Source organism: Cyprinodon tularosa, unplaced genomic scaffold (assembly GCF_016077235.1).
Source record: "Cyprinodon tularosa strain WSP-4 unplaced genomic scaffold, ASM1607723v1 ctg66, whole genome shotgun sequence".
NCBI classification, from domain to species: Eukaryota; Metazoa; Chordata; class Actinopteri; order Cyprinodontiformes; family Cyprinodontidae; genus Cyprinodon; species Cyprinodon tularosa.
The window spans coordinates 4,105,704-4,174,798 of NW_024039407.1; the positions used below are offsets into that span (position 1 = coordinate 4,105,704).

The 69,095-nt window shown below is 38.7% G+C and overlaps 2 protein-coding genes and 1 non-coding gene across 4 annotated transcripts in view; 2 read left to right on the plus strand and 1 right to left on the minus strand.

The window, feature by feature from the left end:
• si:ch211-197l9.2 (protein SOGA1) overlaps positions 1 to 5,130 on the plus strand; it is an 18,070-nt gene extending 12,940 nt beyond the window's left edge. The window contains exons 7-9 of the mRNA XM_038309395.1: positions 1,137 to 1,186; positions 1,267 to 2,440; positions 4,712 to 5,130. Coding sequence (XP_038165323.1) covers positions 1,137 to 1,186; positions 1,267 to 2,440; positions 4,712 to 4,867 — 1,380 coding nt within the window. The 3' untranslated portion in view covers positions 4,868 to 5,130. The remainder of the gene's footprint in view (positions 1 to 1,136; positions 1,187 to 1,266; positions 2,441 to 4,711) is intronic.
• A 10,683-nt stretch (positions 5,131 to 15,813) lies between these two features.
• dnmt3ba (DNA (cytosine-5-)-methyltransferase 3 beta, duplicate a) lies at positions 15,814 to 53,944 on the minus strand. 2 transcript variants are annotated; one of them, XM_038309366.1, is made up of 26 exons: positions 53,785 to 53,944; positions 49,460 to 49,594; positions 47,028 to 47,173; positions 42,307 to 42,472; positions 40,490 to 42,195; positions 40,297 to 40,384; positions 40,135 to 40,188; positions 39,966 to 40,000; positions 38,783 to 38,932; positions 35,219 to 35,275; positions 34,985 to 35,134; positions 34,776 to 34,883; positions 31,708 to 31,837; positions 31,078 to 31,188; positions 30,902 to 30,946; positions 30,740 to 30,819; positions 30,463 to 30,575; positions 24,349 to 24,532; positions 22,236 to 22,320; positions 21,664 to 21,809; positions 21,468 to 21,558; positions 19,622 to 19,770; positions 19,452 to 19,537; positions 19,309 to 19,378; positions 17,941 to 18,059; positions 15,814 to 16,068 (listed from the first exon to the last, which is right to left on the minus strand). In XM_038309366.1, exons 2-26 carry the CDS (start codon positions 49,581 to 49,583, stop codon positions 15,927 to 15,929), a joined length of 4,335 nt encoding a protein of 1,444 aa, XP_038165294.1. In that variant the 5' UTR covers positions 49,584 to 49,594; positions 53,785 to 53,944; the 3' UTR covers positions 15,814 to 15,926. The 2 variants fall into 2 exon arrangements, with proteins under 2 accessions (XP_038165294.1, XP_038165295.1); XM_038309367.1 differs by having other exon boundaries at positions 53,693 to 53,789.
• Positions 32,943 to 33,016, plus strand: trnat-cgu. Its single transcript has one exon. It is a non-coding gene; the product is annotated as a tRNA-Thr (tRNA).
• Positions 53,945 to 69,095: the final 15,151 nt, after the last annotated feature.

The following is a 69,095-nucleotide window of genomic DNA, read 5'->3' on the forward strand; positions in this document are numbered from 1 at the left end:
GGAGTGTATTAATGCATGCCGGGCCAGAAAGCAGAAAAAAACTGAGAGAGAGAATGTGATGTAAGAGCAGCAGATCTTAGGAGAAGAAGGAGGAGAAAGAGAAGAGGAGTAATTAGTTTTAAAAGCTCTTGTAAAACTGAGTGGAAAAGTGAAGAGGTGCAGGCGCATTGCTACATCTGACCATTAGTAGCAAAAGAAAGCCACATGAGACAGACCCTCTTCTACATGCTTTTTTGTTTTTGTTTTTGATTAGCACCGTACTGGAGCCATCCGCTTCTGAAAAAATCCGATGCAACTGCAAAATTGAAAAAAAAAATCTCATTGTACAGCAAACCAGGCCAACTGAAGGGTCCCTGGACAGACCCCTGGACCGACCGATCCTTAGACTGATCCGTGGACTGACCCTTGGTCTGAACCCTGGACGGACCCCTGGACCGATCCCTAGACTGATCCCTAGACTGATCCATGGACCGATCCCTGTACAGATCACTGGATCGGTCACAGGACCGATGCCTAGACTGATCCGTGGACTGACCCTTGGTCTGAACCCTGGACAGACCCCTGGACCGATCCATGTACCGATCACCGGATCGGTCACTGGACCGATACCTACACTGACCCCTGGACCGATCCCTAGACCGATTCCCGGACCGATCCCTAGACCAATCCCTACACTGATCCCTGAACCGATCCCTTGACTGAACCAGCATTTTGAATACATCCCAAGTTAGTTACGTGGTTTCCAGAGTTTGGAGGACGCCTTCCTCTTATTCAGTGGCGGCCTAGAGCTTGGAATCCTGAGGTTCTGAGTTTGAGCCCCAGTCCCACAGACTGCCACTCTGGGTCTCTGAGCAAGACCCTTAACCCCATGCTGCTCCTCAGAAGCCCCACGATGGCAGCCCACTGCTCCTTAATGGGATGGGTTAAATGCAGAGATAAATTTCTCCAATGTGAGATCTATAAAGTTCAATTAAAAAATATATAAAAAAAAAAACTTTAATACCTAAAGTGAGACACAACCGGGCTTTCTGATGTGAGCCAATGATCTCCACTAAGGTGAAATTAAACTAAGGATTAAGATCTGTACTAAGTTTAAGCAAATTAATTCAATATTTGATTCCTCTTTCTTTGTTCAGCTTTCTGCCAGTGCTGTTTTCCACAATGGGCAGGCAGCTGAAGCTAACAGGTCAGTGTTTTCCTTTTGTTTTTATAATATTCAGAAACCTTTTAGAGTTGGAGCTCATTCTCATCCTGATTATTCAACAGAATCTGTGACCCCAAAGAACAAAGACTTAGACGGCTGCTCCCACCTCACGGCTGTCAAAGGAAGAACTGGTGTTACCTGAACCAAGAGGCCGCCCAATTGGACCAAGAGGATCCGGTTAAAACCTGGGACCATTTAATCATGCCCCTTAGCTTCCCTGGTCTTGATTTTGAGCAGATGTCGATAGAGAGAAGCCACACCGCCCCAGAAAAGACCAGTTTCCGCATCTACTACAGCCCCCCTTCGGCCCGCAGAGTCTACCTGGCTCAGCTAAAGCAAAGCCCTACTGCTGAAAGGAGGTCCGTGGACACCTCCTCCCCCTGGTGCACACCTCCCACCTCCTTCTCTCAGCTCTGTCTGGGCTCCTCTGCTAACTTGAGTGATGACATGAAGGAGATGACAGCCAGTTGGAGGCAAACAGTTCACAGCATTCCCTCGGAGAAGAAAGGGAGATTAGCAAACCGCTGGGTGGATGTAGCCTGCTCAGGTACTCAGACCCACACAAGGCCACAGATGGTGAGTGTTGGACAGCAGACAGATGAAACTCAGGGGTTGATCCCGGTGAGAAACAGCCCATCCAGAATCCTGAGCCCTTCCCTTGTCTCTGCTCGCTCCCAGCACATCTCCACCTCACTAGATGGGTTAGCAGGTCGAGTCGAGAGGCCCCGGACCTCCACCTCCTCCCCCAAACTGTACCGCAGAAACTCCTCCTCTCTCTCTTCATCCCCCAGTTTGAGCCCCTCTTCATCGTCTTCCAGCTCCAGGGATCGGGGGCTGTGGAACCTGTCCCAGCAGAGCTCAAACTCACCCACATGGACTCGACAAACTAGTCCCAGATCAGGAGCAGCCCAGAACCTGAACTCCGTCACCAAGCCCCCTAATAGATCCAGTGCCAACCGGTGCGGTTTGGTGACCGAGTTCCTGCGCAGGGTGAGCGGCCGAGTGGACAAAGCCGCTCCAGTGTCAGGCCAGAAGACAAAGGGCAGCCTGAAGAACATGGAGCGAGCTCCAACCAGACCTCAGGGCGTGCCGCTGCACAGGAACGACAGCGTGACCAGGATCGTCAACCAGAGGTTCATAAAGCAGAGAGAGGAGGCGACTCGCACCCAGAGGGAGGAGAAGGGGATCAACCTGAGCCAGAGAGTCAGAAACAGCCAGAGTACAGCCACAACAGAGGTAAGAAAAATAAGAGAAAAAATTTGATATAACATCTGAACATATCAGAAGGTTTGCTGGTAGAAAGTGTTCCTTCTCTCTCTGTTGGGATTGAGTATCAGACCTAATAGAAAGGATATGGCCTCTGTCAGCCTCTGGAATTATTAATCCTAATCCATAAAGAATGGATCTAGCTGCCTTTCATTCTAGGAAGTTTCATCAAGCCATCTTTCAGCAATATGGAATTTCATTTTCAGAAAGACTTTCCGTAAAAATTCAAAAAATATCCACTGGACTTGGTTTCCAAGATTTGAAGACGTTTCTCCACCTCTTCAGGAAGCTTTCTCAATTCAAATGTCTGGATCCGCAGTGAGTTTGAGTCTTATATAGACAAAGCCTTGTATCGCTTGGAAACATGCAAATGGTAACAGATGAGTGTGTCGTTTGGTTCCATCCTCAGCCTGTAATATCTGAAACCTGTCTATGATTCTGAGCGTTGGTCGTTAAAGGGGGGGGGATTGCCGTTAAGGGGGGGATTGTCTCCTGTAATACCTGAAACCTGTCTATGATTGTTAAGAGTCGGTCGTTAAGGAGGTTTTGTTCACGGGTAGGTCCCTCGTTCCTGGAGAGGTGGGGAAACGTCTTCAAATCTTGGAAATAGGGATGCACAATATTGGGATTTTGGCCGATATCAGATATGCCGATATTTTGAAACTCATGTAGCCGATAACCGATATCGATACCGATGTTTAAGCTGGACAAAAATAAGTGGTCATTGAAAATTGCAGTTTTGTTATCCATTCTGACACTTTGAAAAATAATATACTCAAATATATTTTCATATGCTGATATCAAATTGATTTTTAAAAACGCGGTATCGATCTATTTTACATTCAAAATCTCGTGAAATTTCATCGTTCTGTTACAAACTCTCGCGATATTTTGCAAATTCTTGTGAGATTTTGTTAGTAAAATAGATGGATACCGCGTCAATATATCAACATATAAAAATATGGCAAAATTTTGTGAATTTTCGGGGGATTTCGTAGCATAACGATGACATATAGCAATATTTCATTAGTAAAAGAGATTGATATGGTGTTTTTAAATGGCAATATATCAGCATATGAACATATTGTGATATTTTAATGTATCAATATTTTTTCCCTCGTCTTTAGAAGTTTTTAAGTCTGTAAAAAAGAAGTTTTTGAGTAAGAAGTAGAAGTAGTAATTTTTTTTTTTTTTTAGACTTTAGAAACTCAGAAGCTGATCAAATATCGGGTTAAATATCGGTGGGGTGGCCGATGTCCGATATTCAGTTTTAAGGCCGATACAGGCCGATACCGATAGGGGGCCGATTATATCGTGCATCCCTACCTGGAAACCAAGTCCAGTGGATATTTTTTGAATTTTTACGGAATGACTATGACCTGGATGACTGAGAACCTTCATCAACATTTTCAGAAAGAGTTTAGAAAGTGACTCCAGGAGTGGAAAAGCTATCAAATTCACCCTGAGGTTATAGCTTGCATTGTTCATAGAAAACACCCACAGATCCCTTTGATTGGACAGCCCTCAGTTGGCATGTTAAATGTCGAAATTCAAATCAGAAAAATAGATAATTCAAATGTTGAAGGAAATTTTCTCTTTTCTCTAAAAGAAAACCCATCAGTTAGTTTAGCAAAGTTAACTCTGAAACTTTTCTGGAACATTTCATCTGTACAGAACTCTAAAGGTTTCGCTCTGACACTGATCTTTATTCCCTTGGTTTTTTTGTTAATGTCTTTATTCGTGTGTTTTCTGGAACCGTCCTGTTTGGTTTCCTAAGGGTGCATCTATGTACTGCATACGTATTTTCTGCGTCATGTTTCTTGATGTTTCATTGCTAACACTAAAACCTTCTTCAATTCCTTTTTGGTGAGACCTGACACATCTTCAGGAAATGAGAGGAAGTCAAATTACCTTCTACTTACAAACCTGGAATGTGCTGTATTTTTTTCTGGCATTTGTTTCCTCCACAACAACAAGACACTATCAGCAGTGATTAGAGCTTTGAAAGAAAATCGATTCTCATATTGTTTATCTTTTCTGGGTACATAAAATCCTGAAATTGAAAGTAGTTGAACTTTATTTTGTTAACTTGATTAATTCAATTAACTTCATTTCAAAAAACGTTATTAATCCCATTGGGAAATTAAATAAGTTTAGATATATATATATATTTTTTAATGTATTTTGTTTCCAACTTCGTCTCCCTCCTTATAAATAAATCTCCTTTTGCTGTCTGTACAGGATGGAAACTATGACTGCAGCTCCAGCAGCACTCTGACCTTCTGCTTCGCTCGTCCATCTCGTCAAAGCCAGAGACGCACATCCGTCCCCACCAGACTCCAGCGACAACGATACTCAGCGCCGGTGAACGCCGCTGCAGACTCCAGCTGTGGCTAAGAAGGGAAAAAATTGTGCTTTTGCACTTAAAAAAGGCCATAGATAAGAACTGCGTAGGAGTATTTTTAAAATTGTTTTTTGTGGGGCTCTTTTTAAATGTAGAAGTTTTATGTTAAGTGTGTAGAAGAGCTCTGAGCAAAACCAATTCTGTTGATGCAATCTAAGTGCTCATCTCTTTCTAAAGATGATTGTATTTCCCTTGCTTTTTATTATGATTTGTATTATTCTCAATGATATTAAATAAACTTTTCTTCCACCTTTTAGCTTTAATGTTCATATCTGATTACCAGTGTTGTGGTCAAGACCACCTAACCCGAGACCGAGACAAGACCAAGACCAGAGTGTATCGAGACGAGACAAGACCAAGACTTTTACGGTCCGAGACCGAGTCAAGACCAAGACCAGCGCCAGTATGTGACAATAAAATGTGAAACATGATCAAAATCACAAAAATTGATCTAAAAGACCCACATTCACATAAAAACACCTAGATATTTAACACACAGAACTGGACTAAACATTAACATCTTTATTTTGTACTTCTGTGTAGTAATCACAGAATTTCAAACAATTAATCAAAGTCGATCAAAATTGTATTTTCTCTGCCTTTCATGAACAGTACATAAATTTATGTTGTTTCTAAATGTGCTATTTCAAAACAATGTGCAAAATTCTGTAAAATGTGTAAAACTGAAAAAAAGCCAATCATTTCTCTTGTTTCTCTCTTATATACAGATTAAAGCTAAATTATATAACTTTTCTTAAATAACTCTACACTCACCGGCCACTTTATTAGGTACACCTGTCCAACTGCTCGTCAACACTTAATTTCTAAGCAGCCAATCACATGGTGGCAACTCAGTGCATTTAGGCATGTAGACATGGTCAAGACAATCTCCTGCAGTTCAAACCGAGCATCAGTATGGGGAAGAAAGGGGATTTGAGTGACTTTGAACGTGGCATGATTGTTGGTACCAGAAGGGCTGGTCTGAGTATTTCAGAAACTGCTGATCTACTGGGATTTTCACGCACAACCATCTCTAGGGTTTACAGAGAATGGTCCGAAAAAGAAAAAACATCCAGTGAGCAGCAGTTCTGTGGGCGGAAATGCCTTGTTGATGCCAGAGGTCAGAGGAGAATGGCCAGACTGGTTCGAGCTGATAGAAGGGCAACAGTGACTCAAAAAACCACCCATTACAACCAAGGTGGGCAGAAGAGCATCTCTGAACGCACAGTACGTCGAACTTTGAGGCAGATGGGCTACAGCAGCAGAAGACCACACCGGGTGCCACTCCTTTCAGCTAAGAACAGGAAACTGAGGCTACAATTTGCACAAGCTCATCGTAATTGGACAATAGAAGATTGGAAAAACGTTGCCTGGTCTGATGAGTCTCGATTTCTGCTGCGACATTCGGATGGTAGGGTCAGAATTTGGCGTCTACAACATGAAAGCATGGATCCATCCTGCCTTGTATCAACGGTTCAGGCTGGTGGTGGTGGTGTCATGGTGTGGGGTATATTTTTTTGGCACTCTTTGGGCCCCTTGGTACCAATTGAGCATCGTTGCAACGTCACAGCCTACCTGAGTATTGTTGCTGACCATGTCCATCCCTTTATGACCACAATGTACCCAACTTCTGATGGCTACTTTCAGCAGGATAATGCGGCATGTCATAAAGCTGGAATCATCTCAGACTGGTTTCTTGAACATGACAATGAGTTCACTGTACTCAAATGGCCTCCACAGTCACCAGATCTCAATCCAATAGAGCATCTTTGGGATGTGGTGGAATGGGAGATTCGCATCATGGATGTGCAGCCGACAAATCTGCAGCAACTGTGTGATGCCATCATGTTAATATGGACCAAACTCCCTGAGGAATGCTTCCAGCACCTTGTTGAATCTATGCCACGAAGAATTGAGGCAGTTCTGAAGGCAAAAGGGGGTCCAACCCGTTACTAGCATGGGGTACCTAATAAAGTGGCCGGTGAGTGTATATCTGTCACCAAGTAGTGAAATATGTTATGAGACAGATAATTTGTTGAAAAAATAGATTGATCTCCTTCACTGCATTTACCAATGAGACAGGTTATTGCTTGGATTTGAATCCAAGCATCCAATAAAAAGAAGGATCTTAAAGAAACTGATTATATTCTGATGATTAGCGTTATTTCCACAGTTGTGGTCTTGACCGGTCTTGAAATAAAATGCCGAGTCCTCAGCGCCCGAGACCGAGACAAGACCGAGACCAAATGCGGTCAAGTCCGAGACGAGACCATCAAAAAATGGTCTCAAGACCAAGACCAATCTCGAGTACTACAACACTGCTGATTTGTTCTAGTCAGCATCTCCAGGATGTCAGCTGCCTGTTTACGACACACGCTCTAAAAAAGAAACTTCTAAGCAGTTAATAGGATGAGATTTCTTCACCTGCCCTGCTCCCTTCCTGCATCTTTATCTCTCTTGGCTTCCACAGATGAGAAAAACAACAAGCAGGTCCTATGTGCAGGTCCTATGACTGACTGTAGTCAGAGACCCATAGCAGATCTGCTGAAACACTTACCTCCTCACTCATTAGCTGGTCCGCTGCGGTCAACGATGGCGCCAGTAGTGAAGCACCCAATCACACGGAGGTCAGATTTCCATTCAGCCACATGTGTTTAAGCTCTACGATTTCAAACAAAACAGGCTGAAACATTAGCTTTACCTCACAGCTGAGACTATTAAGATAAGCATAACCTCAAAACAGAACAATGTGAGAAAAAAAGTAGAATACATTTATTTTTAAGATAAATAAAAGGACAAATACCTTTACATATTTTGAAAATTGTGTTCAATTAAGCTTGTCTTTTCAGAATGTGATGTAAAGGTGTTTTTCATTTGCTATTATCACCATGGCTTAATTAGAATGTTTTGAATGATAAATATGTAAAGTTTTGTTTTAAAAGTACAAACAGTTATATTCATATGTTTTTTATTTATTATTTTAGTTATATAGCTACTTTCTAATGCCTTTTAAAAATATATATATTTTCTTTGTGTTTAAACTTGTACAGCTAATAATTTTCTGTGACTGATTTCAAGCTCAGCCAATTTAGCTTGGCAGCCTCCCCCAGATTCAACAGATCTGCAGTGAAATGCTGATACTATGGTCTTAAAGAAATAGTACTCCCAAAACATGATTAGCCTTCATTTTCTACTCACCCCCATGCTGAACAACACTCTGGAGTACTTTTTTGATATCTCAAATGCATCTGGAGATCTGGGAGGCTTCTTGCTGTCTGCTGACATTCAAATAATGGAGGTCTATGGTGCCCGAGGCAGAAAGGTCCATAAAAGTCCACAAAAAACGTGTCAATATTCCTCCATACTGCTCGTCCAATGTATTCCAAGTGTCCTGAGTGGGTAGCGTCCAGAATTTACTCGAAACGAAGTCATTTAGAATGTTTTTAGAGCATAAACAGTAGTGTATAGGATTTCCTAAAAGCGCGTTCACGAGTCTACGGAAACCGCGGCAGACCAAACCAGATGAAAGTGCGCATTCAGCTCGGCTAAGAACTCATGCTCTTCCTCAACACTGAAGTCCTCAGACATTTTTCTTTCGTTGTTTCTTTCTTTGCACAGGTAAACAGCACATTTCTTCTTCTACGCTTGCATTATCGGCAGAGCAGACGCTGAATGCGCACTTTCATCTGGTTTGGTCTGCCGCGGTTTCCGTAGCGTCGTGAACGCGCAGGCGCGCGCTTTTAGGAAATCCTGAGTTGTCTATGCCATGCTACAATGTAGGATTCAGAAAAAGATGTCGAAATGTCTGAAAGGTCGGAAACAGGTGAAAGCGTATCTGGAGATGGGGACCAACAAGAGACCAACGTGGCCCTATCTCAAATAATTTTTCGAAATAGTCGAAAAATTGAGCTTTCAATTCTTATAGTGGCATCTGGCTGTTTTTTTATTTAAAGGTTACTTTATACTTTTATATTTTAAGTAGTTATTGGAGCACATACTTTTTCACTTTTACCTGAGTAAATGGGTCAAGTTGATAATTCAACTTTTACCGGAGTGTTTTTAAACTGCAGTATCCATACTTCTACTTAAGTAACTAAAGTGTGTACTTTTGAAACCACTGCATTTCCACTGCAAGTTCTGCATTTAGATGTAGTACCACAGTACACCTGCAGTGGCGCTGCAGCGGAAGCTGCACGGTTAAAATTAGCTGAAGACCTTCTTTGCTCCGCTTGTTTGTAGCAGACACTAGGAAGTGTTTCTGTTTGTGTTCAGCAGAGGGTTGGTTGAACATTTTATTGAAAATAAAGTAAACATGGATTCAGTATTTTCTCGCTTTGACTCCTATAACTTCGAGGCTGACGAGCGGTTTGTGGAAGGCCTGAAAACTTTAAACTGCAAAGACCAAACCGAGCTGCTAAAACTGAAGCTGTTCTTCTATAACAGGTTAACTCAAATATGCTTAATCAACATTTATATTCATTCCTGTACTTTATTGTCAGCAAATATATATACATACATACATACATCCATACATATATACATACATATATATATATATATATATATATATATATATATATATATATATATATATATATTTTTTTTTTTTTTTAAATGGCATTTTTGCTTTCTTAATTATGGTTAATTCTGTTTTATTTAATCAATTAGGAGTCACAATGTGAGCAATGTGACTAAATTGGCCTTTAAAGAAAAGTTGATCTGTATTTAAAGCAAAAAATAAATTAATAAAAAAATTTAGGAGGAACAAATCAAACAGATATGATGGAAAACTTTAGAAATTACTGGAGAAAATTAGGAGAAATAAATATTGTGGCACCGATACCGATACCAGTATCGGACGGCGCCCCGATCCAGCACTAAAATGGTGCGTCGGTATTGGCGAGTACCAACGAATACGGCACCGATATCATTATGAGAGCCAAAAGTTTATTAAATTGTTGTCATCCATTCCAGGTAGGCAATAAAACGTTCTACTGAATTCACTTCATATTAGACTATTTCCTGCTTCATAAAGGTAGGCAGCACTATTGGGTATCGGTGCCAAAAAATGGCATCGGCGCAACACTAGAAATAAATCAGTTATTGGATAATGATGGAACCTGATTGATGAAGAATAGTTTTTAAAATATTGAATTGCGTTCCTGGATTTATTATTACTGAATTCATCACTTTACTTGGATTTAGTTTTACATATGCAAAATAAAACTGTAACTGGAGCGTGTAACACAAGTAATTTCCCCCTGGGATTATTAAAGTATTTCTGATTCTGATATAATCCAAACAAAAATCAAGGAAAACAATCCCATCACAGTTTGGTCTGTTTTTTTTTTTTTTTTAATACTCAAAATAAATAAATATGACCTGAATTAGAAATACTTTAGCATCTTTTTAAAGCTAATTTTGTGAACTCTGAATGCGCTGCTACAAAATATTGTTGACCTTAGAAAGACTATGTTTTTCCTTTCCAGCGTTTTAATGTCATTACACTGTCAGAAGTACACAGCAACTAAATTAACTCTGTATTTAACCCATCCCCTGGGAGCAGTGGGCTGCCATTGTGCGACATTCTAAATACTTTGTCTCTATATTTGACACCCTGTGCAATAACTATATATATAAAAATAGAAATAGCCATCTATATAGATATATATACCCATGTTAATGCCCTGTGCAATAACCCTGTATAATGATACTACTGAGAAATAAAAGCTGTCATATGTGGACGCACTGGATATACTGTGTATAAACCAGTTCACCTTTTTCTTCCTTTGGCACATTCTTCTTCTTTGACTATTGACCTGATGTAACAATTCAATTTCTCTACTGTAAGATCAATAAAGTCAATATCAATCAATCAATACTGCTGAGATTGTTGGGCTATCTTAAGCTTCCTGTTTTATTTAAAAGAAAAACACAAACAAGGATAAAACATAAATTAGTCTTAACCCATTTTTGTTGTAAATTGTGTAATTTTGTTTTAACAACCAATATTAGCATTAGATTGAATAAATTTTCATTTAACGGTGGTTTCCTTTTCCCCTCCAGGTTTGTAGAACCAATAGACCAGCAGAGCTACAAACAGAGGATCTCGTCATCTTCTGATCAGCTACAGAACCCTCAGTCTGATCTGGATCCTAATGTTCATGAAAACCAAATTACAGAAATGTCTGCAGCCACTGAAACGCAGCAACTTTCCTTTGCGGAGGTGATGCAGCTCGTTCAGGAGGGCAAAGAAGTCCCTGGAGTGATGAAGGTGGACGTCCAACCAAGCAACCAGAGTCCCACTCCCTCTCAAATGCAAAGAGTGCAGAAACCCTGGGAAACGACATCCTCATGAGAAAAGCTTTACTTGCAGACCGCTGAAAGTGGAAATCCTGAAACTGATTAATTTATGGACATAATTAAAAAAAATTTTGACGTTTTTCCAACACCGCGCAGCCACAGTGGAACAGTGAAAGACTCAAGGTTATCAGCGTCTTTTTCTTGCATCTGCTGATTCATGTTTGCCGATTCATTGGTGCATTCAGCTGCTGTGCCTTCAGATCACATGAACGCATGCAATTCATTGTAAATGATTTCTTAATAAATATGTATATTTGTTTTTCATCATTGTGTCATTTTTATTTTATTTATTTTTCCAGCATTTTATTGTCATTACACTGTCAAAAGTACAGCTCAATAAAATTCACTCTGCATTTAACTGATCCCCTTGGGGAGCAGTGGGCTGCCATTTGTGGCGCCCGGGGAGCAGTGTGGGGTTAAGGGTTTTGCTGAGGAACCCAGAGCGGAGATTGTGGGGATCGAATCGGGTACTTGCAAACTTCTCAGAGCACTAACCACTAGGTAACACTTCTTCCCAATTTTGTAAAAATTAAGGAAAAAAATACCATATCAGGGATTAGTTAGACTGATTAATTTTGGCTTTTAAAAAAAACTGTATTGTTGATCTCTAGCATGGAAAAAGTGAAGTTAAATAACAAAACATCACCTTTTTATGATGAATCCCACACATTTATTGTTTAACATTAAAAATGAACTTGCTGGTTCCTACGTTACTTTAAAACACAGATGAACAGTCGACACGTAACTGAGAAAACCAGCTAACAGAGATGACGTTCACACTGAGGCTCCTAAGGGACACAACTAAAATAAAATTATACACAAGTTAGCACCATCAGTACAGCACCATCAAAGACAAAAAAGGTGTCATTTCAACATATCCCTTCCAGAACAATAACATGTTTGTTAAACACGTGAAACGACAGACTCATCCCTGATTATGCAGCATTACAGTAGATAACACGTTATATGTAGTGACCAAAAACGCACAAAGTAGAATTTCAGCTCACAGGTCTCAGTTTCAAACTATAAAATGTTTCAGAAATCCTTTATATCTGTAGAATTTAAAGTAAAACATGAATTCAATGACTGAAGAAGAAAACAGCCTGTAATGAACAAACCTCTACTGAGTTAGTTTTCCTTGGAGCATAAAGCAAAACACCACTCCTCAGTTGTTGTTGCTAGGGTTAGTCTGGAAATGTACGTAGTTTGATTTGATCATTTTCTGGTTTGAATCGATATGAAGAAAATATATCTGGAAAATATGTGTGGAAAAATTGAGAGTCTGGACTTAATTCCTTTTTTTGTTATTTAGAATAAAACAATTAATCTGGGTCTATAATTGGACCTTTGGTTCTATAACTGGGTCTGCTTTAGATTCCACTCCAAACATTAAATCTATTAATTTGGGGTGAATTTTAACAAACATAAAGAGATCATGGATGTAACTGGATAATAACTGAATGCAGTTTTGACACGTCTAAGTGTGGCAGTGATTAAACTGGAGCTGATGGAAGTTTTTCCAGATACCAAAACCCTTCAGCACACTGATAGATAAAAAACAACAACTTTACTTTAAGTTGTGAAATGCACAGAAAAAAAAGCACAGCTGGGTAAATATTTCCCACCGAAATCCCCAAATTTTAAAAAAGTAAAAAAATCTAGAAAACAGTCTAATAAGCTGGAATTAGGACATTAAAGGGACTGATTGAAATCCTTTCAAATGGCATAAATATCGAAATGTAGCACCGTTAAAAATAAAGCAGCAGCGACAACCACTGCCTGCCCCTCCATCTTCATACTTTTGGTATTTTAGCTTAAGGGGGATCAGTTATTTATCAGGGACAGTGTAATGCTGTGCCTTTACCTGAACTTTTAAAGTTTGTATTATTTAAATCTGCACTTCCTGTGCCAACAATTTTTTCCCAGTATACAGCAATCAAGGATTGGTTTAAGGCATTTCTACCAAAACACGCTTTCTATTGTTTTTTTCATTATTTCTCTGTGTACCGAACCAAGGAGAAACTGATTTTATGAGCCAAATCTCAACGAACATTGAAGCTTAAAAGAGCAGTCATGAAATGACTTGTTTTCCACGGTTTACGGGTAGTTTGAGTCATCTAATCAATAATACAGAGTTAATAAGACAGAATAAGATTTACTGATTCTAACTCAGCTAAAACATAAAAAATGCTGAAAGTTCACCGAGGACATGAAATCCTAATATGTAGTATCTGTTTAAGGAGCAGCATGATGGAAAATAGTTCAAAATCTTCCATCTTTCTGATGATCCATCTTAAAAAATGAAATGTAGCAATGTTTTCCCATATTCGGATTTTCCCATAATTTAACTGGATTTTTATCTAATTTCAGTTGTTTTCTATGTAAACCTAAGGAGTAAATTGGACTTTATAACTGCTTTAATGCACCAAAGCTAGGCCACTTTCATCAAATTCATATCCTCGTATCAAGTAAGAAAACAGTTACTCTAAGCTTCATTTCTTTGTTAGATAGTTATTACAGGCTCCATTTGAAATATTAACATCCAGTTAATTCTTCTGCAAAAAAAAAAAGATCCTTGAAAAAAAATGCTACAATGGAAGATTGTTTTAGAGGAAATCGTGGCTCAATAGTGACATTAAGGCGGTTTGCAAAACAACATATCAAAATGATTAAAAACTAGAAATTAGAAACAATCAATTTAAACATGTCTGACAACAGATCAGCATCAAGTTTCTGTTTAGAAGTAAAAAAAATGTTACCGTACATAAAGATTACAATGAAAAGACAGGAAAGCAACGTAATGCACTTTAAATATTATGAAACCTGAAACTGCAGATTTAAAGTCAGTTCTGAGGTAGAGAGTGAGGCCTGTGCCCCAAAGTGAGCTTAGTGGTTCTTCACACCAGATTAAGACCATGAGAGAAACTGGTCCTGATAAGGTAAGAAAACAGTGGAAAATCCGTCACACACACTGGTTCCCAAATCTAAAACGTCTCTGTTAAAATGGCAGGTTTTATGTTCCTGTAAGGTTCAACTAAAAAAACAATCTTATCTGAAGTGTCAAATAAAAAATGAGGCAAGAGCACCTTTAAGACTCTGCTGAAGCACCATGAAGATTTCTTTGGCCCTGGAGGGTTTTATTCACAGCTATAGGTAACTATAATGGGTGGATAGAGAAGGAGAGACATGAAACAAACAGGATGGCTGAGAGGATGATCACAGCATCTGTATATGATGCACCTTCCCGATTCAGCATCCAGTCCATCTTTCTGTCTCGTAACTTGGCAGTATTTTGCCTCTCTATACCTTGGAAAAGATTTCTGATACTTTCACCAGCATGTTAGACCCTCCCTGACACGGTTAACAGTGACCTTGTTTCTTTGTAACATCTTCTTCCTGACTAAATAATGTGTTGGATGAGATAATCTTTCTGTTTTATAACCACTTTGCAAACTGGTTTTAGAAAATGAAAGCATAAACTGCTGAACTGTACCTTATTTCCATTGCCTAAAGTGATGGAAAGTCTACTCAGGAAGACTAGTGAAACAGAATCAAATGATCAGTTTAACTAAGTTAATATTCATGGAATTTCAGACTATTTCAAAGGAAATTTTCAGACTATTTGTTATTACAACAAAAAAATCTGTTTGTTTTTTTTAAGCACTTGGGCATATGGTTAAAGCTTCACCTCAGGTTTTATACAAAGTGTTTGGGAAAGAGCAATACTGTGTCGTTGCCTTCAGAACTACAGTTCTTCCAAATTTGGGTGTTCTTCCCATTTTATCATAAATTAAAGAGTTTATTGTAGAGTTTATTGTAGAGTTTAGCGAAGTCTTAATTTGGAGTGAAGGGACCGCAGTTAGCCCACCACAAGCTCAGACACTGAGTTTAACAATGTTCTCCATGACGAATCAAAGACCTAAGCTGACAAACTTAGCTATAAACTGTCATTTAAAATGTAAAATGCATAAATAACATCAGTTTTTCCCCCCAAACACTGGCATAAAAAAGGACAATAGATAAAAAAGGCTGACATTTCCTGCAGCAGATCAGGTCAGTGAAGAAACCTGCTACATGTTCACACGTCCAGCAGGTACACATTATTAGGCAACAGTAGGAATTTAGAAATAGCTTTTTGGTTACATGATTCATCTAGGCTTTCCTGAAAATAACTTCAGGTTAAAAAGTATTTCATGTTGCTGTGTTAATTTCAGTTTCTTTAATTATAGACAAAAAAGTAAAAAGTTAAAAAGATGCGTTTTCGACGCAGTATAGCATTTAAAAATAACACAAAAAAAACATAAAAGCTTATAAAAGCATAAAATACTTATTTTGTGCTGTTGCTATGGAAACCCAAAGTTGTAAACATTTGAGTAATCGTAAAAGCCTGAGTTAAAACTGAAGATGTGGAGCTAAGCTGTCTGCTCACTTTGTGACACAGGCATGCGGTCAAAGTAACAACATCATCAGATCACAGCATCATAGCTTTTAAAAAAAAAGAAAACAAATAAGCAAATAAAAAAATTGTTCTGGCTGCTGGTGAGGTAACCGGAACGACAGGCAGTCAAAGGTTTTAAAAACAGCTAAGGGACAGAAGACCAAACTGGATCTTTAGGAGATAAAATATTAAAGCACCAAAAGGTAAGGTTTATCACTGCTGCTCTGAGGAGTAGGTTCGCCTCACTGTTCCTATTCACATTCAAAATAATCCTTCAGGGGGGCGAATAAGTGGCGGATCACAGGGACGCTCCAGGATCGACCCAGAACCTTCTGCCTTTGCATCCGGCCCATGTTGTTCACATCGGTGTAGTGTTTGGGAAAGCCAAAGATCCTGAAAGGAACACAAAATAAACATTCAATCTGCACTTAAAAGACAAATGGACCCGTTCAACTCTACACATAGAAGCTACACCCTAACATATGGACTGTGCAATTTAATCCATTCTTTTAAAAATCTTTTAGTGATAGTATCTAGGTGTTACTTTATTGTATGTCTTGGACCATGTGCATAAGTTGTGCTGTTCTTTTTACATCTCTTTGCAGGTTTTGAAGCAGACTGAAGATATTTTATCATTATCTCCCTTTTATCTCCTCTTTCTTTCATCTTTTCTCCATTTTTTTCTCTGTTTTTCCTTTCCTGATCTACTTACATTGCAGTGTCCATATAATCTGTAAAATCCCTGCATAATTATAATAAAGCTATTTGTATGCATAAATCATGCAAAACACCATGGCGATAGCCTTACTGCTCCACTTGTGAAGGTAAAATCTGTTGGGATCTTTTTGGCATCAAGACAATTATTCCTATTGCCACATCACCAGACAGGACACTGTAAAAAAAAAATCTTTCAACTTTTAGGCCTTTTACAAATCTCTACAATAACATAAAGATTAGAGATAAAACCATAAATCAGCCAGCTAATATTTAAGGCTGATATGTCATTTTGTGCAAACAGAGTGTATAGAAAAATGAAATTTCATTTTGTACAGCTTTCATGATATTTCCATTTCTTAAAGTGCAGCAATGATCAAATGTAAATATGGGAGGGCAAAAAAAAATGGTGCAAAAGAACGCATTGATATGGAAGCTCAGAGCATTAAAATATATATGGTGCAATTAGGCAGTGTTTTGGCTTGGTGTTGTCAGTGTGATGCAGAGTCTGTGACATGATTTAGAGTTTTTTAAACAGTTCATTTGTCTGATGGCGGTGGGGAAGAAGCTGTTTTAGAATCTGCTGGACCTGCATTGAATGCTGCGCAGCATCTTCTCAGAGGGCAGCAGGGAGAAGAGTCAATGGTGGGGATGTGAGGGGTCATTGCTCTTTTCTACTGTTCCCACAACTCTTCTCAGTCTGTGGCTCTGCAGCCTCCACACCACGCAGTGAGACAGCTGGTCAGAATGCTTTCTATGGTGCTACTGCTGAGTTTTTCTCCCTTGTAAGCGTGCATCCCTTCATTTGTGCATTCAGCAGCCATGCCTTGGGATGACAAGACCTACATGCATTGCTGTTCCCTCCATTTGTAATCCATCAGTGTTTTGTTTGATTTGTTAGTATTTCCCTTTTTTGGTGAGAAACTTGTGTAACATTTGGTTTCAATGCATCATGAAGGAAAATAAAGCAATATTAGTAAAAAAAAAATATGCCTCAAAAAGTGAATCAGTGGAACTGTTGTAAAAAAAAAATCTATATCAGCCGTTAAAAAAGGCCAGAACCAGTCATTTACTGAAAGTAGTAACGGTTACGTAAAACCGCAGCTATTTTAAGCTGTTTTGATGCTTACATGCTGAGTTGCTACTAATCTAAAGGGGGAATGATTTCACTTTTTAGCAACAAGTAGAAATGGAGCCTTAAAAACGTAGGACACACTGTATCAGATCTTAAGCAGGGTGGTAGTAGCTTAATGGTGTGAGAACACCCGGCTGTCCCTGGTAATGGTGTTTTGCAGGAGATGGATTGAAATTACTGCAGTTGTTTGGAACAGACACATTTTAAGAAAAGTTTGTTTCAACAAGTCAAGAATCAAACTTCGGTAATGTATGTAAAATTCTGAGCTGATAAGTTTGGCTTGATTAAAAAATCTATAAAACAGATATTAAATGAACATTAATTTATTTAATTTATAGAATCAAATAATGTTCCTACATATGAGACCTAATAAAACCCAATAATTAATCCTTAGACTCTGGTAAGTCAGCACTTACTGTTCCATTTCAGTGCACCACAGGTAGTCCTCCTTGCCATTCATGGAGACAGGCAGTGGTCCCATCTTCCCTTGCCTTATAGAGTTGGACTTTGTTGTGATTGTGCGGACCTTATCAAACTGCAGGACGAGAAGAAACATTCAAAATCCCACACTGCAACCTCATCTTTGTGATTGCAGTTCAGCCACACGTGTCCCTTTATGTTAAGCATCCCATTGGGAGCAGCTGGCTGCCACCTTACAGCGCCCTGGGAGCATTCTGGGGCCAAGGATCTAGCTCAGGGAGCCAGAGAGGCATTATGTAAATAACAAACTGGACTGGACTCATAACACCGACACCCTGTTCCTTTATATCTCTTCTTCTTTCTGTATGTCTGCTTCTGCCTCCTTGAGCCCTAGTCGGTTTCGCTGCTCACACTGAGCCTGGTTCTGCTTGAGGTTTCTTCCTGTTAAAATGGAGGTTTTCCTTTCCACTGTCGCTACAAGCATGATTGGTGTGAGGGATTGACTTTGAGTCAATGAGTCGCTGCAATCAACTGGTTTTCCTTAGATAGAAAACTTTGAATCAATTTGACTGGATGATCTGGTTGAATTGTATCTGTAAAGTGCCTTGAGATGACATGTGTTGTGAATTGGTGCTATATAAATAAACTGAATTGAACTGTATAAGAAGGGCCAGAACCACCTCCACAACCTTCGGAGTGAGTACGCCCCTGCTTAAAACCCTTTATGACTCTCTGTTGCCTGCTGGGCCCCTGGCAGCTCAGAGCGGGACAGAAAGAGACTAAACAAACTGTTGCTAAAGGCTGTTTCTGTCCTCGGCTGTGCTCTGGACTCATTGGAGAAGGTGGCTGAGAGGAGGATGCTGTCCAAGCTCACATCCATCATAGACAACACCTTCCACCCTCTGCATCAGTCTGTAGAGGAGCTGAGCAGCTCCTTTGGTGAAGACTTTTGTACCCTGTTTGTAAAAAGGAGAACTACCACAGGTAATTTTTTCCTACGGCAGCCAGACTCTACAATGCCACACTAAAATGTCCATAACTTTTGCAATGTATAATGTGCAATTACAATTTAATACCCTGTGCAATAACTTTATATATAAATATAAATATCCATCTATATATATACCCATGTAAAAACCCTGTGCAATAACCCAGTATAAAAAAAAGCTATCATATGTGGACGCACAGACTATACTGTATATATCCCATGCACCTTTTTTTTCCTTTGGCACCTTCTTCTTTTCATTTGACTATTTGTATAGTACAAAATGAATAAAGTCAATAAGGCCAGTCAATCAGTGTGGGACTGGACTGAGCCTCCACTCCACAAACGTATAAAAAAAAAAAAAAAAAAAAAAGAGTACCTTTGCCATCCGGCCAACCTCCAAACAATCCTGCAGAGTGACTTTATCATCGAGAGAGGTAGAGAGAGGTCTAACGGAAAGCAGACGGAAGGATTAACTGTTAAATTCATCTGCAGAGTAGATATACGTGCTGCAGGACTGACCTGCTCATGCCAGGTATGTTTCCCCAGAAGTAGCGCGCTCTGTGAGCGGGGCTGACCTTCACTGCATCGATAAGAACCGGATTGCACTAAAAACAAAGCAGAATGCTCAAGTTGAAGTTATAATGTATCACAACCATTATCGTTTCATCAGAGCATTTGAATACGATCACCTCAAGAAATCTGCATATGTCATTTTTGTCATGAGCACTCATGAAAACCACGTTCTCAAACAGCCAGAAGAATGGACGGTTGTCCTCCTCCTTTGGCCTCAGCAAGGTCAGAATGCGGTAGAACTCAAAGAAGAGTCTTCCAGTGCCCTCTGCAGGAAGAAAATAAGGGGTGATAAATAGATTTTCTATTTTGGCTCTTTGAAGCTATAAAATCTACAGGTGCTGGTCATAAAATTAGAATATCATGAAAAAGTAGATTGATTTCAGTAATTCCATTTAAAAAGTGAAACTTGTATATTATATTCATACATTACATACAAACTCATATATTTCAGATGTTTATTTTGTTTAATTTTGATGATTACAAATGACAACAAATGAAAATCTCAAATTCATCATATCAGAAAATTAGAATATTACCGAAGACCAATAAAAACAAAGGATTTATAGAAATGTTGGCCAACTGAAAAGTATGAACATGAAAAGTATGAGCATGTACAGCACTCAGTATTTAGTTGGGCCTCCTTTGGCCTGTATTACTGCAGCAATGCGGCGTGGCATGGAGTCGATCAGTCTGTGGCACTGCTCAGGTGTTATGATAGCCCAGGTTGCTCTAATAGTGGCTTTTAGCTCTTCTGAATTGTTGGGTCTGGTGTATTGCATCTTCTTCTTCACAATACCCCATAGATTTTCTATGGGGTTAAGGTCAGGAGAGTTTGCTGGCCAATTAAGAACAGGGATACCATGGTCCTTCAACCAGGTACTGGTAGCTTTGGCACTGTGTGCAGGTGCCAAGTCCTGTTGGAAAATGAAATCTGCATCTCCAAAAAGTTGGTCAGCTGCAGGAAGCATGAAGTGCTCTAAAACTTCCTGGTATGTGGCTGCGTTGACCCTGGACCTCAGAAAACACAATGGACCAACACCAGCAGATGACATGGCACCCCAAACCATCACTGACTGTGGAAACTTTACACTGGACTTCAAGCAACGTGGATGAAGTGCCTCTCTTCTTTTCCTCCAGACTCTGGGACCTTGATTTCCAAAGGAAATGCAAAATTTACTTTCATCAGAGAACATGACTTTGGACCACTCACCAGCAGTCCAGTCCTGTTTCTCTTTAGCCCAGGCAAGACGCTTCTGACGCTGTCTGTGGTTCAAGAGTGGCTTGACACAAGGAATGCGACAGCAGAAACCCATGTCTTTCATACGTCTGTGTGTGGTGGTTCTTGAAGCACTCACTCCAGCTGCAGTCCACTCTTTGTGAATCTCCCCCACATTTTTGAAGGGGTTTTGTTTCACAATCCTCTCCAGGGTGCGGTTATCTCTCTTGCTTGTACACTTTTTTCGACCACATCTTTTCCTTCCCTTCGCCTCTCTATTAATGTGCTTGGACACTGAGCTCTGTGAACAGCCAGCCTCTTTAGCGATGACCTTTTGTGTCTTGCCCTCCTTGTGCAAGGTGTCGATGGTCGTCTTTTGGACAACTGTCAAGTCAGCAGTCTTCCCCATGATTGTGTAGCCTATAGAACTAGACTGAAAGACCATTTAAAGGCTTTTGCAGGTGGTTTGAGTTAATTAGCTGATTAGAGTGTGGCACCAGGGGCCATCAATTTTGAACCTTTTCACAATATTCTAATTTTCTGATATGATGAATTTGAGATTTTCATTTGTTGTCATTTGTAATCATCAAAATTAAACAAAATAAACATCTGAAATATATGAGTTTGTATGTAATGTATGAATATAATATACAAGTTTCACTTTTTAAATGGAATTACTGAAATCAATCTACTTTTTCATGATATTCTAATTTTATGACCAGCACCTGTAATTTAAAGCTACATACCAAAGAGTCCTTTTCTCAGTGGGTTAACCATGGACAGGTCATTGCATGGACTGCCTCCAATCAGGAGATCAAAGGGACCCCATTCAGCCAGCTTAAACATGAATAATGTTCCAGTCTTATTCACAAAATAGCCCAGATTTAACTAAAAAAACATGAGAGTGATTTTTAGAGTGAGGTTTATGATGCTTGTTCTCACGTGTTTCCTTGTAATGGTTCGAACATCATTGACATATTCAATCTTCCCCTCGTGTTTGATCATTCCCACAGCAATCGAGTCGTCACAGATCTCAGACGCGATGTATCTTTCAATTTTGAAGCCCAAGTCTCTAAGCACCAGATACCCTGTTAAAATGTCGCAAAATAAAAAAATTACAGGTTATAGTAACACTGCTAATAGAATTAAAGCTCAATTATTGTCACATCTGGACAGAAGCGAGGACTGACTGCACTGGGGAAAATATCTAGAAATAAGTGCAAATTTCTTAAATTAAGTTTATTTACCGTTAATTTAAGTAGATATATGAGCTACTTTGCCAATGATATTAGTATTTTCACTCTTAAAATAAGATCATTAGATAATCTGCACTTGAAATAAGACGATGCAGTTGTTTTTTTCTTATTTTAAATGTAAATTGTTTCGTTCCATTGGCAAAATGTCTCACTTTCCTCCTCAATTCAAGAAAAAATGCTGTTATTTTAAGAAAAAATTACTGCTGATTTTTTTGCAGTGTATATTAATGAATGCAATAATAGAAACGTTTCACCTACCTGTTGCAATGCCATCAAAAAGTGAGAGCACCTTGAGTGGTTTGCGTTTATCAGCAGGAATAGAGGGGTACACTCTGTGAGGCTCCTGTAGGTGCAAAGAAAAAGTAGAAAATAAAAATTAAATTTTATCAGGATCAACTTGTTAACATATTAGTTCCACAGAACAGCTTATTGGTGGTAAAGCAACAGAAAAAAACAGGGTTTTACTCTTTCACTGTGAGATAAAAGAGGAATCAGGGCAACAAAATATGATAATATCAGATTAATTTAATTCCCCATCCTTAACTATGAGCTGCAGATGACATCATGGCGGTAATGTGGGGGGGGGGGGGGGGGGGGGGGGGGATATCTAATCAGGCTTCAGGAAGTGGTGGTCAGCAGATAGAAAGGCTCTCTGTCCGTCTCCAATGCAAAGAGAGTCGTTTTAACGGAAGTCTGTGACTCATGGCGTCTCAGGAAAGGTAAAAGCATCTCCAACTTATTCATGGCTTCACTCATTTGAATTGCTGCCTTCTGGGAGGAGGTACACAGCCCTCCAAACAACAAAGTTCATTCACCAACTCAGAAACGAACCAACCTGCTCCTGCTTGCACATGATGATGCCTACATTGGAAACATTTTCACACTGGAAAAAATCGAATTCTAGATAAGTAATTTTTTCTTAAAATAAGTGAATTTGTTCTTGAATTGTGGAGGTAAAAGAGACATTTTGCAAATGGAACAAGACAATTTACACTTATAATGAGAAAACACAATTGCATTGTCTTACTTCAAGTGCATTTTATCTAAATATCTAATTTTAAGAGTAAAAATACTCATTTTCCTACTCAAATTAAGGGTAAAAACACTTCATTTAAGAACTTTTTACTTATTTCTAGATCGTTTTTTCCAGTGCAATCTTTGTGATTTAATTTAATTTAAATTCAAATCAGTTAATTTATATAGCACCAATGCACAACACATGTCATCTCATGGCACTTTACAGAGACAATTCAACCAGATCATACAGTCAGATTGATTTAAAGTTTTCTAAGGAAAACCAGCTGATTGCATCGACTCATTGAGTCAAAAGCAATCCCTCACACCAAGCATGCATGTAGCGACAGTGGAGAGGAAAAACTCAATTTTAATAGGAAGAAACCTCCAGCAGAACATAGAAATTTCTGCATAGAAAAGGCCAAACTCACCACCGCTACTGTTGTTTTATGTTATAGTTAAAATTGTTGCTGTTAGGAAATAGTTATAGCTGCCTATTTATTTTGCTGCAGCTAAAACAGTTTTTTTTATAGTTTAACTGTGTTCAATTTGTTATAGTTATATCAACAAATTATTTTAAACACATGCACATGCTATGGTGATAAAGTAGTATAATCTATTCTTATTCTAATAACATTTTCTCATTAAGGTGGTAAGATTATCTATGGCAGGGGTCACTAATTGAATTAGAAGAGTCTGAATAAAGAAAATCAACAACCAGTAAAGATCCATAGACATTTTTAATTATAACTTCTTACTTTTTGTGTTTTTTTCACCTGCCTGCTGTGTCTAAAAGTAGCTAGCAGCAGCAGCCCTGACTGACACAGCTCATTGGCTAATTTGTAGCCTGGTCCCGGACGCTCTGGAGGACTTTACCATATTAACAGGAGAAGTTAGACACTGTCATCAGACAACATGGAGTAATTTCTAAATGTTTTGGTCAGGTTGGGTCCAGATTAGCCAGCAGGTGGGTCCAGATCCGGACCTCGGTTCACTAATCCGTGACCCCTGATCTATGGTGTCTCAGAGAAGTGATCTTGACTTAACCTTCACTTGTGGTTCTGAGCTTTCCAAGGGCTTAGCTACACGACGAACCTTCCTGCTGAATCTAAGCAGCGCTAACATCTCTACCATCATGCCGCCCCCAGATTTGACTACGATTTGTATATTCAAATACATGAGAAAAGTGTTTGAATATACGAAAATATACTTTTTCTCTATCTGAAGTGTCAGTATTTTGTCCACCACAAATCAAATTAACTAGGACTAATAGATAATACTTTGAAACCGGATTTAGTATCAAATGTTGAACAAAATGTAAGCAATGACATTAAACGTGTGTAAATGTGGTACTTACAAACTCTATAGCACTGTTATTGGCAAATAAATCCTGAACTCTGACACTCCAATCCGGTCTCAGTCTGAGGTGTCCATCACACTGAGACGGCTTGCACATGAAGCAGCTCCAGGGATCAACCTCCTTTAGCTTCTCAAAGGTTCCTTCGGCTACCAGGATCTCCAGGCAGTCCTTACAGAAACATCTGCATGAGGAAATATAAAGATGGAAGATTAAATGGTTTGTTAGATAAAAAGGTGAAGTTAGCTGATCTAGATAAAGCAATGGAGGATGAAGAGTAGGGCTGATCGATAAAATCCGTTAATTACATTTTCTGTTTTGGAAGATTGATTTTTTGGAACATCTGGACTTTTTCCACCAATGCATCTTATTTAAGGTGGTCTAGGTGAAACACTGATAAAAGTACTGTTGTAGTCAAGACCTTATTAAAAAAAGATTTACTTCAAAGGAAAATAAAAATTTTTCATTTGTTTCTTTTTATCAAGACGGATCTCTTGTAATTTAGATCTTAGATCTCGATGAAACGACCTGTATGATTAGGAGTTGCAAAAATTTTAAAGTGGGCTTTATAATACGTGCCAAAACTATTTTTGCTCTGTTTTTCTCAAAGCAACATACTTCAAATCATAGAAAACTTGTGTTACTTTGATAAAGTAAAAAGTCAGTACTAGCTAGTTTAAAAGATCCTTTGGAGTCTGGAATATTCCTCTGAGAAAAGCTCTTATAGGGGATTTAGATGAGAAAAGTTATTCATTAGTTATTAAAAATATCTGTTATTATTTATCATAATAAATTATGATTTTTATATATTAGTTATTAAAAATATGGTCTAAAGTAATACAACATTCGATAAAATTTAAGCCTAATGTGTTTTTGTAACATCTTAATAGGAAAACATCTGACCAAAAATGCTCCTGAAAGGAAGAAAACTTCCTCTTCTTTACATTTTTATAGGATGATGATGCTGAGTGAAATCAACAGCAAAAAAAACTGTACGAACAAACTGACAGAAAACAGAAAGTTTCGATTATTTGGGTCCTTTGACAGCCAATCAGCATAGCTTTCTTCTGCACGCCATGTATCCTAAAATGTTGACGTTTTGTGGGGCAAAGCATAAAAAAAGCCTTGTAACGATTAGTGTACTGTCATGACTGTTTTCCTAAATTTGCAGCTTTTTCTTTCAAATTCACAAACTTGAAGCCATGGGAGCCTAGTGTTTTATTCATAAGCAGCAGTCTCTCACTGTCTCTCTGTGACAAAGAACTGACAGGAGCAAAGCAACCTGAAACCATGTTTGTTGTGTCAACAGACTGTCCTGTCATAATTCAAAGCCTGTTTCTCATCAAACACTGATAGTGAACAACTTCTATGATGCAAATGAAGAAAAATCTTTGTGCCTTTTGGAAAACAATATGTAAATGTGTAAAAATAACTTTATTTCCTCCTGAAGTGTGTTAAATACTAAAGCTCAAAGACACATTTACATCTCTGAAGTACCTTTATCCCTTCATCCGGTTCATATTTTTTTCAAGTTACGTTAATTTTACTTTTTTATTTTATGTGATCGACCAACACAAAGTTGTACATATTAAAAAATGGAAGACAAACAATAAAAACATTTTTTGTTTCAGCCCCTCAAAAACTGCAGATGATCTAGTCAAAGTTTAGACTTAAAACTAAATTAATTTTTTTATGCAAGACTGAACGTTGGTGTTTACAAATGCTTTAAATTAATATTTTATAAAGAAGAATAGCTAAAAGCTTCAGATCTTGCTGTGCAAAGTGGGTAGAGACTCAAAACACTTGAAGCAGTAATTGGTAAACAACAACAGCTTGCACTGGAGGCTAAGTGAAAAACTACACCATTTTAAGTAGATGTTAGGTTTCTGTTTATGTTTTTCTTCTGCTCCTTGATTTCTAGTGTTTAGTTTTCTTTTCACCATGTTTCTTTATCCTAGTTATTTGATTATTATTTTGTTGTTGTTTTCTTATTAGTTCCTGTCTTCCAGGTTTTCCATTTGTTGTCCTCTGCTGCCCTCTTGTGTCCTCTTTCTCTTGCTCTGTTTTCTGTTCAGCTCTCACCTGTGTTCAATTCCCTCATCAGCCCTCTCCCTGTCTCTGTCCCCTTTAAAAGCCCTCCCTCTTTAGTTCCTGTTTGCTGGATCCTCTTCTTACATCTCGTCTAACGTCTGTCTGCCTTCCTCGTCTCTCCCTGGCACCTTGAGTTTTGGCTTACCCCTGATGTCCCCCTGGTTCTGGTTCGTTTGTTATTTTGTTGGACTTTTTGATTCCTGCCTCAGTTTCTGTGAACCTAATTAAACCCACTTAAATTCACCGCTGCCTAACACCGTTTTCTGACAGTAGAGATAGATACATCGACAGCTTAATTGTTTTAAGTTTTTGTTTTATTGTATCAGCACTGGCCGATTACTGTAAACATTAACCAATTCATTATTGCATTCAGCAACCATGACTTGAGATCCCATGAAGTGCATTCGTTCCCATTTTATTTTATTTTTTAGTTTTTTTTTGCATTACACTGTCAGAGCAACATAATTCACTCTCTGCATTTAACCCATCCCTTTGGAGAGCAGTGGGCTGCCATCGTGCGGCACCTGGGGAGCAGTGTGGGGTTAAGGGTCTTGCTCAGAGAGCCAGAGTGGCAGTATGCGGTAATGAGACTCAAACTCAGAACCTCCAGATTCCAAGCTCTATGCTCTAACCACTAGACCGCCACTCCCCATTTAATACCTATTGTTAATGGTTATTTAGCTATAGTTAATGTTAAAAAAAAAAAATCAAATTTAGACTTTTGTTACATTTATTATAATTTAGTCATTTTTAACTTGTAAATGGAGGATGAAAAAAACAACAAAAAATCAGCCATAAAAAATCATCCCTCATAAAATCAACATCAGGAATCTGTTAAACCGAATAATCATCGCTGTCTTCTGTTGCGTGTCTTTTGGATTTCCTTGCTGATTTGATAAAAGCCCAGTTTGAACAGAACAGAACAGAAACACATCAAAGATGCTCTCCGAAACTGTGGATATCCAAACTGGGCTTTTATCAAATCAGCAAGGAAATCCAAAAGACACGCAACAGAAGACAGCGATGGGAAAATTAAACGCAAAAACATCACAATCCCTTATGTTGCTGGAGTGTCTGAAAAGCTCAAGAGGATTTTCTCCAAACACAAGATCCCAGTACATTTCAAGCCAAACCAAACCCTTAAACAGAGGCTAGTGCATCCGAAAGATAAAACCCCCAGACCAAATATGAGCGGAGTGGTATATGCTGTTCAGTGCAGTGAGGAATGCTCTGATCTTTATATTGGAGAAACCAAACAACCTCTCCACAGACGCATGGCCCAACACAGAAGAGCGGCCACCTCTGGACAAGACTCCGCAGTACACCTACACCTTGTGGACAAAGGACATTCTTTTGAGGACCAGAATGTCCATATTCTGGATAAAGAAAATAGGTGGTTTGAGAGGGGCGTGAAGAAAGCCATCTATGTTAAGAGAGAAAAACCAACTTTAAACAGAGGTGGTGGACTCAGATTCTAACTTCCAAAAACATACAATTCAATCATAGACATGATCCCTTCCAGATATCACCAAACCCCCCACCCCATCACAGAGGAACGAGGGACTTACCCGCTCCAGCCGGTGAACAATACCTCCTTAACGACCAACCCTTAACAATCATAGACAGGTTTCAGGTATTACAGGAGACAATCCCCCCCTTAATGACAACCCCCCCTTTAACGACCGACCCCTAGAATCATAGACAGGTTCAGATATTACAGGCTAACGATGGAACTAACGACCCATTCATCGGTTTCCATTGCATGTTTCCAAGCGATACAAGGCGTTGTCTATATAAGACTCAAACTCACTGCGGATCCAGACATTTGAATTGAGAAAGCTTCCTGGAGAGGTGGCGAAACGTCTTCAAATCTTGAAAACCAAGTCCAGTGGATATTTTTTGAATTTTACGGAAAAGTATGTAGACAGGAAAGTGGGTTAAAAGAGAGGGGAGAGCCGTTTGGCAAAGGTCAGTAGGTCTGTGACTCAAACTGGAGACAGCCGGTGTTTGTACCAGATCTGCTCTGGCGGTCAGATCTGCTCGGGGTCCTGCCTATTGCACCCGTTTCCTAAAGATCAAATCTCTTTTGGATTTTCAACATATCATTACCTATATTTACTTTTATTTTACATTTCATTGGCGATCTAAAGTAGCCGAAAATAGAAAGCAATCATTGTCCGTCTTGAAGGAAAGCCTTCTAAGAAAGCTGAGCTCTGCCATTTAACAAGGTGACAAAGTGTCAGCTTATTTTTATTCTTTTTATTAAGATCTGAGGGCAGGGAATGACAAATGGGAAATCCTAAAAAATGACTTTCGTAGAGCTGTTAGACGAAGAAAACGACAGTTATTCTACTTGTAGAAAACAAACGGTTGTTGTTGATACAAATTCAAAAGTAGTGTAGCTTAATATGGCTAACTGACCGAGCTAATAGAGGCTAACCTGTTAGCTACTGAACACAGCTAGCCACAGCGCTACCCAGCTCTCCCCCTTTATATCATGGTCTAACAGTTACTTTGTTCAGATAAAAATATTTTTTTCAGTTTTGTTATCAATCAGGTAAAACTTCATCTGTCATTAAACAAACTGATGCTACACAAGCTCCCGACTTGGCACACCGACGCTGCGTGATGTTATCATCGTTGTCTGGGCAACCACTATGTTTTACGTCAATTGTGGCAACGTTCAGCCAATCATGTAGCGTAACGTAACTGGCATGCGCAGGACCCGAGCAGATCTGATCACCCGAGCAGATCTGGTACCTACACCGGGAAATGAATCGTGCACTCTACCGCCACATGGAAAGTTTATTACCTGTTTTAAGATAGTTATTTTTGTTTACATTTATATAAAAAACAGCATTACTGGCACATAGGTTTTAATCTAATGAATATGTCTATATTTTTTGCTTTAGATGATTTTAGCACGAAAATAGTCTTAAAGGAATAGTACACCCAAAACATGATTAGCCTTCATTTTCTACTCACCCCCATGCTGAACAACACTCTGGAGTACTTTTTTGATATCTCAAATGCATCTGGAGATCTGGGAGGCTTCTTGCTGTCTGCTGACATTCAAATAATGGAGGTCTATGGTGCCCGAGACAGAAAGGTCCATAAAAGTCCACAAAAAACGTGTCAATATTCCTCCATACTGCTCGTCCAATGTATTCCAAGTGTCCTGAGAGGGAAGCGTCCATAATTTACTCGAAACGAAGTCATTTAGAATGTTTTTAGAGCATAAACAGTAGTGTATAGGATTTCCTAAAAGCGCGTTCACGAGTCTACGGAAACCGCAGAAACAACAAACAGAATGTTTTTAGAGCATAAACAGTAGTGTATAGGATTTCCTAAAAGCGCGTTCACGAGTCTACGGAAACCGCAGAAACAGCGTCTGCTCTGCCGATAATGCAAGCGTAGAAGAAGAAATGTGCTGTTTACCTGTGCAAAGAAAGAAACAACGAAAGAAAAATGTCTGAGGACTTCAGTGTTGAGGAAGAGCATGAGTTCTTTGCCGAGCTGAATGCGCACTTTCGTCTGGTTTGGTCTGCAGCGGTTTCCGTAATCCTATACACTACTGTTTAGGCTCTAAAAACATTCTAAATGACTTCGTTTCGAGTAAATTATGGACGCTACCCACTCAGGACACTTGGAATACATTGGACGAGCAGTATGGAGGAATATTGACACGTTTTTTGTGGACTTTTATGGACCTTTCTGCCTCGGGCACCATAGACCTCCATTATTTGAATGTCAGCAGACAGCAAGAAGCCTCCCAGATCTCCAGATGCATTTGAGATATCAAAAAAGTACTCCAGAGTGTTGTTCAGCATGGGGGTGAGTAGAAAATGAAGGCTAATCATGTTTTGGGTGTACTATTCCTTTAACTGGTCAAAAGAAACAATTCATAATCTAAATTCTGTATCTCCTTAAACCTTTCTTTTTTAAAGTTTCTTGGTCTGATGGATTAAGTCTAATAAAAAAAAAGAGACTAATTTGAACCCACAAAAATAGTTTTTTGTTTACCTGCAGCAGCTGGAGTTCCCACACAGAATGACCTCTAAGCCTCCACAGCAAACAGTGCAATACGACTGGTAGCCATCTTCATCGTAACGATAAAGCGTCTCTGTGAAATTCTCCTGAAAAACCAGAAATGAAAATCATTGAACCAACGACGGAGCTACGGCTGTTTTACAGATGGAGGAGAAACCTTTTTTCTGCATGTGTGTAAAGAGAAACTTTCTGCTGAGATGTAGAAAATACAGTAAAACATTAAGGTGATAGATGATGGTTAGAAGATTACCTTGCATTTCTGACAAAGACCGCCTTCAAACAAGGGATGCTGGACGCTGATCTCATGTGATGCACAAGACAAACAGAAATCTATAGAGAACAAAAGTTAATTACAAAAAAAGTTATTTACAATTAACGGATGAAGAATTGTAAGCTGAAAATGCAACCTTACTTTCAATAGTTTTTCCTTTTTCTTTGACCTTTTCTTTCAGTGATTCTGTGAAGCAAAGTATGAAAAAGAAAAACGGATAAGAAAACAATGTTATTGATGAACATTTTAGGCATATTCAAGCTTTGTTACTCCAAATGTTTCATTTAATTTGCCAAAAAATAGAAAAAATAGCAAACCTCTATTGAAGGTGATGCTGGAACTGACTGCCCTATTTTTAAAGACGTATTTTCTTTTTGGAGGGGGTTGATAATCGGAGGAAGAAGAGTCACTAGGGTCTTGATCTGAGTCTTGTAAATCAGAGAAAGACAGAAAAAAAATAAATTTTTGGGGATGATCTGTGGTAAAATAAATGTGTTAAAAAATGAAAAAAATATTTGACAAAAAAATTCTGCAGTCTCAATGATTTAGCAGCAATGAAACACTAATTATCGTGAGCAACCTACATTTCTCTCACCCCTTCTCTTTCTTTCCATCAACAGTTCTCTCAAAGAGCTTGAGGAAGTTTGTTAACCAAAATCTACATCAGGTGAGTATTTTAGCCAATAAAGAATTAATAGAAAACATGTAATTGGCCTCTACTTTGAAGGAATGGAAGTTAAAACATCATACCAGAAATAACAGAATTTGTAACTTCATTATTGCAGACATCGTTTGGGTAATGATGACAGCAAAACCATTTATTGCTCAGCTAGGAAATCTAAAATGTATTTTTCTGTTCTTCTCCATTATGGACAGATAAGATCACAGTCATTAGGATCACCAAAAGTTTTCACATTCAGAGACTGAAGCAGAGGTTTAAAACCTACCAGGTGGAGCAAATCCCCTCGGTCCTGTGGGTAGGAACCCCTCAGAAGCCCATTCCACCATCAACTTCAGCTCTTGCTCTTTATCACCTTGTGCCTTTGCAAAAGACTTCCCACATCGTTCAGCTGCCAACTAAAACAAATACAGTTTAGTCTGCGGGAAAAATAGAATGCTAATCTTTACACCTAAGTTTAACAAAAAAAACCCAAAACATTTAATTCTGTAAAGTCAGATAAATTGTTCTAAACTCTGCTTTATTTCAGAGACATTTCTTAACAATTTTATCTGTATTTAAGTTAAAATTGTTACAAATCTTAACATGAACCAATTTTAAAATAGCTCTAATCACTACTAGTTTGCTCTGACTTTGGTTTAATATGTACCGTAATTTTCGGAATATAAGCCAAGACATTTTACCCATTTTTCGACTTTGCGGCTTATATAAGAATGGGACTTATCTATGGACTTTTACAGCTAACGGCCACTAGGGTAATACCTAAATCTATTGATTTTACCATCCACCATGTTGACGTCACATTTGCTTCAACACACAAGTACGGTAGCCGCGCGCACAGGAATGCGGAGGTCCTACGGAAGCAGACTTCTACCGCGAGTGGTACGAGACAGAACGACAGCGAGAAAGATGGACATTGCGATCGCAAGACAGTTGGTGTTAAACATAAAAAACCTGCGGCTTATAGTCCGGTGCGGCTTGTATATGTACAAATCATGCAATTTAGCTTCTGCGGCTTATATTAAGGTGCGGCTAATAGTCCAAAAATTGCGGTAAAAAAGCCTCGGTAAAAGTTGGGACCATTAAAAAAAAAAAAAAAAACTACAGCAGTAATGCCTCACTTTCTAAAAAGAGTGAAATCATACATAAACAAAGGCTCCATTATATTTATATCTTTTTTTAAGGACAAAATTAATTAATACAGACATTAATTGATTCACTTAACAATGGGTCTGTATGGAGGTAATGTCATTGCACCAATAGTGTCTTGCATACTTAATGCATACTCATAATTTATAAGACGTCTAAACTTGTACAATGCCTAAACTGCTAATCAACAAACGGAAAGGTCCTAATGGAGGATGATGGGGATGTGAAAATTAGAGTAAATTATTCTTTGGTTAAAATTCCCAAATTAAATCCACATATTTGCATAGAAAGCTTTTCATTCTTGCTTTAAAGAATTAAATAAAAACATTAAATGTGACCACAGCTTCTGCAGATGGCGCTGTGGCTTAGTTGGTCAAAGTGTCTGTCGCGTAAACGGGAGAACCTGGGTTCAAATCCCAGCAGTGCCTTTTAACTTTTAACACTTGGCTGGTCATGATGTCCAGTCTTCTTGTAAATCATCGTTGGAGTGTGGGAGTGGCAGCCTAGTGGTTAGGACATAAGGCTTTGAATCCTGAGGTTGTGAGTTTGATCTCCCACAGACTGCCACTCTGAGCCCCTGGGCAAGACCCTTAACCCCATACTGCTCCCTGGGTGCCACACAATGGCAGCCCACTGCTCCCCAAGGGGATTGGTTAAATGCAGAGAAGTAATTTCCCTCTGGGATTATTAGAGTATAGAAAAAAAAAAGTACAACTACATCGTCTGTAGCCTCAAGAGGTTGAAAGGTTACACATGTTTTTGATGGGGGGAAAAAAATCCAGACAGACCCCGACTGTTTTAGAGTGATGCAGATGAGTTTGACACTGGTAGTTTGAGGGTGCCGTTGGCTATCACTTTACTTGGATTTAGTTTTACATATATATATATATATATATATATATATATAAAAAACTGTAACTGGAGCGTGTAACAAAAGTAATTTCCCTCTGGGGTTATTAAAGTATGTCTGATTCTGATTTATTAGCTATGCATATTTCGGTGCTAATAGCTGTTTTCGAAGTTCACGGAAATAGAGAGACATGGTCTTTAATTGCATTTTAACTGGGTGAGTGGATATAAGATAGTTTATGAGAGAAATCTCAGCTGGAGACATAGGCTACATTCACACTGCAGGCCTTGATGCTCTATTCCGATTTTTTTGTGAAATCACATTTTTTTGCGTTGCCGTTCACATTTCCAAATATATGCAACTTGTATGTGATCTCCTGTGTGAAGTGCAGTCATACAACCCAAGTGGCCCGCATGCGCAATAGACAAAGCATGACGTCATAGGCCAGCATGCACTGTGTTTACGGAAGTAAACATGGATTGTAGTGCCGGAGCGTACGTAGCGATCTTTCCCAACCATAAACACAGAATTTTTTCAAGATAGTCTCTGCATCGTCGTCCACCATGCTTGTTGTTTTTCTTGCTGCTTCTTTATAGCAAGACCCAGAATAGTAACCTTTGTCGGATGAACGCAGCCATTTGAAAAGATCAGATTCGTATCGGATTTAGGAGCACATAGCCAAGTGGCCTGGGTCGCATTGGAAAAAATCAGATCTGTGTTGTTCAGACTGCCAAGAAAGATCAGGTACAGGTCGCATATGGGCCAAAAAAATCAGATTTGGGTCACTTTAGGCTGCAGTGTGAACATAGCCTTAGACATATGATGCTCTGAGTTAAGCTTCAAGCGTGTTGTTCTTGTTAAAGAGGACATGTTCCCTCAAAGAGGTCAAGAAGAGGAAGGATCTTTGCATATGAAAATCCGACAAATGTTTGCATTTACATCCAGTTCCTGGTCTTATTACTTAGTTCACTGCAGTTAGAGGTGTCCAACAGCTTTGCACATTTAGCGACTGACATTTTTATTCTTCTTGGCAAAATAGTTTAAGCTCATACAGAGTGTTTGTAAAAAGGAGTTTTAATGAGTACAATTAGGCACTGCTTTTTATCGGTAAATCAAGCAAACAAATCCAGGAAATACATGAATGTTTTGGATGTTACATGACAGAAACAAAAAGGTTTAGAATTGTATCTAAATTTTTCTGTGTTTTAGACCTAAACATGATGCAGTTTGCAAGTTGTAAATAAAATAAGTAAAGGGAGGCAACGGAGGAGCAAACAGACATAGGAGGGGCTTAGAGAGCTGATTCCTTCAGGTAGAAACATGTTTACTTTGATTACCTCGCAGGCTTGGTAGATAGCGTCCCTGTAGATTGGCAAACTAGCAAAGGAATTTTTGCAGAAACACCAGGTGAAGGAACTGAATGGCTTCAATGTCTCTGTGCTGACCTGCAACAGAAACTCCTCCATCAGATACAAAGAACTGTTTTTGTATTCAGACTAGAGATAGAAAAATCAAAACTGCTTGACAAGCCCAGACTTTTTTTTACCTCTGAAAACATCCCATCTCCAAACCACTCAACCCTTCGCATGCCTGGGGGTGGGTGCTTGGATTTCCAAGCCATCACCAATCCAGGCCATAGAGAAATTCCAGGTAATTTACCCCACACCATGTCCCCTACAGGGAATCCCTTTCCATCCTTCAGAAAAAGACAAACATTTTACGTGACTGGGGGTCTGATCTGCATTTTAAATCACACATACTGTCAGAAATGAATAATTACCTGGTACTGACGCTGTCGAGCTCTGGGTTGTTTACTGGAGGGGGATATTCCTTCAAGCTTAAAGAGACAAAAAGAGCTTCTGATTGTCACTTCTGTTCACACAGCAAATGTCAACTCTGTCACATTCTCTGTTTGTTTGGGTTTTCTATGTGTTGATGTTTCAGTGTGTTCTTTGCTTTCTATTTATGCTTGTTTTAGGCTTGCCATATCAGAGCCCCTTTTAGGTTTGGTTTTATTCCTGTTCATTTTCTGTTATTAGATTAATTTCCAGTTCAGTATTAGTCTTTTCCCCTTGGTGGGAAACCTCAGTGTGCGTCGATTTAGTTTCCACTGTAAGTAGAAGTAGAGATTAGGGCTGCAACTAACGATTATTTTAAAAATCGATGAATCGGACGATTATTTTTTCGATTAATCGATGAATCGGACAAAAAATATTTTTTATATTAACCTCTTTATTCCAAAATAAACATTTTAGACAGAACAAACAAGCACACAAGTACAGGTTGCTCATTAACTGTACTGGTGCAATATGAAAAATAAATGTTTGTGTTAAAACTACGCAAACTTACATGAGAAATGTAGCTGTACATCCAGAAAATATAGGGTAATTTGTTTCATAAAGCGCAAAAAAAGACATTTTTGTTTTTAAAAGCCCCTAAGGGGTTCAAACAATAGGCCCCCCCATTTCAACAAATGAGTTTTTTTTGACTAGAAGAGTTCTGCCTTTTAAGACAGGAAAGTATAGCAGTTAAAGTTGCTACTTGAGAAAATACTGAACCATAGAGATAAAAATAGCCCTGTGATTCAAATTATAAATTGTATTTGGAATAAAAATGAGAGAACTAGGAGTGTTAAAAAACACATCCTCCAAAGACTCCAATTTACATGGGAATGTGGCATATAATTAATTGACATATTACTGATCTTGCTGGATTTTATTCTGCTTTACTTCCATAAATTGCAGGATCTTCTTTACTTTATCTTTGCCAGAAGATTTAAACTTAAAAGCCTTGCCCTCATAATTTGCAAGTTAATTTATTTATAAAGTAAATGTAAACGCTGCTTAAGCTAATTCAAATGAAATTAAAGGTAAAATAAGTAGCCAACCTTATCACTGTCTGTAACCTACTAACACGGTAAGGAAAGCATCAGATGAGCTACCTGAGAAACTAACGTAACGTTTCCCCACTTTAAAACCAAACAAACATGGTGGTTCCGTGCCATGTTAATTTCTTTTGAAAAAAGTTGCATGTTATCACTTTTTTCGCTTTACAAAGCGCAGGCTATTTTAATTATTTAAATCAATTTGCGCCGTCAATCCCGGTGCATTCGCGCTTCATTTGCAGTCTGGACACTGAGGCTCTGACTGCAGCGCTGAGAGGGACTCCTGCGGGAGTGGGGGGAGGCGCTCCACGGCAGAGTAGGAACGATACATGCTTTCACGTAAGAGTCTCCAAAAGCCGCCAGTGACACCGAAAAAAGTCGCCAGATTTGTCGCTAGTCGCTTTTTTGAAAAATAGTCGCTGGAGGGGTCTGAAAAGTCGCTGAGTTGGCAACACTGCACCTGCGGCGCTGACTCACTCTGCCATATTTTTTTTTCTTCCTCTTTCAGTCAAGAGGCAGTGATGACGGCGCGGCGGATGATGCAATAATCGCGCGACACAACTAATCGATGATGAAATTCGTTGGCAACGCTTTTAAAAGTCGATTTTTATAGATTTTATCGATTCGTTGTTGCAGCCCTAGTAGAGATACTGCAGTTTAAAAACACTCTGGTAAAAGTTGAAGTATCAACTTGACCTCTTTACTCAAGTAAAAGTGAAAAAGTATGTGCTCCAAAAACCACTTAAAGTATAAAAGTATAAAGTAACCTTTAAAAAAACAGCTAGATGCCACTGTATGAATTGAAAGCTAAATTTTTCTACTATTGCGAAAAATTCTTTGAGAAAGTACCAAGGATGAGGGAGGTCTTGTTGGTCTCTGCCCCCTGATACGCTCTCGCTTGTGTCCGATCTTTCAGACATTTCGACATCTTTCTTTGAATCCGACAATGTAGCATGGCATAGAATATTCACAATTGCAGTTTAAAGAACACCTGCTTGCTTTGATGTTTTCCTTCGCCATCAGAACAAATTTGAAGAATAGCTAACCAATGAGTGTTTGCGTTATATGACTCATCCAATTACACAAGTGTTCACTAGATGTGGATGGCGCCAATGACATCGATGGGGCACATACCGCAAAATAAATATTTATAAACATTAAACCGAAGCCAAGAGTGACGAGTAACGTTTGTTTTAAAAAGGAATAGCAAGTACAGATACTTGTGTGAAAAATGTGAAGAGTAGAAGTCAGAAGTAGAAGTATAGATACCTAAAAAGTTAACTTAAGTACAGTAACGAAGTATTTTTACTTCGTTACTTGACATCTCTGCCTGGTTCCCTCTGATTAGTTCCTCATTCTCCAATCCTGCATTAGTTTATAAGCTCTCTGCTTCTCTTTGTCCACTGCTTGAATCTGCTTACAGTTTTCACACTGGTCCCATGTACTTTGTTCTTTGTGATTATTTCCTATTTGTTCATATTTAGCATTCTTTACCTCACCTGTCTGTGATTCTCCCCCCATTTGGCTTGTACTAAATGTTGAACATGAAAAACTGTAAAGCTCGGAACACAGCAAACATGATTTTGCGTTCGATCTGATAGAAAATCGTCTTGGGAGGGGTGGATGGGATGAACACACCCAACACAACTTTCGATATCTATTTTAGACAGACTATGCAGCAGCAACTTAATGGGCCTCACAGGAAGAGAGGCGCGGGTGCAAAGTAAAGTACATCCACTTTTGGGGAAATACAAAATAAAATCTGACAATATCAAGGGACAAAAGTCATTTTAATAAACTTTACTTGTGATACGAGTTCAGAGGTCATAAACCTGATAAAGTAAAAAAAGTTAAAAATCCTCGTTGGCCGTCAAAAAAACGAGGGACAGTACAGAAAAGTGCTGCTTATCACTGTTTTTTATGAGAAAAAAATATATATAACCAACTTCACAGTCACATTAATGCATCTTTATTTTTTTACTTTTTAAATGTGGGACATTGTTTCAAATGGAAGGGGCACAGAATGGAAATTGGAAAACTAAATCTGCCTCTATATGCACTTGGAAAAAAAATCTCACCAGTAATTAAAAAGATTTAAAACCTGTGACCGGGGCTTAATACAGGCAGACTGTTGTGGTATAACTACTGTTTTACTTTACATTGATTTTATAACAACCGCCATATTGTCCCTCCATTAAATGCTTTTCTAAAAGAGGAGCCTTGATATTAAATAGCTACAATCCTTTCGCCTTATGTAAGATACGTTGTATTTTTAGTAACATAAAAAAATGTTTTATTAAAAAGTAATAATAGTTTTATAAATCTGCACAATTATAATGGTTCTAGCATCAACATAGCCTGGTATTTGGTCTTTGCACAAAGAAATGCATTATTTTGAGAAATGTTCTGTTTATTTAGCTTTCCTGAAACCTGGAAATAAAAACAGTTATATATACATACCACTTTTTCTATGGACTCCTGGCCATTTTTAATGCCTTTAATAAGGTCTATGGGTTTGGACCATGTACAGACACCAGCCTGAAAGACTTTACGGGCCTGTGGTTGCTTGCGCAGGCTGCTCTCCCAGTTATGACCTCCCCGCCAGACTCCCTGTGACACAAAAGACTATCAATTTTACACCCAAATATCATCTGCATGCAAATCTTTATCAAAGGCAGAAAAACTTTATATATTCAGTGATTAAAGTTCCTATCTTTTACGATCTGTAAAATCACATCGTCATAGAACATCTAACCCTGTATTGTCGTCTATAATTCTCTTCTTGACGACTTAAAATTGAAGCTAAGTTTTATAAAAATTCAAAGTTCTTAAAAAGCAGAAAAAGTCTCAAACAAAGATCAAAAAATTTAGGCAGATGCAGCTGAGTCCAGGTCCAGTGTGTTTATTACCAAACACAACACATTCACACTGAGCTGGTCACCGATGAGCCGAAGCTGAACAAATGGTGAACACAGCTCCCTTTTATACATTTCTTATCGGTGGAAAACCCCCTTCAGAACATATTTCAGTCTTTGTTAAAGGTCACATTGATATTTATCTGCAAAACACGGTGACATTCATAGACACATCTCATTCTTGTGAGAGCAATCTCTCAGGCCATGAAAACATCTGGTGCATTCAAATCAGAAACTTATGACGGTTTAGTCACAAACATGTCAGAACACATCTTTCCCTTGCTTCAAGCCATGTCAGTCTGGCCTACTGCTCCCCCCTCGTGTCTTAGTCAAAGCATCACCCTTTCTGGGACCATTACCGCTCCGTGTGCCTTGAAAATAACAACTCTTTTTGTATGGCCAAATTTTGCTGAGCTGGGCAACCTTGAGATGTCAAATATTTCATTTTTATTGAGTGTGCTTTCTTATCACTAAGGGGCCTCAACCCTGCGTTGTCCTGCAGATTCCACTCCTTTTGGACCAGGTGCACACTCACTGCTCTGTTTTTCTCCTTTTTGGCCTTGAATGGCTCTCACTGCTCTGTTTTTCTCATTTTGGCCTTGAATTGCTCTTATAACAGTATTTGGGAAAACAACTTTAAACTTATAAAACATTGACTTTATTTTATCTTATGATTAGTGCAGATTATTACCCAACAGTATCACATAAGATGTAAATAACTAACATACCTCATTCGACAGTGAGTCGTCCAGCATTGAAAGATCTACAGAAACAAAATTGAATTTTTACTGATGATAATTGAACATCATCAGTGTTTTATTCTTCAAAATAAGTCTGAATACTTTTTTAAAACTTTAATTAAAATATCTTAAATCATTCAAATAATTTCTACTTTACCGTTTATCTTCATAAGGCGGACTTCACAGGGCTTCAGCTCAAAGCCATTCCATTCTACAAAATGGGATCAAGTTGAAATAAGAGGAATAAAGCACAAGTACATCAGGTATATGGAAAGCTCATTTCAACATGATTTGATGCTCTTATTTATCTGCTTATTACCTAGAGTGTGAACCTGGGGAGGGTTTTTGCGGCTGTCATTGATCTCATTTTCACTCCCAGAGAGCATTGTACTGTCGTTGTCTAAAGCCTGGTAAGACACAGAGGAACCAGGAGCACAAAATTAAATTAACTATTTAAAAGTTCACTTAAGCTTTACTTATAGTCAAAATGTTTCCACAGTTTGCTGAATTACCTGAGATAAAACATGCTGAGCATCAAGTGGAGGACCTGGGAATGATAACAGGGTTAAAACCAGCTTTCTGAACACCGAGGAGGGCTCTGTGCCTTGAAGAACAGCAGCCCAGTGATTCTCCGTTGTTTCTTCATTTATTTCCTCTTTACTTTTCCCTTCCTGGGCCAGAAGATATTCACTAAACTCTTCTTTGAGTTGGCTGACCTCTTTGGGGGAGCTGCAGATTCCCAGCTCTTTCCCCAGCTCATCCAAAGCTTCTGGTGACAATTTTAGGCTGCTCTGAGGAGTTAGCATCTGAGCAACGTTTCTTAGCACCGTGTCGCTCAGAGGTAGCTCCTCTGCTATGCGAGCTGTCACTGCAATGTAAAACGGCAGCACGTCTTCTTGGAGCTGTGGAAGCACCTCTGCAGCCTCATCAGTTTTCAGGAAATCTTCCACTGCTTTCCCACCAATATTGAGATCCTCTCCTGAGAGGTGGAAATCCTTGTTTTTGAGGATTTCAGCATCGTGTTCCTTGAGGTAGCGGGTGGCGGCATCATGCTGAAGGAAGCAAGATGTGTATTTGCTAAGCAACGTACTGGCTTCTTCTAGGATGAGTGGCATATTAGCCCTGGAAGATTCCTCAATTAGCCGCTGACATTTTTCCAGAGGTTTTAAGGCCTGTTCCAGAAACATAAATGTTGCCTTGACCTTGGGATCCTTCAGCTTTAAACACGATGACTTGGCTTTTTCATCCTCCTCAGGACAAGAGCTGAGGTATGGTATTAGATCACTCCATATTTCTAACAAGTTCGTAATCAACTGGTAAAACCTAAGGAGGCTGATACTGAGGTAAAAAGGCTTGCTGTTCTTAATGATATCTGAGCCAAAGAGACCTTTAAGGTGGCCGTTCTTCATAGAGCAGGATGAATAGTGTTCATACAGGTCTACCATCAGCCCTTGAACTTGACTGCAGAGTTCCTTAACCCCAGCATGATAAGCAGCATCAGTAATTGTATACAGGCCTGTTAAGGCTATTAGGTTTGGATTGAGCTCCCTGAGATGTGGCAGAAATTGCTCTGAAGCTTCACCCTTACCACTGTAACAAAAAGCAAGGTTATCAGTGGAAAGCTCAAACCTTTTCAAGGTCTGTACAACATCTGCTGCAGTTTGATCTGCCGTGCCATCTGCTAACTGAACAGCATCCAGAAAACGGATGCAGTGATTAGATGATTCATAGTCAAAAAACCCCAGCAGAACTACAGTGACAGGGTCATTGTTTCCAGCTGTCAACCCTTCATAAATGTAAACACAGTATGGAGTGTGCTTGCTAACAGAGATGAGGTCTTTGGGGTACTTTAGACCCAGCTTACAGCGCGCAAAATGTCTGGAGACCTGTTCGCCTTTAGCCGATCCGGTGTAACAGCGATTGTAAATGAAACGAACAGCTGCATCGCTGCAGGGGAATGGCTCGCCGTCTTGGCTTTTCCTTTGGCTGTTCTGGAAAAGTTTTGCTCTTTTTTTGTGCTTATTCGTTGCCATGTGTCGCCGGAGCTCCATAGCGCCGTTCCTGTATGTAGAAAGGTTGGTGTGGCAGGAGGTGCAGTAGGTATGCTGTTCGCCGAGAACGCTCTTATCAACCCAATCAAACTCCACCTTCCAATTTTCAGTGTATGGGAAAGTTTTAGTTGATCTTTCACTGCTGCTTTTTTCCTTGTCTGAGTTTTCTGAAAAAGAAGAGCTTCTTATTACAGAGCATTTACTCTAAACACAGTAATGAAAGACACCTGACTCATTCTCCTTTTCTTCAGTAGTGTAAGTAATATAAATACAGGTACCTGACTCTGAAGATGTGAACACTGGCGTTATGTCCTGGTTGTTTCGAGCTGTCAAAGGATTGTAATCTTTATTTTGTGCATTTGCTGTGACGAAAAGTTTTAACCACTTCATGAACTCGTAGCAGGTTTTGAGATCTCCTTGTATGAGCCCTTCAACTGGAATGATCTGTAACAACACAAAGAAAGTACGACAGACATTTAACATGTTACAGTGCATATTTATATTACTTAAACTTTTCTCTTTTTGTTTTACATTTCAACCAAATAAACGTCAACGTATTTTGAAATTTTATGCAACAGCCAAACACACAAAGTACCAGAAGAATGCAAAGAAGAAGAAAAATAATGGAGGTTTTCCACAATCTTTTACAGCATGCATTTATATACAGTCACATCTGAGTTAGTGGATTGACCTTTCACTGTAGCAGGGTTCCTAAAGCATAAGGCAAGTTAAATTTAAGACTTTTTAATGCCACTTTAAATAAAAATTTAAGACCAAATTCACAAGCCTGCAGGAACTGGACTGGATCCACTGCAGCACTGTAGTAGAATCCGTCCATAGATATATGGAGTGGAGTGGTAATGAAAGCTCAGTTTGGAGCACTTTAGCTAGTTGGGCTCCGGTCAACGCAGCACACAGCTCCAGTCTGGGAATCGAAACCTGCTTGCGGGGTGCAACTCTTGAGCGTGCCATGATGAAGGAGGTCGAGATATGTGCCTGTTGCTCTGTGGTTCTCAGATATGCAACAGCTCCATAGGATCTCTCGGAGGCATCACAGAAGATGTGAACCTCGTTTGTAGTACCCGTGATGCTGTGAGGGCTGTAACAGCGAGGGATGGCGATATGCTGGAGATGAGACAGTTCTTCCTCCCATTCAATCCACAACTGAAGCAGATTTCCTTCTATGGGCTCATCCCATCCTCTCTCTGTACTCCACAGGGCCTGCACAATGAGCTTTGCTATATATACAGGTGCTGGTCATAAAATTAGAATATCATGAAAAAGTTGATTGATTTCAGTAATTCCATTTAAAAAGTGAAACTTGTATATTATATTCATACATTACATACAAACTCATATATTTCGGATGTTTATTTTGTTTAATTTTGATGATTACAAATGACAACAAATGAAAATCTCAAATTCATCATATCAGAAAATTAGAATATTGTGAAAAGGTTCAAAATTGATGGCCCCTGGTGCCACACTCTAATCAGCTAATTAACTCAAACCACCTGCAAAAGCCTTTAAATGGTCTTTCAGTCTAGTTCTATAGGCTACACAATCATGGGGAAGACTGCTGACTTGACAGTTGTCCAAAAGACGACCATCGACACCTTGCACAAGGAGGGCAAGACACAAAAGGTCATCGCTAAAGAGGCTGGCTGTTCACAGAGCTCAGTGTCCAAGCACATTAATAGAGAGGCGAAGGGAAGGAAAAGATGTGGTCGAAAAAAGTGTACAAGCAAGAGAGATAACCGCACCCTGGAGAGGATTGTGAAACAAAACCCCTTCAAAAATGTGGGGGAGATTCACAAAGAGTGGACTGCAGCTGGAGTGAGTGCTTCAAGAACCACCACACACAGACGTATGAAAGACATGGGTTTCTGCTGTCGCATTCCTTGTGTCAAGCCACTCTTGAACCACAGACAGCGTCAGAAGCGTCTTGCCTGGGCTAAAGAGAAACAGGACTGGACTGCTGGTGAGTGGTCCAAAGTCATGTTCTCTGATGAAAGTAAATTTTGCATTTCCTTTGGAAATCAAGGTCCCAGAGTCTGGAGGAAAAGAAGAGAGGCACTTCATCCACGTTGCTTGAAGTCCAGTGTAAAGTTTCCACAGTCAGTGATGGTTTGGGGTGCCATGTCATCTGCTGGTGTTGGTCCATTGTGTTTTCTGAGGTCCAGGGTCAACGCAGCCACATACCAGGAAGTTTTAGAGCACTTCATGCTTCCTGCAGCTGACCAACTTTTTGGAGATGCAGATTTCATTTTCCAACAGGACTTGGCACCTGCACACAGTGCCAAAGCTACCAGTACCTGGTTGAAGGACCATGGTATCCCTGTTCTTAATTGGCCAGCAAACTCTCCTGACCTTAACCCCATAGAAAATCTATGGGGTATTGTGAAGAAGAAGATGCAATACACCAGACCCAACAATTCAGAAGAGCTAAAAGCCACTATTAGAGCAACCTGGGCTATCATAACACCTGAGCAGTGCCACAGACTGATCGACTCCATGCCACGCCGCATTGCTGCAGTAATACAGGCCAAAGGAGGCCCAACTAAATACTGAGTGCTGTACATGCTCATACTTTTCATGTTCATACTTTTCAGTTGGCCAACATTTCTATAAATCCTTTGTTTTTATTGGTCTTCAGTAATATTCTAATTTTCTGATATGATGAATTTGAGATTTTCATTTGTTGTCATTTGTAATCATCAAAATTAAACAAAATAAACATCTGAAATATATGAGTTTGTATGTAATGTATGAATATAATATACAAGTTTCACTTTTTAAATGGAATTACTGAAATCAATCAACTTTTTCAGGATATTCTAATTTTATGACCAGCACCTGTATATATATATATATATAACCCAGAGGGTCATACTGACTGGCTAGCACCTTATAAATATTGCGCAGTGTGACAGTTGTATAGGACACTGGGCGATGCTTGTATCCCAGGACATCAGTTGGGCAGTGCCAGCTGAGACCCAATGTTGACTCCTGGGGATCAAGGCTACTGAAATTTAACCACAGTTCACAGCTTTCTGACCTGGCTGTACTGGGCAGATGGGCAACCACTTCAAGGAGGTTGCTGGCCCACTGTCTTATCTCAAATCCACCTTGGAGGAGCAACTCTCTCATCCTGTCGATAAGCAACTTAGCCTCTTGTGGGTCAGAAAGGGACTGCAGGCAGTTGTCCACATAAAATGCTGTATGGACGGATTCATAGATGTCTTTATGAGTGTCTTGATGTTCCCTCACGTGTCTCTGGAGAGCAAACGTAGCACAGCAGGGGCTACACGTTGTCCCAAAGGGCAAGACTCTCCACTCATATACATCTGGCAACCTTTCTGTTTCACCATCTCTCCACAAGAACCGTAGCAGGGGGCAGTCTTCAGGGAGCAGGCGGATCTGGTGAAACATGGCCTTTATGTCTCCACTAACTGCCACAGGATACTGACGGAAGCGGAGGAGTACACCCAGTAGTGTAGGCCCCAGAGGAGGGCCTGGCAGGAGGTAATTGTTGAGGATGGTGCCCTGAAACTCAAAAGAGCAGTTAAAGACCACCCTAGCCTTGTTGTTATGATGTACCATATGGTGTGGTACATACCAAGATTCAGTAGAACTTTTAATCTCTCCTGCAGTCAACTTCACCACATAACCAGAATCAACCAACTTCTTAATCTCCTGGTTGTAGAAACACAAGAAAGACCTGCTTGCGACAACTTAACCCAATGGGTTATTATAACATAAACCACTGCACTAATGTTTCAGATTTTGAAAAGCTTCCTATACAGGAAGAAAGCTAAAAACACACAAATGACAGATATATTTCAACAATTATTTAACTTAATTCACAAACTTTGTTTTAGCAGGGAACAAAACAAATCAGTTTTAAAGCCACAACATAACCAGTGCTAAGTCTTTTTTGCAGCTATTTTTCTTTGTATCGTTTTCTTAGTATGTTTGATTTGGTGATAAGTGGAGGCGTTGCAGAGACAAGGGTGGAAAAAAACTGAGAAATACCGGCTGTTTCTCCGTAACTTGATTTTGACGCTTTGTGTTTCGCGCTTTGCATGTGCGACTACACTGCCTTAATTCCCATCGTTCCGAGCTTGAATGACTTCTTGCACAAAATAAACTGTGCCTCATGTATGTTCCCTGGTTTTAGCCATGGAGAAAACTCTTGGCTGGAGACAATTTTCGTCACATTTACACTTGCTCATATTTTCCAGACAAAAAGCAAATGCCGCATCTTCCAAATGTCTCGGCCGCAACAACGCTTTTATTGGTTCCACCATTATTGGACGGATCCAATAATGGCGAGCCATTATTTTTTCTAAATAAAAAAAAAAAGGTTAATTTTAATGTTTTATTTAGATTACAAAAATAAATCAGAATAAAAATAATCCTATTTATGATGTTTTAAAAATTAAGACCTACGAAAGACTGATTTAAGACATTTTAATACCAATTAAGGCCTTAGTTTTATTTTGAAGAATTCAATGCCTTTTAGGACTTTTTAAGGACCCACGGGAACCCTGTGTAGTCTTTTTTGGTTTATCTAACATCATCAAGCTACTGTGTCTCAGTGGGTGTGGTAGCTGTCATGCAAACATAGTTCTTGGTTATATTTCAGCTTTCCGCTATCATATATCAATGTGCCTCACATGACTCCAACTTCCATGCCGGTCTGCATTGTGCTTCATGATATGGTGGCTGATGGCTATAAATGTGGCTCTAGAGCAGGCATCCCCAAACTCGGTCCTCGAGGCCCCCTGTCCTGCAGGTTTTAGAGGTTTCCTTGCTCCAGCACAGCTGATTTTAATTGAAAGCTGATTAACAGGCTTTTGGTCTACTGCAATCATTATAACCAGCTGTGCTGAAGCAGAGAAACCTCTAAAACCTGCAGGACAGGGGGCCTTGAGGACCGAGTTTGGGGATGCCTGCTCTAGTGGGAAGTTGTTAATGGATGGCATTACGTATATACCTTTTTAACATTCTTCTGTGTGAAGGCGTCCTGAAGAAGACTGAAGTTGTGGCTAAAGTCTTCCTTACTCTGTGCATCAAACTTCACCTTGGTCAAGTCAATAGAGCCAGGAATGGTGCAGTCCATCATCTGACACTGACATGCACCTGTTGAGACAAACAAATTTGCAACCTATGAGGATGAAATGCTGAGATGTCATTTGAAGAACCAGAGGTAAATCATGAGAAAAAAGGCGGAGCCTCTGATTATTGTATAAACTACTTTAAGGCCCCGTCCACACGAAGCCAAACCCTGGCCTAAACGCACAAATTTTTCACCAAACCAGCCTCTCATCCATACGAAAACGGCGTTTCGGGGGTCTGTAAATTATCTTTTTTTTATTCAGCCTTCAGAGTGGGAAGATTTTGAAACGCCGTTTTCGCGATTCCATCTTTAAGCTCTAACCGCATTTTTTCGTACACGCATGCGTCATAGCTTCGCCCCTAAACACGCATGCGCGACACAGTATCACAACAACAATGGCGCCGTACTGTGTTGAATGGTTGCTGCTCATGCTACTCACCCTGCTGTCGGGCTTACAACAGAATCTTGTTCTTCTGGAATATCTCCAGGAAGAACAGAGCAATATCGACGACATAGTTCAGCACCTGAATTTGACTGAACCACGAAAATGGACCCGCAGGGCAACCATGTATAAATATTAGTGCACATGCCCAACATTTCGTCGCCTATTTTTGCTTTGGCACCACAGCGCCACTTACAGGCCTGGCATACATTTTGCAGCGTTTTCATGCATTCGTGTGGACGATCACATTTATTTTACGTCTCCGTCTTTACGACAAACGTTCTGGAAAATATTAGCGTTTCGTGTTCGTTTTGACTTCGTGTGGACGGGGCCTAAATGTTGGTTCAAAATAGGGCTGAAACAATTAATCGGATTAATCACAATTAATCGATTGTTAAAATAATCATCATATAATTTATGAATTGATTAATTGTTAACTGGAGTAAAAAGACATGCGTTTAGCTGATAGAGAACCCCACTTTGAGCAGTAATTTTATCAAAATTGTAAAAAAGAAATTACCGTATAAACCGTTCACATTTATGATTAAAAAAACACTATCATCTGTCAATATGCCATATCCAGAACTCCACAGAACTCATCAAGTGGAAAAGTTTTTGTTTCATCTGGTTTAATATAGTTCAAAATATTCTTAAATTAAACTTTTACTTGGATGTTGTCGGAAAATTTATTTTCTATTAATTTCTTCTTTGATGTATTGATGTATACTATTTGCTCTCTAAATTTTTTTTTAACTTTTCACATGTAAGGCCACAAAATGGTGGTTATACACAAAACATACCTTTTCCCATAACAAAACCACATACTTTTTTCAAAGTAACTGTTTTACCAAAGTGTCTGTGATTGTTTTGACTCTGTCTTTAAAGCAAGAGCAAGTCAGAACAGGGTAGACCATCATGCTGTGAATGTGAATGTCTTGTTCTCCTTTACTTTTCAAAGTAAATAAAGTGGCGACTGAGTAAAATCCATCGATCTGTTTATTGAATTGGACTGTATAGTTGAAAACTTTTTTCACACAACACTGATTATTAATTGATTAATTAAAAAAGTAATCGACAGATTAATCAATTTGCAAAATAGTCATTAGTTGCACCCTTGGTGCTTTTAAAGCGATTCCTATAAGACACACTGTTACAATCATCTAAACTTCTGCAGCGCCATTGATGCCATACTTGTATTTACACCTTTTATGTTTACATTCAGAATGAGTATATTCTATCAAATCACAAAGCCATATATTTCACATTAGAAATCAAAATTAGTCCTTATGAGGTGTGGACTGAGCAGATAATTATCAGGGATCTGCTGACCCCAGTGTAAAAGGGGACCTGGAGATTTATTGAACTTTTATCAATGGCGTAACGACACAACAATAGTCACATAAGCAATATTACAACATTATCTGGGTAAGAGGGAATGGTGGACATTGCTGCTACAGCGAGTATAGTTTGCAACCAGGAGATGAATGGAGAGAGCGTGTGTGAGGAGGGGACTGTGAAGCTGAAGGTAGCCCGATAAGACAAATTTTACAGCAGAATATACTAAAGCATATCCATGTCTAGTGAAGGTGAAGAATGATGAAGTGTGTATGTATGGGGCACGTTTTGGGTCGGTTGTCTAGGGTGGCGGCGGTGGGATATGATGTCCCAACATAATGTAGCTTAACTTAGTTACGCCATTGTTTAGGTTTAATCTCTGATCTAACACCTGATACATCACACTATCTCCTCAGCTGTTTGTTCCGAAGGAGCTTGTCTATGAAACCCATGAATTTCCCCATACCTGCTCCATAATATAAATTACCACAATAAGCATGAGTTGAAAAGTTCTTGTGCAGTAATTCATTACCTGATGCCATCTCTCTGACATCTTTGAAGTTTGTCTTGAGAAGCCTGTTGATCCAGGACACCACATAGAAACGACTGGATTTATCCTGGGAGGAGTCGGGAGTCACAACCTGTGGACCAACCATCTTGTGCGTCCCTAATAAACAGGAAGCACACAGAAACATTTACAAATCAAGCATCAGGAGAGATATATGCCGGAAGATGTATGTAGGTACATGTGATGTGTATATGTATGTTTATATGTACAGAAATTATTTATTTGCTCAGTTAGTGAACTTCTGATGAGCAAGGACTCATTAATAAAGTAGTAATTAGGAAGATGAACAGGTATGATTGAAAAAGTTTTACTTCTTTGATGCCCTTTTCAGACAAAATCACTCAATTATAGGTCATGATACATTTTCATTTCCAATATAAGGCTTATATTGAGCATGAACTGATATTGATATTCACCCAATACGATATCAAGGTAAAACTTACCTTCTTTTATCTCAATGGCCACAAATGACATTGCTAAAATTCCTAAAGGTAAAAGGAAGTGTTTACTTTGGCTACACATTTTCAATGACCCCCGTTCCCATTTACAGAGTTCATGTCAGAAAAAGACGATAAATAAATGTATTAGTAAAAAAAGAAAACACAACTTGTTAATCAGGGTTACTTTGCATTTTCTTTTTAAATCTGCATGTTGTTTGCATGGTTCCTATGGGTTCAGGAGAAGACAATTCAAATAATGCAAATAATTTTTTGAATTGTGCATAGGTACTTTAAGGAATAAAATACCTATCCCATCTTAAGCAGCAGTGTTTACATCTTGACCAAAGTATAAGCTTAATTTGAGATGTTACATTATTTTTCAGGTCAACATACAGCACTGGCAAAGGAGCACATATTGATGCTCCGTGCAGGCTGTCCTTCTCAAAAACCCTCAGAGGGTTGGATCTGTTACTAAATCAGTCATGTGACCTAGAGCGCCACTTTATGACAGTCTGATCTTCCCTTGAACACAAGAGCTAAAAAAGCCAACGATGTTTGCCAACAAAAAGGATATGAAACTTAGCCCTTTAGACGTATGTTTGGTTCTGTGGTGTAAAAGGGTGTCATTAAAAGTGACTCTATAACTTTTCAATCTGCTTTCAGATTCTAAAACACAGAGGGAAACTGTTTATGACAGTGCAGGTTTGCCAGTAGAAATGTAAACAAATAATTGACCTACGATTACTATTCAGGGCGAGCAGATCCTGATCCATGCAGGTATTTTTTTCACCTCTGCCTCTGTTCCCCACAAATTGAAACTTTCATCATCTTGGAGTGGGACAGGGCTGCACAGTGGGTAGCACTGCTGCCCTGCAGCAAGAAGGTTCCAGGTTCCGGTTCCCGGCCCGGGGTTTTTCTACATGGAGTTTGCATGTTCTCCCCATGCCTGTGTGGGTTCTCTCCGCGTACTCTGGCTTCCTCCCACAGTCCCAAAATATACTTAGCTCCTGTAAATTCTCCTTAGGTGTAAGTGTGTGTGTGAATTGTTGTTTGTCCTGTTTGTGTCTGTGTTGCTCTGCAATAGACTGGTGACCTGTTGAGGGTTGACCCCGCCTCTTGCCCATTGACAGCTGGAGATAGGCACCAGCAACCCTCGCGACCCCAGCAGAGATAAGCATGACGGAAAATGGATGGATGGATTAACTGGATGAAATCTTGAAAAGTTTTCAAAAAAAAAACAACAGAAACCAACAGGTGTGGCTACAAAGCAAAACCCCACCAAGTTTATGCAGGATTTTTTAAACCAGAACAGAATGAGAATTGTTATAGGCCTAATAGGAACTGCCTCTAAAAGTCCCATAACATTCTACATTTGAAAAAAAAAAAAAAAAAAAAAAAAAGAGCCCTCAAGAGCATATTTTTGCTTTTTGGGTAGGAAAAATCCTCTCAGAATAGGCAACCTGTACCCAAAATCTCTTTAAGTTGAAGTATCAACTTGACCTCTTTACTCAAGTAAAAGTGAAAAAGCATGTGCTCCAAAAACTACTTAAAGTATAAAAGTATAAAGTAACCTTAAAAAAAAAAACAGCCAGATACCACTATATGAGTTGAAAGCTCATTTTTATGACTATTTCTAAAAATTCTTTGTGATAGGGAAAAGGATGAGGGAGGTCTTGTGGGTTTCCATCTCCTGATACGCTTTTCGCCTGTATCCGACCTTTCAGACATTTCAAATTTTTTCTGAATTCGACATTTTTGCACGGCATAGACGATTTGTGTGTTGCTGTCAGCACAAATTTGACGAATAGCTAACCAATGAGTGTTTGCGTTATATGACTCATCCAAGTTCACTAGTTTTCACTAGATGTGATTGGTGCCAATGATTTGCATTGGATGGCGCCCATGGTGTGAAATAAATATTTAAAAACATTAAACCGAAGCCATGAGTAACGAGTACAATTTTTTTTTTTTTTTATGTAAGGAATAGAAAGTACAGATACTTGTGTGAAAATGTAATGAGTAGAAGTCAGAAGTAGGAAGAAAAATAAGTAATGGAGTATAGATACCTAAAAAGTGTAATTTAGTAATGGCTGTGTTTCCTGGATGGGGCCGCCTTTTACAGCTCCTTTTTGTATCTCTGCTTCTGTCTACTTGAACCCCATTCAGCCTCGGTAGATGGCCGCTCATGCTGAGCCTGATTCTGCTGGAGGTTTCTTCCTGTTAAAAGGGAGTTTTTCCTCTCCACTGTCGCTACAAGCATGCTTAGAGTGAGGGATTGCATTGGAGTCAATGCAATCAACTTGTTTTCCTTACACAGAAAACTTTGAATCAATTTGACTGTATGATCTGGTGAACTGTAAAGTGCGTTGAAATTACATGTGTTGTGAACATCAGGTCATTATGTAATTACCAATTTCTATTAGGAAAGGGAATACTTAGTCTTCAGAACTTTGTGTATACTACAGCTTGTTTGGTTGAGTGGCAACTTTCGTTTTGATGCTGTTTGTTTAACAAAACAAATGTCCCTCCCAGTCACACACAGCCTAAAGGCCCATTCATACCTCACGTTTGGCCTGCACGTCCGTATTTCTGTCCGTACGTTCTATCCGTTGACTCCTTCATACCTCCGTCCGTTGAGGTGCGCAATAACCCGTATTTCCTCTAAGTGGCAGTGCTGGGCGCCAATGATTCGTCATTGATTAAAACATGGCGATGGTCCAAGACCTGATTTTGTTGACATTTTGTACTAAAAACTCAATAGCGCCCCCACCGTTTCCGGTAGTATTGCTCCGTATTGATCCGTTTCGTCCGTAAGCGTAAGCTCCCAATTTTCGTGTCACAGTACGGACGAAATCGACGGTTAGAACGTATGAAACACTCCACACGTATCCGTATCCGTCTTTTACGTGAGGTATGAATGGGCCTTTAGCTGGTGTCTGCTCTGCTGACTAATGTATGAGGGGGGTTGGAGGATGGAGCCAGGCCAAAGTGGGTTGCCTAATCTCCTTTTGTCTGAGTGACTCCGGGGGATAAAGGCTGAGATTTCACAGTGTAATCTAGAAGGCTACAATTAGGTTTTAATGTTTTTGTTTAAACGTAATCGTCAAGCGTACACCTTGACAGAAAACCCAATATAAATATTCCACCAAAACCACGAGGAACACACGAGCCCTGATGCTCTATGCACCCACCCATCTACCCTTCCCCCTTCCCAACCCCCTTCTATCTTCACAATGTATAGAAAGCGTGGATGAAATCTCGCGTTATCCATCTTTTGCCGCGAACTTCCACACTGCCTGTAACTCTTTACTACCAAGAAAACTCGAGCCTCTAGATCCCGTGCAATAGTTCCTGCTATGTTATGACAAAACACAAAGAAACAAGAGTGAGCTGAACAGTGACAGTCACTCCAACATCTTTTACTTGTTTTGTTGTCTCTTTTTAGTTTCAGTATCGACACATATTAGCAGTGGAACCACAACAAATCGTGTTTCCGTATGAGGAAAGCGAGCTTTTATGTTTTTAAAAATATTACGTGGTAACAAAGCATGCGTATCACGTTGCAATCAAGTAGATTTTGAATGACATGCAAATCCATACCGATTGACAATATTAAAGAAGCAGAAATGACCTGCAGTCACTCCTTAAAAGTCAAACCCTCCCCGGCTTTCACTGCTGCTTTCGCCGGTCTTTGTTGGCGCAACCAGACTACCTCCTTTTTCGGGGGAAAAAAACCTTAATGAAGAAATTGACTCACCGGAGGGTTGAAAGCACGCTGCTCAAAATGAAAAGTGGAGTAAAAGAGGCTTGTTTTGTTATTACAATATGGTTTAATGAAGGCAGACTTACCACGGCTGCTTCCCTCACAGGTACAAGTCCGTCCTCCCCCTCTTTACGCTTCCATGAAGCGGATTGAGTTGAATGGCTTGCTCTGCTGCCCACGTCACCCATTGGATGAGGAACATGGGAGGTTTAAATATGTTAGCTAAAAAAAAATATGTTTAACATAACCAATATAAACGTATCAACTCAAATTTGCAAACTCGATTCATACCACATTAACCGACTTATTCACCACGTTAATCCACTAAAACAATAAATCCGGATAAATTAATAAAATGTCCCTAGCTGTAGTGGAAGTTATAGCATCCCTTTAAATGTTAACTTAACCTTTTTGTTTGCAAATTTCGTAGAAAATATGACGGATATTTTTTTAACTTGTTAAATCCAAAAAACATTAAAAATCCGGTTTTGGGTGTTACTACGTGTATTTTTATAACACTATTATTAATACCCGATATTTGTCGCCATGAAGCTAACTGACTTTTAATAGCAAAGTAGTTAACTCGTATTTACGATAGCGTTAGCATTTGAAGCTAGCACGACTTGTACAGATGAGGTAATGGCGCAGCAGGGCTGTCTCTAATGGCGGCCATGCTGAATGAATTTCTTCATGTAGACGTTCAAATGTATTCTAAATAAAATGCCTTTGTATCTAACATGACACTGGGTATAAAAAGTGTCTCGCATCCATATGTTTAGGCTTTGTGACAGAGGCCACCACCAAACTTCACAAACAAACCCCTACAAGCATGGCGTAATGACACAACAATAGGCCCGTAAGCAACATTATCTGGATGGGCCCCATATGAAGTACAACACCCCATTCACCTGACATCAGTTCATCTGTTATTTACTCCACCTTGTCTTTTTAACTGACTTATTCACCACGTTAATCCACAAAAACAATAAATTCGGATAAATTAGTAAAATGTCCCTAGCTGTAGTGGAAGTTATAGCATCCCTTTAAATGTTAGCTTAACCCTTTTGTTAGCTAATTTCGTTGAAATGACGGATATTTTTGACCTTTTTAAATCTGAAAACTACATTAAAAATCGGGTTGTGGGTGTTACTACGTTTGTTGTTATATGTACCACTAGTATTAATACCATTATTTGTCGTTACTCGACTTTAACTATGACTTAATAACAGCAAAGTAGTTAACTCGTATTTACGATAGCGTTAGCATTTGAAGCTAGCATGACGTTTACATATCAGGTAATGGCGGCCATGCTGGAATGGATTGCTTAGATGTTTAAATGTATTCTAAATAAACGGCATTTGTATCTAACATATATATCACCGGGTATAAAAAAAGTGTCTCGCATCCATATGTTTAGGCTTTGTGACAGAGGCTGACCACCACCAAACTTCACAAACAAACCCTTGTAAGCAATGGCGTAACGACACAACAATAGGCCCATAAGCAACATTATCTGGATGGGTGCCATATGAAGTACAACACCCCATTCACCTGACATCAGTGTAAAAAATTAAATGCTCAAATACATCGTTCTTTTAAGATCTTTATTGCGGTTTGAAGCATATTATATAAGTGTATTTTTTTTACCAACCATCTAATGAACTATACATAGTTATTAACATAGTAATTAAAATTTGAGAGTTGTGTTTAAACGGCTCACCATCATGTTGAAATCTGGCATGCGTTGGGGTATAAATACGGTCTGGTCAATCAGCTTAGAAACAGGTTGGTGTAAGAGAAATTTTTCGCTCCATTACATCTGCAAAAAGACGTCCTAGTCCACAATTGCATAGGGGGGGCTACCAGGTGTTGATGTCGGGGCCCCTAATAGGTTGGGGGCCTCTAAGCAACTGCAGTCTCTGCGTACCGATATCTACGCCTTTGCTTGTAATTGCCATCTCCTACAGATTATTCATCCTTTAAATCGTGACAGACGACCTGTGTAGAATAAATATAGATTTAATGTATGTAATATACAGTATCTTGTATATATGTACCAGAATATGTTTTAATTAATTTTTAATTCACAATGCACCCGCTTTCCCACTTCTTGCAGTTTAAAATGTCCGCTTTCGAAACCTTACAACGACGTTATTTTCTGACATGGTCACAAAGGCACCACTGCACTTTCAATACAGTAGCTACTGGCAAATCCATGAAAAGCAACACCAAAAATATATAATAATGCGAATGGATTTGGTTTAATACAGGTACCTTTAGGTTTGGCTAAGGTGTATGTTTTATTGGATTGGAAAATTCCTAAATTTTGACTCAGAAAATTTTAAATGGAGGGCGAATTGTGACTAAGAAAGTTGGATTGAGTGTTTTTGGAGTGTTTTGTATGAAACTTTTGTTTAAAAATGTGGGGTTGCTTGGTTTGGGGCCCAGACAGTTATGAAAGTAGTTGGATTTTATGTGTAGAGTTTTGATGCTTAAGTCTAGCAATTCCAATAAACTTTCCAAGGCCAATGTGAGAAATAAACATACCCTCAGCATCACAGATCCTCCACTATGCTTAACATTGAGATAAAGTTACTTTTCCAGAAAAATCCATGCCGTTATAGAGCTAAATTACCTGCTGCTGGTTGTAATTATTATTTTCTTTTGACTTTTTGAAGAAAAGCTCAAAATTAGACCCTCCATCCATCATTCCATTTTCTGACACGCTTTGTCGCAAGGGGTGCTGGTGCCTATTTCCAGCTGTCGATGGACGAGAGGCGGGATGCACCCTGGACAGGTTCCCCGCTCAAAATTAGACCCATTTGACAAAAAAAAGTGTTACAGTTAAACTCCAGGTCAAAGTTTAACAAACCCAGTGTTTAGGTTTGATATAGCATTCCTGAGGTGACTCCCAAATAAGTGGCTGTCGTTGGTGTAATGGTTGCTTTGCATACTTTGTCATCTCCAGTTTTCGGTCTTTGCTTCATAACTATACCAGTAAGCTTTGTAGATTTTTAACCTTTATGAAATCTATTCTTCACAAACTGTGGGAAATATACCTTTTTCCAGCATTGTAACAAGAGCCTGAAGAAATTGGGCCTCTAATGGATTACTCATTAGGATTTCTTAGGAGCTTTGACCAAGCTGAGGGAAGTAAATCATAAAATTAGCCTTTTTTTCCTACTTGAAGAATTTGTCAAAATGGGTCTGAAATTAGGATAGCAATAAAAAAATTTACTTATATTTTTGTATAGTAAGTCAGAAAAACAGAAATCCTCATGGAGTTAATGACTGCGCTTGAATTAATGTGGGACTAAAAGTTGAAGTTAATGGCATTTATTCAATGTTAAACTTTTAAATCAAAACAAGAAACAACTTGGTGTCCTCAAGGGTCTTCTTTTTAAGCCTTTTTATGGCACAGCTGCAATGAGTGAGAGCCTTTTCAGGGTTCAGCGGGGTCAGGGTGCACTTTGTTTGTCTGGCCCATCCCCAAGAGGCAAGGGTCACAAGAGAGAGAGAAAGAAGAGAGCGCATAGTCTTCACTTTCTTTAGCACGCTTAGTTAAACACTGTCTGTTTTTATTATATCAAGATTAAGAACTTTAAAGATTTCTGTTGTGACTTCTGTCAAACAATTACATGTTTAGTCAGCAGATCAAAAAACAATTCTAGACAAAATTGAAAGAAAAAATCTATAAGTTAATTATTTAAAAGTAGGTCATATTAAAAAAAATATTAACAAAATTAAGAAAGGCTTGATTCTAGTTCTTATTTTCATAATTAATATAGAATGTGCAGATGCAGTGCACCCAAATGGTCTATTATTATTATGGACAGCCACATTATAAAAAGAGAAACAACAGAAAAAGATGAAGCAGAAGAGTTTAAAAGCAGACACAAAAAATGGAACAAACTCTTTTTTTTCCATTTAAAGAACCTTTGATGTTTTATGTGCTGAGAAGGTTTTTTTGTGAAGAAAAGCCTGAAGTCCAACATACAGAACAGAATATTTATTGGGCAAACAAAAATAGTTAAATTGATTCTTTTTATGCTATCGCTGCTTATTGTGATAGTTAACTCTGTGTCAGTGTCATCAGCAAAAGAGAGAACCTTTTCCTTGGAGAGTTTTTTTGACAGAGGTTCTGACCTGATGAAAACCTTTCTGTAGTGATGCAACAAATGTCCTTCAGCATTAATTTATGTGGACAGACATGTCTTTAATGAAAGATCCAACAAAAGGTAACTGAAAGCTGAATAAACTAGAAGGGCAGTACAGGATTTCATCTGTCAGGAACAAGGTCAAAATGAGAATCTGATAACAGGCGAATGAAAACCAGTCTGACTCTTTAATTGAGTCATGCAGGCATATTTCAAATCATTAAAATACATTTAAATAATCTTATTTTGAAATAATGTTGATTACCTCAGTTTTAACTGGTCAAATAAACAAGTGTTTTTTATTTAACCCCAAGCATGCATGTAGCGAAAGCAGAAAGAAAAACCTTTCTGTTTAAAAGCAGAAATCTCCAGCAGAACTCAGCTCTGTGTGAGCAGGTACCTGTTATGACTAATTATTATTTCAGAAGAGAAAAGTAAGATATGGAAAAAATTAAATAAATAATTCTGCAAAAAAAGGAAGAAAGGTCTGTGTCAGTTTTCAAGTCTGTAGGTTGTTCAGTTTCTCGTTAACAGACATAGTGAATCAACCAATCATCTGGGAGGCCATAAACTATGGTTAAAAGCCAAGTCAGTGTAAGAGGGGCAAGCATCCTGAATCAACTTCCCATTCTGCGGTCAAATATCTTATCATCAAGTTGATCTTCAAATCTTTTAATTTTCCTTATTTTTATTTCTTTTTTGTTCCAATAATATGGTTTCATTTGGAAATAATCAAATTAGTAAGCCGAGGAGGGTAAGGGGATGAGGAAATGGTGGGTGAATGGAGCTATTTTGTGAAGTGAAACTAATCTGAGTCACAGTTAGGAACTTCTGGGGGCTGAAGACAGGAAAGACTCCTCTAAGCTGCCTACTTTGGGACTCCTGAAATCCTTTCCAAAGCAGATGTGCCTTTTCATATAGAGTAAAAATCAACACGGCATGTTTTTAGTTTACACCTGGTACATATTTTTTATAATATTAAATGTTTTTACTTTCTTAAAACACAAGATGCCTTGAAACGGTGCATTTAAACAAAAATCATAATTCCTCCTTGTGTTTTCTAACATAATATAAGAGATAAAAGAGTTTTCATAACTGTTTACTTTGTGGCTGAAGGTTATTCATCGCCTAGAAATTCTCTATGCATTATAACCATTAGTAAAACATTCTTTAATTTTGTTGTGCGTTCACAGAAAAGTCAAACCAAAAAAATTACACAAACATAAACAGATATACATAACTGTTTTTATTGAAAACAGAAGAGAAGCAGTTATTCCTATCTGCTACAAATTAATGTCCAGGAGCTAGTCATGCCTAGTTTAAGTTGATGCTATAGGAAAATGCAAACCAGTGGCCTAGGTCTTTAATATTGGTCCTGCTGCTAGAGTTGCCACCTGTCCGTTAAAATACTGAATCGCTTTTTATTTGGCAGTTAAACATTGCATCCAATATTAAACTGATAAGGGATGCAATTTGTCCTGTATTTTAATAAACACATGTCTGTCACACTCACATTGTTTCTTCTTCACTTCTCTCTTTCACCAACGGTGACACGCTGCAGACCATTCTTGCACAAGATTCAGCAAGAGAGAAATATGACACACTAATAAGAATGCAGAATCTAAAACATCAGTCCTTCATACCCACGCCATCTCCTGAGACTGATATAGTATGGAATATTATGATATTATTCTGGTTCTGTTGATAGTTCATATGGAGTTAATTATATGTATTTTAAATATTCTGTAGATTATTTCATATACATGGCTATTAAAAGAGTAAATCATGCAAATAGTAAAACATAGTGCAGGAAAACACTTATTTCTAAAATAAGATGGATTTTTTGTAATATTTTCTAGTTTTAAAGGTGTTTTCAGCATAATTTTTTTGTGCATTTAATTGTTTAATGTAAAGTATTCAGAGATCAAAGAATGGGGAGTTATCAATGAAGTTGGGTATCATAGAGAATGCATATGAGTTTGTTGTGGTTTTGTCATAGTATTGTATTTAGTATGCATTTAAACAGTTTCTAATTACACACTTCAATTCAGTTCAGTTTATTTATATAGCACCAATTCACAACACATGTCACACTGCAAAAATGATCTAGAAATAAGTAAAAATGTCTTAAATTAAGTGTATTTACCCTTGATTTGAATAGGTAAATGTGATAATTTGCCAATGGAATTAGTATTTTTACCCTTAAAATAAGATAATTAGATAATATGCACTTGGAATAAGACAATGAAATTGTGTTTTCTTATTTTAAATCTAAATTGTCTTGTTCCATTGGCAAAATATCTCTTTAATCTCCTCAATTTAAGAAGAAATTTACTTATTTTAAGAAAAAATTACTTATCTAGATTTTGATTTTTTTCCAGTGCATCTCCAGATCATTTACAGTTCACCATTCAAAATAGTCTATCTAAGGAAAACCAGTTGATTGCATCGACTTATTGACTCAAAGTAATTTCCTCTCAAAAACTGACCACTTTTAGGTGCTAGTCCTCTATGACAGTTTTACAAATAAATTTCCATTGTTGTGGAGGTATTTTAAGCATTATTTGGAGAAATTGCTTAGCTTTAATACAGCGACATAAAATAAAACATATAACTAAGGTGGCAGCCGTACCTGCTGCAGAACCATGCCAAGGTGCTCAGGAAATTGATTTGAAAACATTTCACTGAGCCGTTTTACTGGTGAGAGGGATGGTTCAGGAAGAGGTGAGAGTGATGGTTTGGAGGCGTTATAATTGCCTCATTAGCTTATATCCATATCCAAATGAAATTTATATGTCAGCTTTTTTCTTCTTTTGGTTCACGTTTTAAACATTTCACCCGCTACAAAGTGCTTTACAAAGACGGGTTGGGTTTGCTAAAGTTATGACCTCCGTTGCTCTATATTGCTATGTTTATTACCAGCAGCTGCTTCAAAACATCTGAAACGGACAGGATTTAATTTCCACTCATGGACCAAGAACAAACATTTATCTAGTCCAACTTTAAGCATTTATGTCCTGAAAAAAATATGGATATTTTCTTTTTTTCCCATATACAGGTGCTGGTCATAAAATTAGAATATCATGAAAAAGTAGATTGATTTCAGTAATTCCATTTAAAAAGTGAAACTTGTATATTATATTCATACATTACATACAAACTCATATATTTCAGATGTTTATTTTGTTTAATTTTGATGATTACAAATGACAACAAATGAAAATCTCAAATTCATCATATCAGAAAATTAGAATATTACTGAAGACCAATAAAAACAAAGGATTTATAGAAATGTTGGCCAACTGAAAAGTATGAACATGAAAAGTATGAGCATGTACAGCACTCAGTATTTAGTTGGGCCTCCTTTGGCCTGTATTACTGCAGCAATGCGGCGTGGCATGGAGTCGATCAGTCTGTGGCACTGCTCAGGTGTTATGATAGCCCAGGTTGCTCTAATAGTGGCTTTTAGCTCTTCTGAATTGTTGGGTCTGGTGTATTGCATCTTCTTCTTCACAATACCCCATAGATTTTCTATGGGGTTAAGGTCAGGAGAGTTTGCTGGCCAATTAAGAACAGGGATACCATGGTCCTTCAACCAGGTACTGGTAGCTTTGGCACTGTGTGCAGGTGCCAAGTCCTGTTGGAAAATGAAATCTGCATCTCCAAAAAGTTGGTCAGCTGCAGGAAGCATGAAGTGCTCTAAAACTTCCTGGTATGTGGCTGCGTTGACCCTGGACCTCAGAAAACACAATGGACCAACACCAGCAGATGACATGGCACCCCAAACCATCACTGACTGTGGAAACTTTACACTGGACTTCAAGCAACGTGGATGAAGTGCCTCTCTTCTTTTCCCCCAGACTCTGGGACCTTGATTTCCAAAGGAAATGCAAAATTTACTTTCATCAGAGAACATGACTTTGGACCACTCAGCAGCAGTCCAGTCCTGTTTCTCTTTAGCCCAGGCAAGACGCTTCTGACGCTGTCTGTGGTTCAAGAGTGGCTTGACACAAGGAATGCGACAGCAGAAACCCATGTCTTTCATACGTCTGTGTGTGGTGGTTCTTGAAGCACTCACTCCAGCTGCAGTCCACTCTTTGTGAATCTCCCCCACATTTTTGAATGGGTTTTGTTTCACAATCCTCTCCAGGGTGCGGTTATCTCTCTTGCTTGTACACTTTTTTCGACCACATCTTTTCCTTCCCTTCGCCTCTCTATTAATGTGCTTGGACACTGAGCTCTGTGAACAGCCAGCCTCTTTAGCGATGACCTTTTGTGTCTTGCCCTCCTTGTGCAAGGTGTCGATGGTCGTCTTTTGGACAACTGTCAAGTCAGCAGTCTTCCCCATGATTGTGTAGCCTATAGAACTAGACTGAAAGACCATTTAAAGGCTTTTGCAGGTGGTTTGAGTTAATTAGCTGATTAGAGTGTGGCACCAGGGGCCATCAATTTTGAACCTTTTCACAATATTCTAATTTTCTGATATGATGAATTTGAGATTTTCATTTGTTGTCATTTGTAATCATCAAAATTAAACAAAATAAACATCTGAAATATATGAGTTTGTATGTAATATATGAATATAATATACAAGTTTCACTTTTTAAATGGAATTACTGAAATCAATCTACTTTTTCATGATATTCTAATTTTATGACCAGCACCTGTATATTACCCTCTCTACTACAGAGAACAAGGCTGCAAAAGCCAACTAAATTTATTCCTTCATTTGGGGTAGGCCATAGCACCCATTATAGAGCAAACACCATGCTTTGGTGTTGTTGATCCGCTGATATATTTAGCCATTATCATCTCAAGTTTGAGTCCAGAAGGGGGAAAACTGTTTGCAGCTGTTTGGGTAAAATACCTTGTTTATGTCAGAAAAAAGAGGACAACAGGAAGACAGGTTAGAGATGAAAGATGAAAGAACTCTTACATGCTATGAACTGAAAACTCAGGCTACAGTTACCTGTTCACCAAAGTTGGCCAATTAGAGGTTAAATCCTTACAATCTACATCATTCAGACAACAAGGTTTAAATCAGGCATCAAAACACCCAGAAAACACAGATTCATCTACTCTTTTATCCGTGTTCACGTGGTTAGATTTAGTGGGGGCTGTTCTATTCCCACTCTTTTGGCTTTCTAGGTATCTTTGCCATAGTGCCACCATATTCTGATGCTTCCTTCCAGCAGGATTATGCCCGACGTTAAAAGCTCAGATCATTTCTAACTACCCTATACAGCTCGTTGAATTTTCAGCATGAATTATCATAGCATTTCTGAAAGTACATTTTTATTAGATTAGAGAGATTGTGACCTTGGATCAAAGTGAAATAACTATAAGCGACCTCCTGTGGGTAAATAGGATACACAGAAATTGCATACCAACATTTAATTCCAGCATTTATGACTAGAAAAAGAAAAATGTGGTTATTAAACCATTTATTACTGACAGCTTCTTTACTTATCCACCAGTTTGGGTTTAAAAAGAATCAAAACAGCCAAATCAGGGATGATATGGTGAAATGAGGCCCACCCATCTTTATTGGGATTTTTGGGCAAGAGGTGGGGAAAACCCAGGGCAACACAGAGGCACACAGGACCTACAACCACAAACACATTCATAGCTAAGGACAATTTATAGAAACCATTTAGCCTAACAACGATGTTTTTGAACTGTAGATCAAAGCAAGATCCTACATAGATACATAGCAACAATGCTGTCATCCTCTCTACTGCACTAAATTAAACTCCCTGTGTAATCATGAACAGATACTGAACTAAAGATGAATGAAATAAATTATAATAGACAGGGAAAACATAGAAAGAATGAAAAAAAATCAGATCCAGCTCACAAAAATACAAATAAATAAGGGATAATTCAGGATTGGTGCAACGTATTTTTTTTGTACAACATACAACAACAACAACATACTCACCAAACAAGTGTTGGCAAACGCAAACTCAGATAATGTCTTCCAATCCTCTTTTAAAAAGTAACGACCTCAAGGGTCTATTAACATTATTTGACCTTTAGTGTTAAAGCCGGTGTTGATCTCAAGGCCTGCTGAATGTGTTTTTTTATAAGTGTAAAACTGAACATTTTAGGCACTAATTTGTCCCGAATAAAACAATAACATAAAATATTTTTCTTAAACGCTGAAATAAACAACAACGGAGAGCATTCACAACAATAAGCAATAAATCCCTTAAACATTAACTAAGGTTTGGGGATAAAAGGCTTTGAGAGTCAAGAAGGGAGAGGGTGGAGTACCCAGTGTGGTTAAAGCACAGAGAAGGAAAAAAAAACAAAATCCCAGAAAGAGGAAGAAAAAGACAAAGCAAAGGTTAACAGGAGCATTAAAGGGATATGTGTCTTAAAGGATAAGACCTGACCAGTTCAATCAGATGTGTCACACATCTGCAGCAAAGTGGATGTTCAGTCACAGGGGAAAGCTGTAAGCATATCACAACCAATCTGCAGGGTTGACAAAGAGCTGCTCAGCTTTGACTCAGCAGGGAGTGATTATGTCCCCCAACATTGAGCCTTTAAAAGCTCACAAGGCCCAGCAGAATTGCAGCAAATAAGCCACCAAACCCCGATTCAGACATGTCTAAGAGAGTTTGTTGAGCAATCGCCCTATCTCTTTGCTGAGCAATCTGCTCAGATCAGGTGAGGGCCCCCTGTTAGTGGAATGGATGGCAGTTGGCCTGTAGTCCTGGATCTGAACAATTTGATGCCAGTTTTTCATGCCTGTCACTTTAGCGAACAGATGTTGTGTCGTAGATAAAATACCTAGCAGCGGTGGTTAGGTCAAGGGGGTCATACATGCAATAAATTTCTTTGTGTGACGATGCCATGTTTCCTCTGGGCCCCTGGAAGCTCCTCCCATTGCAAATAAGTTCTCAGGGGCGGTTGGAGAGGAATGAACACTTTTACTGCTTTAATTAAACAGCTGTTCAAATTAGGCCCTAAACACAATTATGGATTTAGAAAACAACTACCTTTAAGTTTTTAGATGTATTCATTGAAAAAAATAGATTCAGCGTTGAAAATAGAGGTTTCCCAAGATTCATTTAAAAGAAATCAAACTGAAGCCTTTATCTTTTTTCTATGCATTGCTTTTGAACTTTAAATTGTACTACATTGATTGATTCTTATAAATGTTTATTTTTTTTCTGTTACCAGGCTTCAAATAGATTAAATGACACAGGTTGATTTCTCTTTGCTACTATCAAATTGGAAAAAAGAAGACAACATGCCTTTTAGATGGTCCTGATATTTCATCTGGCTAAAGGAACGGTTGCTACTTGGACATTTTTTGTCTAATCTATAATCATCTAAGCAATAATTTTAAAAGCATAAATGACAGGAACTGTGGCAAATATGTCTGGACGAGGATCATTATTTACAGTGTCATGCTTGGTTAGTTGAATGGAGCTCACTGTGGAAAAAGTTGCATCCTAATGTAGAGTCTGACTCCTTCAATCTGGAATGTTTGCGAGTGATTGCAGGAAAAAAAAAGTCATTCAGTTGCTCTATTGGGATTTTTTTAAATTAAAGAGGAAAAATACTGTGTGTGGAAAAGTCCTGAGGTCAAATATTATTCATGGTTTAGCATCGGTTGATGCTGTGGGCAATTATTTTAAACATGAATTCTTTAAAAAAATGTGGTATCTTAGAAAATAATTCAGAACATTCTATTAGAAATCTACAGGTGTGTCCTCCGTTAACCTATTAACAGGATAATGCTTCAAAAAATATGATAAAATCAAGATATAACCACTTCTGGGGATACAGAGTACACCATCTTCCATGGCCAACTCAGTCTAAAGCCTTATAGAAAGCCTAAAGTAAAGCAAAGGTGAGAAACTAGCACTGTATAATAAGTGCAGAGATGAATGACCAAAGATTGTCTATTTACGTTGTTTCAACATCATAAAATTGACTTTTTACATTTCAATAGAATTTAATATCCTCCTTCTCACATATTAAAACTTAAACGGCCAAGCCCTGTCTTATATTAGGCATAAGATAATTCTTTATGTCGCCAACTGAGTACTTTTCTCTCAATCTGCAGGTTTACGTGTGGCTTCTAGAATTTCTAAAAGTAGAATGGGAGGCAGATCTTAGTTATCAGGCTCCTCTCCTGTTGAACCTACTATCAGTTTAGTCCATGAGGCAGACACCCTGTCTACTTTTAAGGGAAGGCTTAAAACTTTTCCTTATTAATAAAGCTTATAGTTTCAGGTTATCCTGAGCTATCTCTGTAGTTATGCTGCTATAGGGTTACACTGCTGGAGGACATAGGGACCCTTTTCTATTCTCCCCTTCTGCAGTATTTGTTAGTTCAACCTCTAACTTTATGCTGTCTTTACTTTTTCTCATTACATTAGCTTCATCTGGTCTGTTCTTGTTTGGCTGTGACACCATCCCAGAGAGAAATATCAGCTGTGCTGCTGCCATCAACACCCTTGTTTGTAGATGTTGGAGATTGGCCTGTTTTTCAGTGTAGTCCTGTTTCTCTGACTGTGACCAACTGTATGCGCTTTTTTTCATCCTTTGACACGGGAGCTGGCTCTAAGCTCGTCTGCCTGGCTCTGTCTTTCCTGGACAGGGCCGCCTGTGGAGCTGATTGACAGTTACCTTTCGTATCTTTGCTTCTTTCTGTATGTCTGCTTCTGTCTCCTTGAACCCCAGTCGGCCTCAGTTTATTAACAGCAGAGATGAAACTTGTAAAAAAAACATTTATATCTACTATATATTATAATAGATTATACCAGTTGTATATATGTTGTTTTTACCCTGATTTCTAAAGGAACCTAAAGGTTGTTATTTTCTAATTGTGAGTTTTTGTTCCTACAGCAAAAAAAAAGGGGATTTTTTATATTCACAATTTTAATAAATCTTCAAACTAAAGCCATAATTTTTTGGTTAACCCACTACTGGTGTAATTCTCTGGTTGGCCACTTGGGAGCAGCAGAAACATTTACACCTCAGCAACTTTAACTTACTTTCAAAGGTACTGTTGATATTCCAGACAATATTGATAAATCACATAATAAGCAGGATTAATTATCTACAATTGTTGGTTTTTCTGTGCTCTTCCTTACCATTGACAAAAAAAGAGAAAATATTTCAGAGCTGATTATGACGTAAAATAATTAGTCAGTACCGAAAGAATGAATAGAAGTTAATGGATGAATGAATAAAGGGAAAAGAAAGAAAGAGACAAAGAAATGTAATTCCTTCCCAATGTTATGTAAATCCAGAACTAGGTTGTTAAGCAATATTCAAAGCTTTGGATATTTTCTGGAAAGGGAAACAACTATTGCATGTCTGCAAATCTACCAAATTACATATGGTTGGTCAGTAAAAGCAGCTTAAAGGAAAGTCTTGAGGAGCTGCAGAGATTCACCACAAAGATGGGACCAACCCTTAAGTTGTGCACTGTACAAATCTGAAATTTTATAGAGGGAGGAAGTAAAAAAAATTAAAAGAATAAAAAATAGAATCACAGAAGGCCCTGTGTGGAATTCCACCAAAACAATGTAAAGGAAACAACAAAAATATGAACGTTTATGTTAGATAACACCGAATATAACATGCAAAAGGCTGACTAAATTTGCCCATCGTGGGGAACAAATATCCCAGAGTTAAAACATGGTGGTGACACCATAGTGCTGATGGTTTGCTTTCTTTTGTAGAGACAGGGAAGGTAGGTATAGCTGAGACAAAATGGGTGGAGGAAAATACAGGCCAATCCTGAATGCAAAAATGATAGAGACTCGAAAAAACAACAGATATTCACCCTCCTGCAGAATAATGACTCTAAACAGCCAAAGCTAAAACTGATGGTTTGAATTAAAGCTTGTTCATGTGTAGGAATGGGACCAAAACATTAACTTTTCTATAAATATTTGTCAAGACTTTAAAATTGATATTGGTGGATTCTCTCTGTGCAAACTGACTGAGCTTTTGCTGTTTTGCAAAGAAAAATGAACAAAAGCATCTGTCTCTAGATGTAAAAAATCTTCACATTCTTGCAGTTGTAATTGCAGTAAAACATGGTTCTGCAAAGCATTGAATATAAGGGAACTGAATAGTCAAATGCAAGTCCATCCTTTCAGATGTTGGGGAACAAACCTTTGAAAAATCATGTGGCCATTTTTCCTTTCATTTCCCAATTATGCATTACCTTTTGTGCAATTAAATCAGATCAAATTAGATAGGATGTATCGAGATGGGATATGGAAATTCAAGTCAAATTAGATATAAAAAAAACTCAACAGAGAGTTACATAAAATATAACCAGTAGTTTGCTTGTAGACGCCTTTATCAGCATATATATGCTGCATAGATATAAATGTGAGGCCTTTATTAGATTATTTTATTAATTCTGAAGAATCTGGAGGCCAGATGAATGATTTATTAGAACCACAGAGTAGTTTTGTAGGATCTAGACTTAAACAGACTTTATTTGTCATTTGGTATAGACAAGTGCATACAAAAAGAAATTTCAATCAGTACAGCTCATTTTCATTTTTTAAAGTGCAGCATGTCTTTGATGTGCACCCCCAGGAATTCAGCAACAGCTGAACTGTTGATGACCAATGGAGCGTGGGTAAGCCGGTTCTTCCTGAAGTCCAAGATGATCTCCTTTGTCTTCTCCACGTTCAGGATCAGGCTGTTATCTTTGCACCAGTCCACCAGCTGCTCCACCTCTTCTCTATAGTCCTGGTCGTTGTCATCACTGATGAGGTCCACCACTGTTGGTGTCTTCTGCAAAATTCACGATGTGTTTGGTGGTGAATCTGGGAACGCAGTTATGTGTCATTAGGGTGAACAGCAGAGGGCTCAGGATGCAGCCCTGAGTGGAGCCTGTGCTTAGGATGATGACACTGTCCGACCCAGACTAGGTTGTAGTATCTAGTTCTTGAAGCTATTAATATAAAGAGTATCCATAAAGTTCACAATCAGCACAAGCATTTAAGTGTTATTTATTAATTGAATAAACACTTTCTGTTTTACCTTATATTATTTCTGTTATAATCAATGTTACGTCATCATAGGGGAGGAAAGAAAACTACATTTCACTGTACAAATCTGCATCTGCTAATAAAAAAAAAAAAATGCTATATTTTCTGCTTTTTAATAGCATTTGTGTAACTGTGTCTCTGCAAATTATTAATTGAGAATCAGACCGAGCTAGTCCACATCTCTTAGCAGCAGAGATA

What these genes read in the sequence shown, in the direction of transcription:
- dnmt3ba (XM_038309366.1), bottom strand. Translation starts at nt 49,583, where the DNA reads ATGGTTGGTCCACAGGTTGTGACTCCCGACTCCTCCCAGGATAAATCC. An exon ending in GTTCACATCTTCAGAGTCAG is followed by an intron (nt 42,196 to 42,306) that starts GTACCTGTATTT and finishes CTTCTTTTTCAG; the next exon opens with AAAACTCAGACAAGGAAAAA. An exon ending in GAACCATTACAAGGAAACAC is followed by an intron (nt 21,559 to 21,663) that starts GTGAGAACAAGC and finishes TTCATGTTTAAG; the next exon opens with CTGGCTGAATGGGGTCCCTT.